This window comes from Bactrocera latifrons, unplaced genomic scaffold (assembly GCF_001853355.1).
Source record: "Bactrocera latifrons isolate USDA-ARS-PBARC rearing strain unplaced genomic scaffold, ASM185335v1 scaffold_364, whole genome shotgun sequence".
NCBI classification, from domain to species: Eukaryota; Metazoa; Arthropoda; class Insecta; order Diptera; family Tephritidae; genus Bactrocera; species Bactrocera latifrons.
This window is the reverse complement of record NW_017537006.1, coordinates 24,122-96,210: the sequence shown is the minus strand read 5'-3', so window position 1 is coordinate 96,210 and position 72,089 is coordinate 24,122. Positions and strand designations below refer to the sequence as shown.

The 72,089-nt window shown below is 38.0% G+C and overlaps 1 protein-coding gene across 9 annotated transcripts; it reads left to right on the top strand.

Moving 5' to 3' along the window:
• Positions 1 to 18,286: 18,286 nt before the first annotated feature.
• Positions 18,287 to 66,544, top strand: LOC108971900 (band 3 anion transport protein). 9 transcript variants are annotated; one of them, XM_018938243.1, is made up of 18 exons: positions 18,287 to 18,713; positions 38,713 to 38,890; positions 40,465 to 40,779; positions 56,542 to 56,689; positions 56,983 to 57,122; positions 57,249 to 57,370; positions 57,511 to 57,640; positions 58,064 to 58,075; positions 58,167 to 58,325; positions 58,416 to 58,658; positions 58,744 to 58,884; positions 62,198 to 62,401; positions 63,468 to 63,659; positions 63,725 to 64,096; positions 64,156 to 65,468; positions 65,549 to 65,743; positions 65,813 to 66,041; positions 66,131 to 66,222. In XM_018938243.1, the coding sequence occupies exons 3-18, from the start codon at positions 40,705 to 40,707 to the stop codon at positions 66,197 to 66,199; spliced, it is 3,744 nt and encodes a 1,247-aa protein (XP_018793788.1). In that variant the 5' UTR covers positions 18,287 to 18,713; positions 38,713 to 38,890; positions 40,465 to 40,704; the 3' UTR covers positions 66,200 to 66,222. The 9 variants fall into 9 exon arrangements, with proteins under 9 accessions (XP_018793788.1, XP_018793789.1, XP_018793790.1 ...); XM_018938244.1 differs by lacking the exon at positions 38,713 to 38,890; XM_018938245.1 differs by lacking the exon at positions 18,287 to 18,713 and having other exon boundaries at positions 38,238 to 38,890; positions 66,131 to 66,544.
• Positions 66,545 to 72,089: the final 5,545 nt, after the last annotated feature.

Here is a 72,089-nt window from a genome sequence, read left to right as displayed (position 1 = left end):
AGTATGTGTGATTACATCCCGTTAAAAGCGTTATATGTCTCTAATTTCGGCGAAGTATAATTTTATTGCTGCCCTTTCACGCACTTAAATTCAATCAATACACACGCGGAGCCGCCGGCCTTATTTGCTCGACTTTTTCCAATTCCGGCAGATTAAATTTAATTACACTCGCGCACAGTATTGGTTTTGCTAGTTATGCGGATATTTCTTTAAATTTAAATACGTTGCAGTGTCGCTATTCTATTGGCCGTTTTCCATTTACCGCTATTATTTGTGCACTCGCACACGGTACGGGGTTCGGGCGCGCTGCGTGTGTATGCGGGTGTGTGTGCTGGCTCAATAGTATCACTTGGCAGAAATTAAAATATTACGGCCGCAAATAATGCTCAATAACAGCTGCCGTTCGCAGTGGCAGCCGAAGCCGACGCGGACAGCTCTTCAATATCCTTTCACATAAAGTTTGCATATATTGTAGGTTTTTCTCGAGCGCTTTTGTGCCGGTAAATAGGCATCGAGAGCGGAAATTGAAAACATAAAATTTTATTTCACTTTTTAACTATTTATAAGTGCGTCTGGTTGAATCTGTATCCGCTCGCAAATGTATTTATATTCACCTGGTTGCACACTCCCACACTCGCCTCACACACATATGCCCCACACTCGCACACACCAATGGCCAAGCACACGGCTGCGAGTGTGTGTGTGTGTGTCTACGTGTCGTTTGGCCTTCCGTTGCGCCCACCTTGACATCTGCTGGCATCTGCAGTTATGCACGTGGCGACTGGGTGTGGGTGGCTGCGCAGCGAGTAGTTGATTTCCGCTAGTTAAGTGGCAGAGAACTTCGTTGCTTGGTCGGAGGTGCCCATGCTGAGTGTATCCGTATTTTTGGCAAACTTTTCAGTCGCTGTCTACCTTTCAGACGGCGTTTTGTCGTTACAAACAGCTGCCATATCGCATTGCTTAGTGGTAAGTTTACATTATTAGTTGGAACTGAAGCTAGTTCTCGTTATCCTATAACCAGTATTAGGTCCTTTTAAAAAATCCTTTCAGTGAGATAACTGAAATAAAATAAATGCTTTAATTTAAGTAATATTCAGTTGCAATGCTTTATTAGAACTACATAACTGCACATAAAATTGTCATTATCTAAATAGTTTCCCCTCAGTTGAACTGGACTCCTGCTTCAGTGTAAACGTTTCCGATAAGCTTTATTCACACTAAAGCGCTTCTAACATACCAGCAGATAAATGGAAAGTGGAGCGCCGCGGCTGCATAAAAAATACCTCGGCACAAGACCCCTAAACTCAGGAATCATAAATATTTTGATATGCTATTGAATACTGCACCCCCCCTCTCACCTATCGACACATAAAACAATTTATTAATGTATCTTTCTTTTTTAATCCTTTGCACCACTAACTGTTTTTACAAAACACAGCCATATCTCACCTTCAACACTTTTTATTTCGGGCGATAAGTCGCCGGCTTGTTGCTCACTCGAGCGCTGTGCATTCGCTCTGTTGTTTATTTTTTAATTCTCCTTTGTGTGGAAAATTGAAATCTTACTTGAACGAACGAGCACAAAAGCCAAGTTGGTTAAAAATCTCCGTTATGTTTGTGTACACACAAGCACACGAACGTGCATGAATAATACAATGGCGTATTCAGCGAGTTTTCACCGTAAACTCAAACGAGTAAAGACTTAAATTTCCACCTGAATGTAGCTGTTGAAATGATACCCTCGCCTTGCCACACTGCACTCACTTGTGGCAGCTACAGTTGCATTTGCAGACGGCGGCGCTGACCCATTGTTTCCACCATTTTTGGCGGCAGCGTAAAGGTACGAATGCTCGTCGAGGGACTACGGGTCATTGTGCTGAGCGGGGCTAGTTCGGCGTTCAACAGGGAACCTAGAATTAAAGGGTACACACACATTAATTTGGCGTGTTTTGGCTGCGGTGGAACACAAGCACGCGTTACTTAAGTCAGACCCCGTCCCCCTCTGCATCGTTTGTCGGCACTTCGTCGTGTGCAAAGACACATATGCGCGTCAGCAGGTGATGAACGGCGTAAGCGCACTGCTGGGCACGGAAGCGCGTTGCACTCAGCCTTTCCATGGAATGGTTCGCGTGAAAATTTGTTACTCATATATTTTATACGCCGTTTTCGCCGTTTGCTTTGCTGGCTTGACTTCGCAAATTTAAGTTCGTTTGTGGCAAGTGTTTATCATCTTTATTTGCCCTAACAAATGCGCTGCTAATGGACAACTCAGCGCCTGCCTGCGACGTGGAACATAAATCCAACAAATCGCTTCATTTGCTCAGTCCCCATTCTACCGCACTTCAGCGATTTCGCTGTGGCGTCCTTTATAGTATTAATGCCAAGTAATATTTAAATACACCAACTTGTATGTGTGGCGGATCGTATGAGTAATTATATTTGCTCAGAGCCGGAATTACAGCCGCTGATTTAAATTTGATCTTCGGCGTCAATATCGCTTACATCTTTCCTTGCATTGGATTTAATGAGATCGCTCGACTGCGCCGCTGGTGGTTCGCGTATTCAAACCCCATGCAATGTGAAGTAAGAAATCATTTAAATCTCCCGCTTATATGGAAGATATGTAAGTATTTTTTCCTAGGTCGGCACAACTATCCGTTTACCAAACGCTAGCGCGATCTGTCAACCAGTGTGTTTACAGCAGCTGTTTTTGTCAGTCGACGTCAGTGTTTATCGAATTTTACAATGACCGAAAATATTGATATTGTTCAACGTATTTATGTTAAATTTTATGTTGCGAACGAATTTTCGTGTGCCGATACATTGAAAATGTTGCAGAAGTCTTTTGGTGAATCTGCTCTATCACAAATACACACTTACGTGTGGTACAGAGCATTCAAGGAAAAAGGGTCGGGAGACCGTCGAAGACATGCCTCGTGCTGTACGGCCTTCAACGAGGTCACCATCGGTGATAACGTTGAAAAAGTGTACAAAATTGCTGCCGAAATAGGCATGTGAGCTTAAGAAAAATTGCCCACGATTATGACAGAAAAATTGGACATGCAACCCGTTGCTGCAAGGCTTCTTCCGATAGAGCTGAATTTCTTCAAAAAAAAGTACCGAGAGCAGTTAGCTGCAGACATGCTGGATCGATCCAATTCGGATCGAACCCACCTTCATGGAACGCATAATTACCGGTGAGGAGACATGGGTCTACGAATATGACACACTCACGAACCAACAATCAACCGAATGGTGGGCTAAAAGCGTGCCAAGCAGAAAAAACCACGCCAAAGCCGATCGAAAGTGAAGGTAATGCTCATTGTTTTCTTCGATATACGTTCACTATGAATACTTTCCAAGTGGTCAAACCGTAAAAAAAAAGAGGCGCCTACGAGATATCTTTCGTAAACGTCGGAGTTTGGTTCGCTCGCCACCGTTCTGAAAATTTCTATGTGAAAGATGCACCTCGCTCTGGTCGCCCCTTCGTTGAAAAAGTCGATGAAATTATAGAAAAGATTGACCAGGAGCGTCACTTAGGCAGCCATGACATCTCTAATGAACTTAACAGTCATCAAACGGTTTTGAACCGTTTAACCATTAATCGTATGTGAAAAATTTAATGGACCGAGTTAACAGCTGCGATTCTTTGCAGAAACGAAATGAAAGCGAATCATTTCTGAAGTTGCTGAATGGTAGCAGGAGACGAAAAGTGGAGCAGGTACGACAATAATGAGCAAAAAATATTGGTCCAAGCATGGTGAAGCTCAATAAACTGTCGCAAAGCCGGGATTGTTGCCTCGAAAGGTTATGCTGAGTCTGTGGTGTGATTGGAAAGGAATCATCCACTATGAGCTGCTCCAGCTTGGTCGAACGATTGACTCTTTATATTTCTGTCAGCAACTGATAAGAGTGAAGCAGGCAATCGAAAAAAAAAGAAAGAGCTACGTCCTCCATCTTTGATAACTCGGCAAAACCTGGGAGAACTAAGCTGGGAAGTTTTGATGCAACCAACATATAGCACCGGCCTTGCACCATCGGACTACCACTTGTTTCGGTCAATGCAGAACTCACTTAATGGAATAAAATTGGCTTCGAAGAAGCCTGTGAAAATTACTTTACGCAGTTTTTCACCGAGAAGCCAGAAAAGTTTAACACTAATGGCATAATATCTCCAGGCATAAAACGGTCTACCAAAATGGTTCATTAAAGTTCATAAGAAATATAAAAAAAATTTTTTTGATTAGAAATACGAAAAGACTTTTTCGACTAACCTATACTATTGTCAGGAAAGGACATTGTCTGAAGTTCAATCATATATCTCACACATTGACCAATATTTTCAGTCAGAAGTCAACTATAGGTACTGGGGTTCACATATGTAGTACCTGGGGACTTGAACAGTTTGGATTGGATTTAGACAATTTTCGGTCAGAAGGTGGCATACTCAAGGAATAATTAGCACCAAGTTGTATCCCGTTACACCATTTACTTCCTGATTTGTGTTCTGGAAAGTGAAGAAAGGAAGTGGGATCTAAAATTGTGTTAAATGGGAAGTAGGCGTGGTTGTAGTCCCTCATTGTAGAGAGAAAAATTCCATGTATTTTCAATTTTGTCGAAAACCGAGATATGAGATTTCACCAAAATTTGGTTGTTGTAGCGTTTTTGGCTTAGGAGATATATATATTATTAGAGAGCAGTCAGTATGTAATGTATGTTTTCGGAGTTACGGCACTTTGTGTAAGTCGCAACGTTGTGTGCCTAGCATCTACTTATCCGCGCTGCCACAAATTCGCTGCAACATGAACAAGCATTTGACGGCAACTAGTGGATGCATAACTTTATTTATGACATCGCGACGAGATACCTGCCAACCAATGCATGTGTGTATGTGTCTAACGCGCCGCAACGTTGGGAGAGAACAACAGAAAGCTGTGGACACACGTACGCACACATGCTTGGCGGAGCGTTGACCAGTGGTGTGGCAGCTGTTGTCACAGGCGCCACTGCAGTTTCCTCGCAGCACTGCGGCAACGCTACACAGTGTGCCTTCACACCTTGGTGCGTGTGTGTGTGGGTGTGTGGAAAGTGTGTGTGTGTAGCAGGGATATACTGTATGGATGTATGTAAATACAAAGGAATGCAAATGTTTTTTTGGGGCGAAACTGCTCGTGCATGTATAACATTTGGGAGCGGATAAGTGTTGCCACCGACGCTGACGGGTGTTGCCACTGCCACTGGCATCACACAGCGGCCGTCGCCGTCACCATTGCTGTTGCTATTGCTGTTGTTCTGTATTATAATTTATTATTTTGCTAAAAAGTTTTTACTCCATGTAAAATGGCTGTTTTTGTGTTGAGTTCGGTGTTTTGCAAGTTTTGTTTCTGAATTTTTATATTTATTCATCCGCTTGCACAGTTATGCTTGCATTTGTTGCCACACTTTCGACTGTTGCCGTTGCCCCAGTGAGTGCGTGCGTATGTGTGTGTGTGCGCGCCTGGGGTCGCAAACGGGCATCAAAAACTGTTTGCACGGTCATTATTTATTTAGCTACTGGTTGAGCGCTGTTGTGGCGGCGCGCGCTAAATTCACCAATTGGCTCCCCATGCACACACACGCCACACGTACGCGCGTGTGTGTGATGTGGCGCATTTCAGTCACCATGCAACGCGCGGGCAACGGATGCTTTATAAACATATGTTTTATGACCGCACACATGCGAGTTTATTTGGTGAAATATTATATTTTGGAATAGCAAGTTTTTAGTACTACTTGCTTTTGTTGTTGTTGTAATGCGAAATCCTGTTGATATTGAGCAAAAAGTGTTTGTAGAATAATTTAATAAATGGTATAGCTAAATAATTAACGAAAAACTCTTTTTACCTACTCACAGTGCCCGCGGGTTATTATGCTGATTTATTATTTCATGATATTTAACCGATTACATCACCAAAATAGTAAAATACTTTGCAACTGAGAGACGATTAAATGAATGAAGCCAACTGAAGAGTGAAATATTAAATTTAATATTTCCAATAATTAGAAAACACGTGGTAAATTAGACGAGTAAAACCCCGCTGCATCCACTGACCCAGCACACCGAGTTGTTGCGAAGACATAATACAATTGCTATTCCACTTTCGCTGCTCACAAAAAGCGCATTACACCACGATTCGGAGGGAGATAATCTCTTGTTGGATATGAAGCTCCGCACAAATTCACAGTTAGAAATCATTTGTTTACCAAACCGCGCAAGAGATCAACGCGTGGAGCAGAACAATGCTAATTTTATGTGCAATCCTTGCTCTTCTCCAACCAAATAAAGGCAAACGTGGGAAAGGCAGCCAAGGCGGTGCAGGGAGACTCTAAGCGGCACTTTCGGTCAAAGAAATGCAGCTGATTAAAAGTTTTCTTGCAGGTGAACTAAAATTAAGTACAATAAAGTGTCGGCAAAGTACACAGAATAAAACCAACAAGAACATGGCAAAATAACAACAGAAACGGCGAGCATTGTTCGGTTTACAGATTAAAGAGCAAACAAGGAAAAGTGCATTTATAGTATATATGGACTTGTGAGACTCCACACACCACTACACATACATGCATGCACACACACGTACCGTAGACGCACAGAATTTAAGACTTTTAAGTGACTGGTGAGCAAACTCGGTTGTTTTTGAAACCCGTTTAAATAGAAGTGGCAGAAAAAAGTTTAAAAGTTGAAAGAAACAAACATCAGATAACGCGCATTGAACATTGAGCTACTCAGCTTAACCGTAGGACAATGAGTTGGGCACTTAGTACCCGCCAGGGGGGGCAAAGAAGGTATCTTTGGCACAAGACATGCTCAAATGGGTTGGGCTGATCGACTTCAAAACGGCCTGAAATATGTTTTTTTGTGCACTAGATCCCAGCATAGAAAATTTCATAAAGCTACCTGGCTGTCTCCTGATCGAAAAGAAACCAACCAGAGCGACCACGTCCTCTGAGGACCTAATAGTGACTCGGACTACTTGTTGCAGCAAAAATACATACCCGCCTCTGTACAGCAAAAAACGCACGTGAACAAACACAAGGAATGTTCGACGTCGAGAAGCTCCAATTACACAAAAAGCCCAACGATTACTTACTCGACTTGCACTGCTGCTCTCCAAAAGCACTCGTCAGTCAGTGTAAGGGAACTGTGGGACGGCATTTAAAGCTCCTACGTACAGCTGGAAACGAAACCACAGGATTTCGGAAAATGCAAAAGAACAGCTGGCGCGATGAGGAGTGTCATATCGTAGTGGAGAGAAAATAGACTGCTTACCTCGCAACGTTACAATCGATCACAACACGTGTGGGACTGAGCTGGCCGACAGAGGTAATTCTCGAAAATTCTACTAAAAGAATTCGGCAACTAACAGAAGATTTCAAAACCGCAGCATGCAATTTTACAACCCCAGAGGTGATTTAGTGACTGATGTCTACACTTATGGAGCGGACACTTCTCCGATTTGCTGAATGGCAGTGAAAGAAAATGAAGAAATCGAATCGTTACCCCCAGCCGTGTGAAAGATTAAAGTAGACAGTCAACAAACTGATTCGAACTTATCAGTGTGGCATGAAAAGAGGATCGACCCAGACTAACTCTTTGTCTAATAAAGAAACTGCCTTTATGCCGCAAAACTAATACGGCTGTGTAAACTAACGTTGAGTAATACCAAAAGCTCAGTCAGGATCGAAAAGGACCTCTCCGAGCCGTTCGATACCAAACGTTGTTTCAGACAAAGCTCTTGAAGGGGTTATTTCTACAGAAAACTTCCACTAGCGCAAGTTAATATATAATATTATTCCTTAAGAGATGTGCTAGCTTTTCGACATAATTAAGCTCATTCGTGTAATTATGTTCAGAAAAATTATATATGTATTTGTAATTTATGCAGAGCATAGTTTCTTGAGAACTTTATCCAAACGAAGAGTTTCCCATATAGGATCAAAAAAAAAAAACATTTGCTCTAGTTCACGCTTTTTACTTAATTGCGTTCAAAATTTCAGTTTTCGGTTTTTACTTTTGGTCCATTTTTTACATAAATAGACCTACATGCACACTTATAAGGACCGAAGGCCGAACTGGCTAAGCCAATGCACACATTTCTAAGGCTATTGAGTGCATTTCTAATACACCGGGGAGCGTTGGAGTGCATGTAGGAAAATAGAAACTGCAAAAGTTTCACGAAACACAAAGAAAACATTTACTAAAGTTGCATTTCCGTTCGGTACGTGTGCACATCCGAACAACAACGGCGAACCCATATCTTAGACAATAACAACAAGAAATATACAAATACTTATATATTGTGTTTTAGAAGCTGAGCTAGTCCATTGGTGGCGATAGCTGCATCTTTTGTGGACACTAACGCACACACACATACGCAAAACCTTGCTGGTAGTACACACGTATGCTTGTTTATATAAAGGACATAAAGGAGGGTTCGTAAGAAATTTAAGGGCTGTCCAAACGGACAGTCCCGGCCCTAACCAACTGCAGTGTAAATATTTAGAAAACTTTGCAGTGGCTTCCCTTCAATTTGCCTGCATGTGCTCTTTCATTTTACTACTATTTGCTTTTCCACTGCTCTTACTTACCAAGTTCTTTGTACTCACTAACTAGACATACACTTACCATTTTGAAGACACTTCCAAAATAGTGAGGTTATGTGGTCTGTGTTGGAATTGTGAAATCGTTTCTATACAGTTTAAAGAAAATAATTTCGGGTATGCCACCCGAAACGTAACGATGAGATAGTTTAATTGTCAAAAATGCCCTGGATCGCAGAGAAATAAGTAGGCAGGCGAAGAGAAGTTGAAATATATTGACGTACCCAATGACTGATCCTGTGGTGGTCGCTCAGTCCTTGCAACCAATACAATTTATAAAAAAGGAAAAAATAGCTGATTGATTTATGACTTAATGATCGAAATTGGAAATTGATGTATTAATAAAAATAATTAAATATATAATATTAAAATAAATTATGCTTAATACTTCTCCTAAACCTAGCAACTAAACTCTATCTAGTATCGCATAGGAACAAACTAATTTATGCTTGGCTCATTGGCCTACCAGATTAAATAACCTAACCTATATAAATATAGTCTGTGGCTCATATTTTTCGATCAAAGGGTTTTTTTTTTTTTTTTGCTTATATGCAACGCACATTGCATTTTTTCACACTTTTTCTTTATGTGTTGTTCTTCATAGTTTCCTGGGAAATAGAAGAGGGGTGACAATGCACTTTACAAATTCGCTTTATCAGTGAAAAGAATAACAAAACAGTCAAACGGCGGTGAAAGACAAATACATGAGTGGACCACCTACACCCAAGCAATCACCTGAATATTCGACAACCCAGTTAACATTTGTATTGGTTAGTCATTGCAAGTATTTACGAGGCCATTAGGGGAATGGATCTTTTGATAAACGAGTGGATTCTCCACGATTGTTCTCAAGAGATAATTGATGAAGAAGAGTGAAAAGCCCGAAGACTGTAACAATTATAACAAAAGTGAGCAAAGGATCACTGAGGATTACTATGAAGACCGATTCTACGGAAATATACCGCATATAATATAATACAAACTTTTCCATTAATAACACTCTCAAGCAAGCTCGGAAGTGAAGAGTAGCCTCCTCATAAAGCACAGATTTCCGGAAAGCGCTTTGAGTTCTTTCTACAACTCCATTCGATTGCTTTGATTTGTTTATTGGGTGGGCTTTTGCTGGAGTGCGTTAACAGATGCAGTTCAGGTGGGCGCATACTTGGGTGTACCACATTGCTTCTTAATCAAAAGGCAAAGCAAGTTTAGCTCAAGTTTAGATATTGTTTATTGCTATTGTGTTATATGTATATGTATAGTACATAAGTCCATTTTCTTGCAGTGAGAAAAATATTCGGCACATACGTACACATGTGCGTTATTTGCTGTACTATTTATTTTCTAACGGTACGGGTTTACAAATGAGAGAGTTTCCTTTGTTCTATCGGAGGGCTAGAAGCCTACCACCAGGAGTGGCAATATAAGTAATAATTTGATCATGTTAATCAGAATTTTACTCAAACAGTGACCGTTTGACCGTTCAAAGAGCTACATATATGCGCCTCCAATCGATGGAAAGGAAATTAACAATCCGCAGAGCAACGAAAAACCGTTCTTATTCACATTTACAGTTAATGAGAAATCGGAATATCAATCCTGATTTTTAAAATACTCTTTGCCGACAAATAGTTTTTGTTGACTAAAATCTTTACCTCGCCCTATTCACTCAATTGAATCCCCCCGTGGAGAAATATTTTGAGCAGTTTTACCAAACTGTGCCCCACATTGATCTGATAGGGCACAACAGAGCTTAGGTCGCGGTGCATTTGCCCCAATTATTGATCTGATCCTCAAATGTTCACCCAAATGATGAGAACATAAATCAAGACTTTGGTTTCATTTTCGCCAATAAAAAACATTATTACCATTAATTCTCCCAAGAGCGCGGCTTAATTGCTTGTAGTTGTTTGTGATTTACCAGCGCACCTTCACTTTTACATACAGCTAATTTTATTGCCGCCGCGGAGGTGAGTCGGTCAAGGAAAGTGGCATGCAACAAAAGAAATTATTTGCTAAAGTGCGCAACGCACACACACTCAAGCACGCATCGAAGGACTTGAAGGACAAAAACGTTTGAGGTTTTTCAAAATTGAATTGTACTCGACAAGCGAAGTGACCCGAAGCGATTAGGGCTAGTTGTTGTGCAAATATGAATGCAAGCGAAAAAGTTTAAATCAGCAAACGTTTTCTATTTATATTTACGGATTACGCAAGCGACCTTACAGCCAACACACACCACCCTTTTTGCCTTAAGCTCACCTTACGCTTTACGCTTTACAACAAAAAAAATATTTGGCCCCCAAATGGCTGTGTGCATTTCATAAATATATGTTATGTGTGACTTTTAAAGATATTTCGTATGCACTTGATATGAAGTATGGCAAGAAAGCCGTTTGTTTTCGCTTTCGCGCTGAAAATCTAGGCCAAGCGCCGTAATCTATGCAACGCTTATACAAGGTATGAGGCAAGCATATACCGCATTAAAAGTAACATACGTACATAACTGAGAGTGTGTGTTCGTGTGGGGCCTCTGCAATAATGCAGAGTTAACAAGAAATTACCCAAATTACTTACTACTGCTGCGACTGCGGCGACCGCAGTAAAATGCACCGAAAGTCAAATACTCAAAACAAATAACACAAATGGCACTCGAACGTATCTAACCAACCGACTCACCCACAGCCACTCTGCAGCGTCATTGTTCCCAGCAGCTACATAACTAGCGCTACAATTGCCAAGGAACAGGGAGTGCAGATAAGTTCATCCCCTCGCTTTCTTAGTGCCGCATTCACAAGAACGAAAAATTTAATTTCAATAAAAGGCGACCACAAAGTTTACACACATGTCGTGGCGTTAGCAGGCGGCTAATGTCGTCGAAATGCAAAATTTTGCCAACCACAGCAGCAACGAATCGGTGGCAACAGCAACAATTGTCACAGCGGCACATCAGCAGCGGCCCACGGTCGGCACTCGTACGCCACCGGCAGCTTTTCACCATTTCGCGCGACAATTGGGTTACTTCGCTCTCTACGGTTGCTGTGGTGCGCCGACGCTTTCTTGTCGACTCATCGGCATCCGGAAGTTTTTAGTGAGAGAGTACGCTTGGGAAGGAATGCTTTGGGACGAGTTGAGTGAGTCGCCGCGATGTTTTCCTGTAGTGAAAGTGAAGCGACCTACCTCAAGTGGATTTCAAGTGGACCGGAGTGAAGGCTCAGCTGGATGCAAGCGAATTGTGTTAATGCAATGTAAAGATGTGTACGTTGCTGCTTATAAATATAATAAACAATTGCTTTTTTTTTTTTTTGGTGACTTGCTTCGGCTAAACTCGTGTTTGAAAGGTATGCAAATAGCGGCACTCATCTGTTTGCGAGATAATAAAACTGCGTTATGAGTTTCGAACGAATTCGATTTTGAACTTAATTGTACACGTCGTTCTCCTCAAAATCGTAACCTCTTTCATTGTTTGTATTTGCGTAAGCACATGCCACCAAATCAGTGCCGTTATAAATCACCGAAGTACTCACGTTAAATGTTAAGAGGAAATAAATACCGTTATGCACATTTATCAACAAACACAAATAAACCATATCGCTTCAATCTTATAACAACACTGCAAAAGCCCGTCTGCAAAACGCTGCCTTGAGCTTAGAAAAAGCTTACCCGCCAATCGCACTGTTTTATCGACGGTAAACACAGGGTGTAGAGAATGATAAATATTTTCAACAAATTCTGCAATTGAATTTAATACTTGAAACTCACACCCTGTGGGAATTCACCGTTACTAATTACGTTACTTTCTAGTTCCTGAATAATGACACATTTTCACATCTTTTACTTTCAGACTAAATATAATATTCGGACATGAGTTTTTGAAACCACGATTAATCATTTCAATTAAAAAAAAATTATTTAGATAGGATAAATACCGAGAGCTGAAGAGGGTTGCGAGGCGATGACAAAAACGAGAGACGCGTTAGGGTGTGAGTACGAAAAGCTGGACAAACTGGCCGACAGACATCTACGAAAAGATGCGACATCTAGCAGGAGGTTTCAAGACCAGGGCATACTTTAGTTACTGATGCCCAGAGCATACGAAAATTATGAAGGGAACACTTTTCCAACTTGCTGAATGGCAGTGAAAGCGTTAGACCAGGAGATGGTGAACCCGACTCTAAAATCAATGTTGAAGGAGCAGAAGTTCCATTGCCCGTCCATGAAGAAGTTCAAATAACTATTACCCGTCTAAAGAACAACAAAACGGCGAAGGTCGTTGGATTGCCGGTCGAGCTATTCAAATGCGGAGAAATGACCGATGATTGGAGTTTAAGTGTTCTCTGTCCAAACCACAAAAAGAGAGACCCCACAATTGCGTAGTATTTTCTAATATAACGTATAAAGGATTCAAGTCTTTCCAAGTGGCCTCTTTATGGAGAATCTTTTCACAAGAATATTAATAAATGCAATCAGTGAGGGAGAAAATGTTTTGTATAAGCTGAAGGTCGTTTCGGTGTTGAAAACGATATAAAACTTCTCAGACCGATGAATTGGAAAAATATGTTTGAATCAAGTCGTCTCAACTTCTCAACATATGTATGTACATATATTTCTGAGCGAGCCTACTGGTTAATTTGTGACCTGAACGCAATGCGAGCAAAAGTTAAATTGTAGCCAAGTTGAAAACTTTCCCGTATTTGGTTTTCCCATTTTTCAATTAGTTATTTTTATAACACAATTCCATAGCGTTCGTTGCAAATTTGAAATTCCTTCGGGCATAACTGAGCCGTTTATCGCAATTAACTCATTATTGTGGAGTGATTAGCATGGAAACGCGAAAAGCTGATTGATTAACAAATTTGTGGTTTAGCACAATCGAACGCAAGTGCTGGAGGGGCCGGCGACATGGCGACAATCGGAACGAAAAATACTTCATATAATTATTAGCCTGAGATTGAAGTGCTTACGCAGCAAGACGTTTTACATTAATAGCGCTCGTTAATCGTAAAAAGAGATCTAATTTCGTGGCGTGAATTGCAATAACCGTAATTAGCAACGATATGAAAATTTGTGAAAATTTAGCTAGAAAATAAAAATTAATTAGGTGAGCGTTATATCTTCATGAGGAACTGAATATGTATTATGGGCTTTGCCAAATAGTAAAAGACCACATATGTATTGCCAAAGTGGAAACTTTTGAAAGCTTTAGTATTTCGCACTTGTTGATCAATTGCTTCCAATCAAGCCATCGCTTTCTGTTTCGGAAGCAGATGAAAGAAAAAAGGCAATGGAATTTTATGATTGACTGGTAGATTCAGAAATTGCTGGCTTTGCATAGAAATCGTTCAAGTTGCCATATTTTTAAAACAAAATTCTAATCTGTTAGCTACAGTTTTTCGAGGATAGCATCCAATCGTTAAGGAGAGTTCTGCCCAGTTTCTGATCTAAGACAATGAAATTTTCCTAAATCACGTAAACCCGCTCTCGAGTTTATCGAACAGCGAGGAACGACCTTCAATACATAGGCCCGCATGGATTTTTGTTATTGATAGCTGATGAAATGTAAGCTTAATTCTTGACTTGACTTTCACTTGTTTTGATTTGCTTGTGGTATAATAATCTTTTTACAATTTCTTTCATAAAATTGTTTATAACTTCTTTTGACACTTCGCCGGAAACTGCCCACGTTATGGATATTTGAGCAAATCCCTCCGAAAACATCTTCCATTAAGTAGATTTTCACTTGTTTATTGTTTATTGAAATTTTCCGTCGTGTGGCTTTAGAAAAGTGTAAATATGTAACTATTCATAATGCCACAATTTGATTGATGAAGTGAGCGTGTTCACAGCTTTTAATGTTCATATAAACACTCTTTATTTGTATATGAACTAAACCTTATAAACGACATATAATACACAAAGACAAACACAAATATACACACACACACACACACACACAAATCTTCAATGGTCGCAGTTATGTACATATGTATGTGCGTAGCCTTTCTTATCAGTGTCAACACCTGCTCTTATCAGTCACGTTAGACACTTCGAAGCCGAACACCGATTGTAGCTAAGGCGGCACAAAAACAATTGAAGTGCTGCGGTGTTTTCATACCAATAACCAGTCCATCAACTATTTGGCCAATTTGCTTGAGTGTTTTATTGTGCAGTTCGTTCTGTGCCTGATGGCATCAGCCGTCTTGAGTATTTAATCGTTTCAGAATTAGAAATATTAAAATTCAATTGCCATAAATTTTCATTATTACAGCAAGAAAAATGCTCGATGAAATGTATTTATGACTCTGTGGGTGCTGCCCCTGCCATAAATGTCAAGCACTCACGTCTAACGCCATTAAGTACTCTAATATCGAACTTATAAACTTGCTCACACGTGGGCACAAACACACCCACATGACTGTACACATTTATATGGATATCAATTATTGTTATAAGAATTTTTACACAGCGGAAATAGTATTTGACATGAAATACCTGAAATAGGGTTTGTTTGGATTTTATGGACTTTAGTTCTTGAAGCTGTCACACTTGATGTTTCATGAATTAAGCACATTGTCGTCAAAAACAGCAGTTAGAAGCAATTTTCCCAGTAGATAAGTCACCCTGAGCTGCAATTATTTTGCATATATTTAATGTATGTCATAATGTAAGCGTATCTTGAATAAAAAAGCGAGAGATTATTGATTTAGCTAACGGCAAGAAAAAATATTGTAAAAGAAAATTTCCCAATCTCTTTCTATTTTTTAATCGAGCTTAACAATTGATTAGCAAGCCGTAAAATATTCGCTGTTTGATTGTTACTAGACCTCGGCAGGCTATGGCATATTTCCGATCGGATTATCGCTGTGAAGTGAGAAGTGACTTACAACGTTTTTCATAGCAAATATCGATGAAGAGTTTCCTTTCGTAGCTTTTTGAGAACATTCCATTATATATACCAAAAGAGGCATGGCTGGAGTCACAACATATTAAAAACACAAAAATACGGAAAACTGGAAAAGTAATGGGAGAATACCTCGCGCTCTTAATTGCCATTTTGTTTTAGCTCACAAAAGATTGGTAATAGACGGAATAACAAAGATTTTGCCTTTAGCCGACACCTGGAGGGTTGAAGGTGTGTACAGTGTGGTCTAGATATATGCACTTTCGACTCATTTCCAATTCTATTTGAAAAGCAAACCTCGAGAGTATTAAAGGCAAGTGCACTATTTGAATACCCGCTCATCGACTTTGAGCCAGCCTGGTCGAACGATTGATTCTACATTTATACTGTCAACAACTGATAAAATATAAGCAATCAATAGAAATATAGCCAGAACTGATCAACAGAAAGGGTTTCGGGTTCCATCAGGACAGCGTTAGACCCCACACATCTTTCATGATTCGTCAAAAACTGGGAGAGCTTGGTTGGGAAATTTTGCTGCATCCACCATGTAGCCCTGTCCTTGCACCATCGGACCAATTGTTTCGGTAAATGCAGAACCCCCTTAATGGAGTTAAGTTGGCTTCAAGAGATACTTGTCACAGTGTCTCGCCAAGAAACCAGAAAAGTTTAACACTGATAGAATAATAAATCTAGCGGAAAAATGGTAAAAAATGGTACATATTTGGTCCATTAAAGTTCATTATAAATATTTAAAAAAAAGAAGTTGAAGTTTGGTTAGAACTTCGAAAATACTTTTTCGACTACCCAATATCTTTCTTTTAAACGACAGAGGCAAATCACAATATTTGTAGTAATACGCAGTTTGAGGCGTATTACGATTAACGGGGGTGATTATAAGCGGAATTTACTGTACAATTTATGTGTGGCAGCCGCTACTTACATAGACGAGTCCATTAACGCGCTTATAGCTGCACAGATACTTATGTATATCTATGCCATACCACAAACAACAAAGTAACCATTTGAAAACCTGTCTGCGCCACAGACAGCGTTCTCTCCCAATTTGAGTGGTGGCAATAACATCAATGTGAATTTAGTTTATGCTCTGAAGCGATTGCTCATTTCGGCATTGCTGCGGTGTCTCTCAAGTAAGGAATACCAGTATATTTATGCATTCGCATAAGACCATGAAGATGCGATATATCTGTATACAAGAACATTTACAATAAGAACTAAAGTAAGAAATACATGAAGGTATACCCACAGTGTTCAAACACACACATTTAATTAGGTATGCGCTAGGTCAAGTCCGTCGGTCAGCAAGCCAGCTGGTGGTGGTTCTCAATAATATTAGTTTGAGTTGCGAAACATGTAGCCTGAACGTCAGTAAGCCGGTAAGTCTTACTACGCAATCAATAGAATTTCTAAGTGAGAGTGAGAGAGAGTAAAAACTAAACGAGTTTAGTACAGTGTTTTATATAACAGAGTGCAGAAAATATGTGCGAACTGTGGTAAGATGTGAGACCAAATTGGAAGAAGTCACCAAATAGTCAACTACATTGAGTCTCGCTGGATAAAAGATTTAAAGTAGTGATATACAGTTAGAACTTTCAAAAAATATATTTAAATAAAATTATTTTTTTTCTTAATTTGAATATATTCAAGAGTACACACAGAAAATTTCATATCGTTCCGGTGAATATTTTCGAAGTTACACGCAAATTTGAACAGGCTTTTCAGAGTGCTTGAGAGTACAAGGTCAAACTTGACTCAAATTTTAACACGAGCTTTTTAAATATATTGGGTATTCGAAAAAGTGTGTTCGTATTTCGTCAATAGATGCCGTTGCAGTCGTATGTCTACAGTGCTCCTAATCACTATATGGTATAGTGTTGGAACGGTGAGATTTTAAGCTTCATTTAACCCAAAAAAGACTCGGGGAAGTTGGCTAAAAGTTGCAGCTGTTCAAACATGAGTGAAAATAATGAAAAGATTCGCTTTATTTTGAAATGTTTGTATAATAAGGGGAGAATTAGTTCGTGTAGTACAACAATAGTTCGTATGCTTCCGTTCTGCAAATTTCGAAATTTCGATTTACACTGCTCTTTACAGGAAAAATGGCAAAAATGGTACACATTTTTTTATTTCTTTATTAATAGAAATATAAAAAAAGTTGAAGCTTGATTAAAAATACGAAAATACTTTTGCGACTACCACTATGTTTAAGAAATTGAACGAAGATTTTTTCTCACCAATAATTTTTTTTTTAATAATAAGTCCGTAATTTTGGTTAAAAATCGATTTTTTTTTTTTTTTTTTTTGTGTTTAGAAACCGACATTTTGCCAAAAAATGTTATTTTCCTTTATAATACCTTCGCTATGTGGCAATTTCCACATATAAAAATCAGCAAATAATTAAAAAGCAGAAAATAAACCGGTAAAAACACACCAGGTCGTGGACATCAAGTGTCTATCTTATATTTGTTCCAACGGTTTTGAATATCACAGCATTGCTTTACAAATATCTTTGACCTTTTTATCTGCCAAAGCACACTGTGCCGAGGCATGTGCTATGCATATTTGCTAATGTCAAGTAAATGGCAATTGGCGCTGAGAGACACCAAGCGATGTGCATTCATGCCACACAGCGGAGTACGCAGGTAAAAACAAGCGCCTAGCTGCTGCAGTCGCATTAGTTCTGAGCGCCACAGTGCCCGCTTACGCTGAAGAGATCAGTTTGTGCAACCGGTCAGCAAGTCACACTATTATGTTCGAGAGAGCTGTGTTGCCTTAGAGTAGTGTGTGTGTGTCACTTAGGAAAACCGTCTAACCAAGCGAAACAGGCGTTTATCCCGCAAACAAACTGCCGCCTCAGTATGAGCAGACTAAGTGAGCAAATAAGTAAATGAGTACGCCATTCAATCTGCTGCCCTCTTCTCGAAGTGAGTGTCGGGTTTAGTGTGTGCTGTAGTATTCTGTATCGGCCGTATTTGTGTATTTGTTATACGTTAAAACGTGCTGCGAAAATCAACAGTAAATCATTGATGTGAGAAACGTGTAAGCGGCAACAAGTTCAAGTTTCGCGACGCTACATATCTACCGAGGCGCACATTTACACATATCTATAGTGCAATACTCGAATACTCGTGAAGTGCGTACAATTCGTTATAATGTGAGTACAGGGCTCGCCGATAAATTTCCCCAGCCAACGCGATTCCCTCCATTAAATACCTATGTATATATGGTTGTGTAGCTATTTTGTTTATAAGAATAGTGCGGAAACGCGAAGACATTCCGACATGGCGACATGGCGACATTTGAACCTCATCCATTAGTTTTGACAACGTTTATAAAAACTGTATGCTTGCGATATTTTTAAGCGCTGCTCGAGTACCACGAACCCAAAAGCATGTATATGTGTGTGTTTGTGTACATGTGACTGGGTTCCAGTGGGTTCGAAATGAGGCGATAAGTGTCAATGGTTCTTTTTGTTTTTAATGGGCGGTATGTTAATGAAATCGGATATGGCAAAAGTGCGGTTGTGCGACGCAAATGAGCTGTGAGTGAAGTGATTAAATGACTAAATGGGTAAGATATTGGCCCAAGCAGTGACTAAGTGTCGTAGTACTAGGTGCTTACACCTTTTGTGAAGATTGTCACCTTTTGTTTTGTTTTATTACTGCTTTTGTTTTGCCTTGCTGAAATGGCCAGGCCCTACGACATGCAACATGTGTGGAGCAATGTGAAGAAAACAAACGTAACGTGCGACGCGAAGTGAATGACCTAGTGAATCGTATGTAAGAGTAGTTGAAAATGGTGAAATGAAGCGAAGCGGTGAATAGCAGTGCAAGTAAATACACGTGTACATACATAGAAAATCAAGACACAAGAGCTACAAATATCGCGCTCTCTGTAGAGCAGACATTCTTGTCGAAAACATATTATGCACATGTGTTGTCAAAAATGTACGAAAAATAAAAATTTATGCCGACATAAGCTGGAGTCCATCTTGTTTGCATGCTGTTATTTACGGTATCAATGCCGGTTTTCACAGCGCCTACTCCGCAGCTGAGCGAACTGAGTGCTTGACTACCACGCTAAGAGCCGCAATTCGCAAGCAGCGGCAACTTTTGCTCCGCTGAAACCAAAGAGTGTCTCAACTTGCTGCGAAGTAATGATTTTACTGTAGCGACAGCCTGATAATAAGTTGAATAATCTAAAAAGTATTCATTATTAGAACATAATATAAGAAATCGGGGCAACGCTATAACTAGCAGCAGGGAAATGCCATTTCGCAATATGTCGGACCACCCTTAAGTTTGCGCTGACCAGTCGTGCCGCGCTTCGACTGCCTCTTCTTGTGGCGGGTTGCTTGGTTACCACTTTGTTTTCGCCTTACCTTATTGTTTTTGTTTACTTTTTCGTTATTTTCGCTTTTATTTTGCGGCGCATTGTTTTTATTTTCATTGCTGTTTCCGATATCTGTTATTTATTATTTCTTCTCGTGAATTTACTTTTATATGGTGCTCGTATTTCGGTTTCTGCAACCAAGTCTGCCTGAATTAATGACTCTGACGTTGGAACCAAGTGCGCGCGCGGGGGTGTGTGTATTTCCATATAAACCGATACACAAACATCAACTCATAAACAGCTCGCAGTTAGGAGCTCTGTAAAAGTGAAATGCGCTAATGAAATCAATGGAACACCCATGGTCAACCGAAACGTGTTTTAAACATTCAGTTGTAGAATATAAAAAGTGATATGCCAAGGAAAATCACTGACAACGAAACGGCACATACACTCACCTGCACACTTTACATAGTAGAAATATGATAGAACTGAAAATATGTGTGTTGAGCAAGTCAATTAGCTAGACACGTTCGTTTGTACGTAATGCATGTGTGTTTATACCAGAAATTCATAAAATACGCACTTGAATATTTCTATTGCTTAGGGGCTTCACTATTTTAAGTGGTTTCCAATTTTATCGATACACACACATATACTTATGGTATGTATATTCTTGACTCCCTCTGGCCTTTGCTAGCAGCCTGATTCCATAGGCTGTGTGCTCATCCAGCCGTGTCACATTGCGTTTTTCAAACACCCAGCGCTTCGTGCATCCCACTTTAAACTGCCAACACGCAAAACTCGTGTGCATAAAATTAAACCAAACTTCTAAAAACAGCAAATTATTTATTAAAAAAAAAAAACACACACAGTTACAGTGGAGCCCCGTTGAATGGACTTACCTAAATGGCTAGGATATTTTTCAAGGAATGCAGTTAAAACGGAAAAACCCCGTTATTCAATATGAGCGCTACAATTATTTTTAATAAAACAACGGTTTGGGATATCAATGAAATTCTTTATCCCTGTGAAAGTACAATCGATGCCATTATGTAAGGAATGCGATTTCTTTTACATGGCCACCATGGGCATATTCGACGGTTTTCAAGCATAATTCGGCCAATATTGCTGCAATTTCACGTTCAATATTCGTACGAAGTTCATCAATCGTCACTGGCTTGTCGGCATAAACCATAGACTTGACGTAGGTTCACAGGAAATAGTCTAACGGCGTCAAATCGGACGTCGTTGTGACACCGTCCTTTTGGAACCACATATTGTCCAAGTCCATATCATCCAATTCGGGCTAAAAATATTCGGTTATCATTGAGCGATAGCGATTCCCATTCACAGTAATGTGCCGGCCTTGATCATCATGGAAGATTTACGGCGTAATGACGCTGTCGGCCCATAAACAGCACCAAACCGTAATTTTTTCGGGATGCATTGATGACTGGTGGATTACGTTTGAATGGGTGTCTGACCGATTATGCATATTTTTCTTATTGAAGAAGTCATTTAGCAAGATATTAGCCACATCCCTGAAGATGATTTTTCGATGAAAATCCGAATAATTTTCAAGTTGTTTCTCAGCCCAAATCCCGAACATTCGACGATTCTGGTGTCAAAGCCGCTTCAGTTCTTTCGTCAATTTGATCTTGTAAGGATGTAGGCCAAAATATTTGCACAAAATCGAAACAGCAATGCCACAGAGATGCCCAACGCTTGAGAATGGCTTGTGAGAGTCTGATTTGGGTCTTCCTCAATTGATGCGCTATCTTCGTCAATATTTTCGACATTACGCCCACTTCTTTATTTTAATGGCACGGGAACATCTTGTACTGCGCCTGTGGATTCGAATTTTCCCACTAGACGCTCAATTGTTGATCTGACAAGACAATTGTGATGACCAGCGCTCTTAAGTTGAGATCACTGACTCTAAATGTAGGTAGTAATTTTCAATAATTTCGACTCGTTGTTGGATCAAAAGAGCGGGAAAAAATATGGCTATAATACGCTTCACAAAATATAAAAGTTTTGGCCAGTAAATTGCCAAATTTAGTAAAAAATATCTCGTCAAATATAAAAATTTTCTATACCAGCACTTGATTCCGATTGTTCGGTTTGTATGGCAGCTATGTATACCTTATAGTTTTCAGATATCGGCTGAACTTAATATACCCTGTTCAGGGTACACTATACAAATGTATTTGTGCGTATTTGTTTGAATTTGTAGATTTTAAACAACTCATCTACGTAATAACAACTGACACAGCAAATATGTAGGTACAAATTGTGTGTTTGAAATTTAAAGAATCGAGCAGGAGGTTGAAAGATTTTGTTATTTTTACTTTCCACCAATAATGACAATTGTTTGCTAGGGGCACGTGAGTCACTTTCGCTAATGTGCTCATGTACACACAGTGAGTTTTTCCCTTATCTCAAAATATGCGAGCACACATACCTATATATCAATGGTTTGTATCTACGGTGCGTACAATTTGCATACATTAGGGAAGCCCTTAAGCTGGAAATAATTAAATAAGTTAAATGGCTCTGCGCTAGGTGCGTTATGCACACTTCAGAAAGAGCAAAAAATATAAAATGAATTTTCAAACTATTCACTAAGTATTCCTATCTAAAATCGGACTTATTATATTTCGTACTGAGAAAAATTTTATTTGTTAAAATAAAATATCTTTCATTTTTTTGACAGATTCCGATCGAAATGTGAAAATTGGCAAACGTAGAGAGATGTAAAGTTGTCGATACCTCGTTTAGAAAGTAGTGAGCCGGCCGACAATTTGGGTTTGCGGTTCTCACTAGTTGTAAAGTAGTAGTTCTGAAGCGAATTTGTCAAACAACTTTCGTAGTAGTGACCATAATTTTCAACTACGATTGTTAGTCATATCTTACTTAATATCTACCCACTTTGATTTCTCAATATTCTCTTATCAAGAAGGCGTCATTTGCTCTTGAGTCATTAATTTACGCAATCACTTTGTCTTATCGTAAGATTCAGAGCAAATATGTAATTCGTTTGAATTCTTGACAGTTGGCAAACATATTATTGGGAATTACTATATGATGTATGAGTAATAGGATGTATACTGTTAAAAAAAAAATTGCTGTAAAGCATTTGAAAATTATGTATAAATCTTATTTTCGTACAAAAGTTTGGTTTCAATCTCAGTTTACCGAAAAACGGTGACCACAAGAAACGCATGGTACGTACATATGTGCATACTCATATATGTATGTATATCGTAAATATTATATTTCTGTATGTCCATAGTATACTCGCACTCGTGGCTATTTGAGTAGCCCGCAGCGCTTGGAGTGGATCATAAATCACTTACAATGAAATTAGTAAAAGTTGCACAATTAATTTGGAAATGCACCGAAGTGTTTACTCGCTAATGAATTTTACGACTGGCGACTGTAAGTGCTTTCAGCAGAAAGCCAGCATTTTTTGTCGTAACAAAATACTGAACGAAAAACGAAACGCTTTTTTGCAGATAAAAATAGCATATCAGTTATATACAAAACGTGACCTTGCGGGCGTGCATACATGACATAAAAAAACAACAGCAAATCAAAATACCGATAAATAAAAATATCATACACAAACACTTAAAACACAATTTGAGCGAAAATGAGTTAGTTTTGAACTGTCAATATTTGAAAAGAATAGGAAATTTTACTCACATACCCACACAAAGTCATGTATATCAACTTAACAAATGAATGACTACTTATTTACACAAAGTGTGTGTGTGTGTAATTTTATTTACTATGTTTTCCACAGTTCCATTATTGTAGTTAATTTCAATTTCAATTGAAACGCACACGCAAAATCCGACGACTGCGATAAAGTGACAACGCCGATGGCCGAGCAATTGTACTCGGTGTCTGGTGTACACACAGCCGCGCGCAGACATGTTTGCGCCTACTGAATTCAATTCAGTGAGTGTTTTCATACATACCAAGTAGGAAAGTCGGCCACACTGCGCTGAAGCACAAGACGCCGTTAGCTGTAAGAGACGCCGACTGCTGTAAGAGAATTTTATGCAGAGAACTCTTTGTAACACAACGAAATGTAAAAAATTTTAATTTGTTTTTGGCGCACCTTCAAGTCAATTGATCTAATCAATAGGTCTAGTGGAGGTCTAGGTCTAGTGTTTGTTATTTACACATTTTGCCACAATCTGAACTTGTATTGCGTGATAGTTTCCTTACAGGGCATTTATGTCATCTAACACTTAGTGTAATGCGGGCAAAAAAAAAAAAAAAAAAAAAAAAAAAAAAAAAAAAAAAAAAAAAAAAAAAAAAAAAAAAAAAAAAAAAAAAAAAAAAAAAAAATTCAGCAAAAAGAAATAATTGAAATTAATTGATGACAACTACGTCTAACAAATCAATAATTTAAAGCTGATAAATGAATGAGTAAAATTGTGATAAATCGTGAAACTTGAACAGCGGCAAACTACTTGCTTGTTTGTTAGTAGTTGTTCTCTTGTTAAAGATATAAATAGCAATTTACTATTATGCAACAAGTCTAAAAACATCTGAAACAAATTGATTTAACAAACCACGACAAAAGAACAGCACCAAACAAATCATTTTGATTTATATGAACGAAGCAATTTTGTGTTTCATATTTAAGTGAAGCCTGTTCTGGGTAAAATTTGAAATTAAACTTGCTCGGTCTTAGACAAGACTAAAACAGAATTTTGTTGAGACCAATTTTTTTCTAATTTAAACTGAACTCGACTTGGTATTCCCAGAATGAGCGGTGCAGACTATCTATCTTCCTAAAACAAAAATAGAAAAAACTCTCATCGAACTACTCGTATTCAAAGAACATTAATAATTTATGCCAATCGAATATTGTCAATTCGATTAATAATGGGTTTTAGTTTATTGTGCTGAACTTTTGGCACGAACTGTATATATTTACATCTAAAGAACCACAAATAATTTGAAAAAAAATTTAAAATGATTTTAAAGAGATTTCTGTGAAATAAATGTAAATTTATTTTCTTCGCCTAAAGCAAAAGTTTCTTAAATTCGTTAAAGGGGTACAAGAAGAAACATTAACATAACATCATGCTGGACGCTTGAGGGCAAAGTCCTACGAAGGCGTATCAAATAATGAAGTGTCTGTTCGAATATTTCTTTGCACATGGCAAGCCATACACATATACAGAAATGCTTGCGTTTCTAAGAAAAGTAAATATTCTGAAAAATGTCAATAGTTCTTTCAAATTGTTTCCGCATGTGAAATTATGAACATTTATTTATTTTATTTTCTAAAAATAGTTCGCTGACAGCTTAACCGCTGAAATACAATTCTGCAAGCGTGAATTTGATATACATATCTGATATGGATATCAAACGAAACGAGCATAAATGCTCACATACAAAATAGCTATGTATGTATGTCTTCTAATTGCGCTGCGGTTGGGTTTTCAAACCAATGTGAGATCTGACTGCTCATCAGACATTGCTACAAAACTGTCTTTTTATATATAAGGTGATCCGTTTCGAGATTCCATACTTTTTTGAAGAAAAAACCTTCAAATTTAATGGGGAGAGAACATTCTTCCGCATTTATTTTTTGAAGATTATCACTTTCAAATGTTAGCTGATATCAGATGGTCCATCGATTGAGTCCAATTTTCGATGACTCGTTGTGTATCAACTGGTAACTGGTGAATGACACACATGACGTTTAACTCCAAGGTCTGAATCGAAGCGGGATTGTCCGCGATGACTTTAGACTTTACATATGTATGTATCTCAACAAGAAAAGTCTCTTGGTGGCCAATCGACCGGCCCAAAGCGTAAAATTATTTGCTCACCGAAGTGTTCTCTCAGAAAATTCATTGATTGATGCGATGTGTGGGAAGTGGCGTCATCTTGCTTCTACAAAATGTGGCCGATATTACGGGCTTTGATTGCAGGCATCATTTTTGAAGAGATGTGAACCGATGATTTCACAAACCACACTAAACCGTTGTTTTTTTGTGGATAAAATGAAAGCTCGTGAGTTCTTTAGGTTGCTCTTCGACCAAATGAAATAATTTTGCTTTTTTACATACCCCTTGAGCTATAAATGTAGCTCATCGCTGAACAAAATTTGGCCAGAAACTTTCCAAGAGCCCATAGATCGAAGCGATGTTGCTTGGGATGGTCGAACGACTTTATTTCCTGCACAAGCTGTATTTATTACGTTTTCAATTTCTTCGGGTAAAATGCATCAAGTCGTTCCATATGTCAGTCCGAATTGGACTTTCCACAGTCTTCCTCACCTACGGCTGCTATATTTTTTTCACTGCGTGCTAGACGTGGTCTATTCGGCCGAATATAATCCAATAAAGAACTCTGGGTCTATATCTACAAGTTAAACCTCTCTGGTCTGTACTGTAGTAAGAATCAGACTGACTCTGCCATCAGATCAGCAACTCGAGTCTGCCCCAATGTGTGGGTGTACCGCACAATCCAACAGACTCAAATTATGCCGAGTCTGCTGTTTTGGTCACGTACTGGCTGATCATGCGATGTGGTGCACGACTGCATGTCGTCAGTTGACGTAACTTGAGATGTAACTCCCCCAAAGCCAATCTGAAAAGTCTCTTGTCTTCTTTTATTTATAATTTTCAGACCTATTTTTTAATTTTTTTGTTTACATAAGTAATTAATAACAATAATTATACTTATTAGTATTATTATAATTAATGAGGCACTCATGCCATAATATATACTTTTGTGATACCTCAGCTCTTCCATTTCTTTAATATTCTTAAAATGATTTAGTAGAATATCGTCAAAGTTTATTTTTGACTCATAGGTTTGGTTTAACATTTTAACAGGATGTATCAGTTTATCAATAAATTTAGTTTTGTTGTTACTAAATTTTTCTTCTTTAATTTTAATTTCACTTTCGCAACATTTATTTTATAATTATTTTGTAGTATAAAATTTGTGTCATCACAATTTTGTATAAGTCTCAAATTATTTGCATTCTGGATGATTAAAGTATCATCACTAATTTCTTGTATTATTGTAGTATTGTTATATTTAAATTCACAAGCGTTAAAAAATACAATTAGTACTTAATTTAATTTAATTTTTTTAATAACGAATTATATTTATATTTATAATGTTTTTTATTTATTATTACAATTTTTTCATTCTCTCGCTATTTGCAAATTTCGTTTGTTTGGTAGAGGCATTACAAGAAAACATTTTGGTATTTGAATAGCGAACACAAGTGCTTCATTGTTGAAAGCTACAACTCCTACTAGTTTCAGCTTATAAAAATCTATGTCAAAGCTATCTCTTTCCACTTTAGTTAACATCACCATTATTTACTATTCTGCTTCACCTATCATCTTTATTTTCCATATCTATTCTAACTAATTTAAGTGGCCTTTTTATTCTTGGAAATGAGGTTCATCCTTGTGTCTTACTCTTTTATAATTTTTATCGGCCCTCGTTGTTCTCGATTCTTCGTAGTCCTCTCTGCACCTATTTCTCTTGTGTATTATGAGTTGTTTCTTCTGGTCTATTGCGTTTTTTTAAATGGTTTGATCAATACTATTTCTTGCATTATTGGCGGTACATTTTATGGTTGAGTGATAGCGATCATTATAAATACCTACAACGATCTGTATTCTCATTTCTGTTGATAGGCTTGGATCATCAATTCCTGTTAGTTTTTCTAACTAACAGGGTTGAGTGCAGCCTCTCAATGTCTGCATTACCGGTATGGGAGTTTGGTTTTGTAGAGTGTTCTTCGACTCCTTCTATATTTAAGAACTGAATCAGCAGTTCGGCCCTGAATTCGTTGTCCATGATGATCTTCTTTGGTTTTCCAAATTTCGTGAAATGTTCAATTATGCTGGCCTTCTTTGCTCTCCAATTTCTGTTAGTTATATTGTATGCTGCTGCAAATTTAGTTAGTTTATCAATTACTGTGACAAATGACTGCTTTTTTAAAATGAAAAATGTCCACATGTATTGTTTAATTTTTATCTGAAGGTGTCTCTGTTAGTTTGAACTTCGGCTTTATCGGTTTCCTGTTATATTTAATTTGCTTGCATTTTTCGCAATTACCTATAATTAGCTGTACATGTTGCCTTAATTTTGGATAGTATATTTTATCCTTAAACAAAGTAAGTGCAATTAATATTTTATTTTGATTTTCCTAGGCAAATAGGTAAAAAATTCCTCGTTGTTATTCGTTTCCTCTGTCCTGCTCACAGCATCAACATCCACTGGTATTGAGCCATTTGAACGTCTTGTTTGCCGAGTGCCGTTCTATATATTTTATCTTGCTGATTTACCATAGCCGTTATTATTATTGTTAATATTATTATTACAATATTGATTTGTATGCTGGCCTGAATTTTCTGTCCGATAATTATTTTGTCTCTGCCGATTATTTTGGTGATAATTATTTTGCCCTGAAAAGTTCGTATTTCTTTGGGAGTAGCGTCCCGTATTATTTTGTGCATAATAACGATCATCGTTTTGATCGCCAATATTTTGTCTCCTAAAGTTGTTTATTCTTTGATTATTTTGATTTTGGTTACTATTGAAATTTCTTGCCATTGAGCAAATTGGTTTGAATTTCTGTTTCTTGCTAAAAATATAGGATTTAAATTTGCATCGTCTAGCCCTATGAAGTTGTAGATCGATATAGGAGAAAGTCCCTGCTGCAAGTTGCTTTACCCACCCTAAGGTTAGCGATGTCATTGGTCAATGTCATCTGGTGCTTTGTTGGAATAAAATGTTTTAATCATATTTTGCATGTGTCCCAATTTTCGGGAGGATTCAATGTTAAGAAATTTCTTGCAGATTCTAAAATTTTTAAATCATAAACTACTCTGAATGTTACCTCTTGTTGTCCTACATAATCAGCTATTACCCTATCAATTGCCTCAAATGGCTATAAGTATTTTAGACCTTTTTCTATTTTTTACCTAATACGGATACTAGTTTCCTGCTGTGCAGCATTTTGTTGAAGCAATTATGTTATTGCTGATAAACAACGTTCAACGTTTAACGTTTGATTTTGAGCCATCATTTTTTTATCTTTTTATTTTATGTTTCCATTGTAATATTTCTGTCTCTTATACACATCTAGATGTGTATAAGAGACAGTTACAATACTGAATTTTAATCATTAAGTACAAATAGTTTTTCTTGTAATCATTATTTAAAATATAAATTTCCTCCTTGGGTACATATTTCCCACTTGTTTTTTTTCCAATAAATATTATATCATATGTTATCTTTTTTAAGTCTTGTTTCATTAAATATTTGCCACAACACCACGTTTCAGCACTATTTCCTCATGTTTTTCGTAAACACAAATCACTTGTGCACTTTTATTTAATTTCACTTGTGATAATTTGCATTTTCGCACACAAATTACATACACACATATTTATCTAATTCGAACAATACTCGAACAATATACGAACAGTAGATTAGAGTTGCAGAGACTTCAATTAAATTTAAATGCGTTTTTCATATAAATGTTTGAACAAAATAAATTGAATTAAACTAAGTTTCTTTTATGTAAACGTTTTAAGTTAATAAACACTCCAAATGGGGATTTAACCGATATGTTAAAATATTACGTTGTCAAAAAAGTCAACATAAGTGAACAGTACCTGATGCTATAGCTGCCTGTTTCTGCTGTTTGTACAGTTGTTCTTTCCTTTTTTTGCTTAGTGTTGCTGCTACTGCTGCTTATACAGTTGTTGTTTATTTCTTAGTGTTGCTGCTACCACTGCTTATATAGTTGTTTTGGGTCTTTGTTACGACTGCACCAGTTATAAATTAAACCTCTCTGGTCTGTACTGTAGCAAGAATCAGAGTGACGTCAGTTGACGTAACCTGAGATTTAAATCGCGCGAAACATGTTCTTTACAGAACGTGAATTTTCGTATTCAAGTTGTAAACGTTGTTCAGGCGTAATTCCTTCCATGATGAAATGCCCCACAGTACTGAACAAAGATAGCATGACAGCTTGACAAGACTCACGCGTTAACTGTCAAAAAAAAAACAAAAGGCCATTGAAAAAAGTACCTCTACTTCGATCACCCTGTACAAATTACAACTGGAATAACATATATTGGCATAAACCCCAGAGTATCACATAGTGTTACATAATCGTATTTATACTAATTAAGCGACAGGTCTACTCTAAAGAATTTGCATAATTCTCAAAAGATTTTGTGATTCTTCAGCCATATGCCAAATTCGGTTCGCTCAAATCACGTGGACAACTAAATATCTTCATATATGTACATATACAAGTGTATCGATGAATGTGGATTTATGAATGTGGCTGTCAAGAGGTGACATAACTGGATTGCGTAAAATCAAACAAAGCGCTCCCAGTCGCCAAATGAGCGCACGAGGTGATCGCATCACGTGCGGCGGAAGTGCCTGCTACGGACGTATGTGTGTGTGTGTGCGCACCATATTAAAATCAGATCAAAACATTAGTATGTAGGCGCGAAAGTCCACTTGTTTAGCAAAGTGGTTTTTGAGAAAAGGAGAACCAGTGACGGCATTTAATGACTTTTAACGGTTGTTACAAAACGGAACAGACGAATGTGGCATTTCATTTGCGCGATTATCATGTGATCAGCGTTGGCTTGTTTTTTTTTTTTTCAACGAAAAACCGCTTTTACATCTATTGACTGCAGAAGCTGTTTGTCTTTACGCATTTTTGCATATACATTTGTATTTTCACAGAATTACCTTGGTATGTATGTGTGTGTGTGTGTTAATGCGCGATTATGAAAATTGGAAAGTATTTTATGGCTGTGTGAGTGCCCAGTACACCTTTGTGATATTGAAAGTGAGTAATTAGAAGTGTCTTATTCTGCTTCTAGGTCAACAATTTAATTATGTAATTTTTCAGAATTGTTTCAATTGTCTGTATCGTATACAAGAGTGATTGCATCCAGCTATGCTGCTTGCGAGGTTGCCAGATTGCTATGATTCGGAAGTATAGGCAACGTTGTAATATCTTACGCAATTAAGTAGTTTTTTTCTATCAGTTTTTAGATCGGAAAGTAGAGTTTTCGTTAATGTTTTCAATTGTTAAGCGATTACAGGGGTTTCGTCGAGCAAAAACCGACCCATATTCAATAACTTTTGTTTTCATATAAAACATGAAATGTTCGATTTAAACTTTATACTATTTCAAAGAAATATATTTTTCAAAGACTTTTTAGAAATTTTCAAAACTCGTTCATCAAAACGGCATTTCCGGCAATACCTCGTGAGAGAGGCGTTTCCACTTTGTCAGCAGAACTTTACATAGGATCATGAAAAGTAAAAATAAAAAAATTATTGTGTAGTCGAAAAAGAATTTTCGTATTTTGTCAATAGATGTCACTACAGTCGTACATCCCCAGTGCTACCAATCACATTGTGTCATGCCATTTTGATTAGAAATATGAAAATACTTTTTCGAATACCCAATATGCGCCTTAAGTAAGATCTTAAACTAGATATTGGGCGAAGGGAAATCAAGAAAAGTGAAAATTTTATTTTTGGCAGACGTTTTTACAAAAAAACGCAAATTTTGATAAAAGCTTCTCAACGTGTTTGTTTTATTAATTAGGAATAATTCAAATCTTCGTTCAAGACTTTTTAAATTATATCTCGAAGATCTGTGTAAAATTCTAATAGACTCGTTGAGGTTACAAGGGTTTCCTCGAGTAAGAAACAGCATTTTTTCAAGAAGAAGGAAAAAACTGAAAATTTCCCAAATAAAATTTCATGAAGATCGGTTAACCGACCGGTTACCGACTGCAAAAACTCAATTTCAAGAAAAACGCGTTTAAGGCGGCGCACTTAGCCTAGTTAGCCTCGAGAGCAAAAGTTCTCAAGACTGTATCTCGAAAACTATTACTGGGATCAAATTGTTAGTTTAGAAAAATATTCTAGACGTGTTGTATAATTTAATAAGAAAAGACAATACAAAAATTTGATTTTTGAAACCTGTAAACCCATGTATAACCTCTTAGATGACTATGGTATATAGCTGAATTCGAGCGCGCAACTTTTCAAGACTATATCTCCAAAACTATTACTGGGATCAACAAAAGAATTAAGAAAATATTTTAGAGATGCTATAGAACTAAATTAGAATAAGACAAGATATGTATATGTTCTTTGATGCAATGAAACCCATGTAGCCCCTTAAGCGTATACAGTGAGCTCATATCTTACGCAAGAGCCTTCTAACTATTAGTGCCAAATTAAAATTTCATTAACTTGTTTGTGTCTCGACACCAAATATGTATGTATGTATGTATGTACGTAATTATACATTAATTATAATAATAACAAATTGCTATTCATCATTCGCAAGCAATAAATACTTTGCTAGTAATTGATTTATAATTGTTGATTAAAAGAATGATGAGTATTTGGTGTTTATCAAAAAATAGATATTAACAGTTTCTTCAGACATTTATACACGACAAATTATTATTTATTACATTATTATTACATTTTGTTTAAAACAAAGCATAGGCGGCCTTCAACTTTTTGGAAAAAAATATTGTTTTTCTTTAAACATGGTTCACAAAAACTGTATGCTTGCACCAAAATTTCAATTCCTTAACGCTGAACTACTTATCTTTCCACATTTTTCCAAGTCTACTCCATTATTTTGTGGACATTAATTACCGTTATCGGCTGGTATAATTTTATTGCATTGCATTATTGACACATGTTCTTGTGGATATTTGATAAGCGTTCGCCGGTTTTATCATGACGAGACCACCGTCAATATTTGCTCATTGAATTTCTCCTCTGCAAAGTGCGATATAGAAGCTCTGGCTACATTTAGATACATGTTTTTAATTCATGTTCATGCCAATATTTATTTTACAGATTAACTTATTTACTTTGTAATCAAGCACTTCTTACCAAAAAACAATCACTCTACTAAGTATTTAACTGTAATAACTATTTGTATAACCTTGAAACACGATTTCGTTCGACTGCTGCGCAATGTACGTGACATAACAAATGGGCTGTAATATTGCTGTTGTTGCTATTGTTTTCTCTTTCGCACTCAGTGGAAACCGATCTAAAAAAAATTTACATATCTGGTCGCCCCTGTGAAGAACCGAACTCAACGCCGTTCTTTATGAGGACCACCTTAACGTTCAATACTCATTCATTCGAAATGATGACAGTTAAATTTTGTTTTGCGTTAATTTAATTGCTTTTCTGTCTGGGGTTCCACACAAAAATGCAGGAATTAATTTTTCAGTGCATGCACTGGCTTGCCAAAAAACTGTGTGTGTGAATGGTTTGTGTTTCTCGTATTTTATTCGACTGCACATGCAAGAGTTGCGTCTGACAAAGCATGAAATACTATTCTGCGCAGCGAAGCCCATAAAAATGCTATATTCTAATTATTTAAGAGTTTATGCAAATTTAGAAAATTATAATTATTATTTTCTACACGGACTTGGCCAACAAGAAGCGATGAACGAATTGTTCGCGACTATTTTCAATAGCATTTATTATATACACACACATATATATGTATATATATATATATATATATATATATGCTGTCTCTTATACACATCTTAATAATAAAAAATACATATACACACACATATATATATATATATATATATATATATATATATGTATGTATATGAGCTGCGCTGCGAAGAGGGGTATATAACAATATTTTGCGTTGGTTACAGAAGACTCTGTTCCATTAAAGTTATTCAATTGGCTCAGCAAGAACTGGTTTTTGCTCGTATTTAGCTCCCATCAATGTGATTTAATAGAGTACACTCCAGAATATATTATCTTAACTTACAGACATGCCATATGATCACAAGATCACATACATACATATATCCGGTACTTAAACGTGTTCTCCAAAATGGCAATACGCATCGCCATTGAACTTGAAAACACCGCACACACACCGCACAAAGACATTCTACCTGGCTGCCTACTGACTACCCGTCTGTTGTCCACGCTGTTTGGCCGCATTAAGTGCAGCCAAGTATCGCAGTGCATGCACAACAAAAACATCATGCATGACTCTGTGGTTTCTGCAGTTGAACTGATAATGCATTCAAACCGGTTATAAATAACTGACACACTTCTTAGCTACCAATTTGGAAATTACTGGTTCTTCTGGTTCTGTGTGTAAAGTGTGGGTTAACTTTATCTAACGGTCCGTTTGAAGACGTTTCGTATCGAAACGAATGCTGCTGCTTCTGAAGCCACGGCGCCAATGTAGTATCACACACCGAACTTTAACTAAACTAATTTTGTGACTTAGCGAGCTGGGTATAAATAATTATTAATTTTTTTTTTTAGCTCTGGCGAGTAGTTATGCCTGTATTCTACGACGAGCTGGTATGATAAGCTTTACAATTTTCCAACTATAATAGCAAAGGGTTCAAACTATATCGTATCTCCTAAGAATATTTTAATACATCCTTAAATGTATTCGAACTCACCCTTTAATATTTCTTTATAAAGAGTGATCCATTTCGAGGTTCCCTATTTTTTAAAGAAATAACATAGAAACATGGGGACTGTTTACTACCATTCGAACGAATATTTGGGTTTCATGGCGCGATAACCTTCGCCAATACTGAACATAAATTACATGACAGCTTGACACGGCTCTCTCGTGATCTGTAAAATAAAGGCTATTGATAAGTACATCTACTTTGATCACCCGTTTTATCTACATGCGCCAAACGTGGGTCACGTGGTCACAGTCAACAGCAATCTTCTGCCATTCTATCAATTATCTCCATTTATTACGTGGGCGTTGACGTTTATGACACACTTCTAGAAAAACAAAATAATTCGCACCTTTAATTGTTGTCTGCTGAGATATGAAATTAAATCCGCAATCAAAATAATGCCAAATCAAAAATTAGAGCGCCATAAAGTTTACGACAGATATACATATATTATTATATTCATATAAATATTAACTCCAGCTTTACCTTTTTACTGAAGGCTCCAACTTAAAATCTGCAAAAATTCGCCAATTTTCTCACCTCTCTTCGAAGTTCCATATGTCCGCAGAAAAGAGCTTCGTAGTCATCTTGACCCGTTATATAAAATTGTATAAATTTACGAAAATCAGATTGCTCCTTTTATGCTATTCTAACATGTTGCCAAGAGTATAATGGTTTTGTTCACTTAACGGTTGTACGTATCAACAAAACGAGATAGATATAGAGTTATATAGGAGCAAGTAAGTGAGCAGGATGACGAAACGAGTTGAAACCCGGGTGACTGCCGGTCCGTCTGCGCGTGCAAGCTGTAACTGTAGTGAAAATTAAGATTTCTTGATGAAACTTGGTAGACATGTTCCTTGGCATCATAAGAAATCTGAAAGAACTGAAAAAGATGAGCATAATCGGACCATTGCCACATTGGCAAATCCCCATTAAGCGAAAATATTTTAAAAATCTTTGAAAAGTGGGCGTAAAGCTATATCACTCAATTTACACAGCACAAATTGTTTAACCTTTCTTACGGTAGTGCGCGTCCCACTCCACATAAGAAGGTGTTATTAAAACTACTAAAGGTGCGATAAATTAATAAATGAATGCTTCAGAAAGCTAGATAGAAAGAAAGCTTTATATGGACTAGTGGTAAGTTTGGAAAATGGGCGTGGCACCACCCACGTTAGATGCAAATTCACATCTCGGCAGCTACTCGATCGATATCAACTAAATTGGGTACATAACAATCTTATAATATTGTTATACTTCAGTGAAAAAATGAGCGAAATCGCACTACAACAACGTATACTTCCCGTATAGATAAATAAATGAAGTCTTCACCGCGATCTAAGATATTTTGTGCCCTACTTTCCATATAACATATTTTGAAAATCTGTTTAGTTTTTTCACATTCCTGTATATAAATAGGGCACCAACTAATATAACGGGGTCAAACTTTGCATGAAGTGTGCCATTTTCTAAAAAAAAAATTTCAAAATCCCAACGAAACTGTTCAAGTCCCTAAATATCAAGTATGACGGCCCCAGTGCCTATAGTTGACTATTTACCGAAAAAATTGGTCAATGAATGGATATGTACATAATTGAAATTAAGATAGACTCCTTTTCGGATAATTAATATGTCTGAACGTCAAAACTGGCTTGAATCCAGTCCCCAAATACCTAATGCAAAGATTGGCCAGCGTGTTTTATTTCAGTTTAAAATCAAATCTGGTAAAAACTTTGTCCAGTCATAACTCATAACGGAATTTTCGACCATCCGACCGACTATACTAGATATAGATTGGGAGTAGTATATACTTTAATGAAATCGCGTTTGATTAGTATGTGATATGTCAATAGTATTGTCGAAAGTAGATAAAATCGATTGAGGATAATCATGTTTATTTTGATTGTTAACCTTACACGATTTCCTCGAAATATGAAGTTGGACGCTTTATATTTCCAATAATATATATATATATTTCCAACTTAAGATATTTCGCCGGCTTTTAACTTTGCAAGTAGCAAGTTTATAAAATGTTCGGGTCCGAACTTAGACCTTCCTTACTGATTTCCTACATGAGCTCGTCTTTCTGCCTGTTTGATACCAGTCTTGGAACATTTCGCCATTAAAGATGGCGCTACAACTAAGTAAGTAAGAACAGATGTGTGGCATGTAGTTCCAATTTGGGTGGCAAAACAAGCGAAGTTTCGGCATGCTCAGTCTTATGCGCTAATTAAGCGATTATCGATGCAACAGCGACACCGCTGCTGACGTCTTTCGGTGGTCACGCGTGACTTCATGCACTGCCAGCCAATATACACACGCACACAACTACGCTACGAAGCTGCCAAATTAATACCAGGAATAAACAAACTCAATATTTTGTACAAATAATTGTTGAAGAATTAGGCAAAAAGAGCTGCATGTGACTTAATGACATAACTTACCACTGCGTTAAAACCTCAGCAAATATCTGCGAAATTAGGGAGATAGAGGTAAACAAATAATATGGTAACGAATTTCCCTCAGTAAACATGTTTAAACTTTATTAATTAAAAACGACTTGTGTGTCTAAATGAAGACCCCCATTAATTATAACTGGACATGGCTACTTAAGACTTATTAAATATAGACATTCCTGCTTATCTGCATGGCTGTCTGTTTATATTGTTTCGAACTTAACATTTGACATCACATATGTTAAGAGTTTGCGAAATTGAATAATTAGCGGAACTTCTGGTGCAACGGTAAGCCCTTATAATGACACACGCACACACCTACCCTCTATGTCAAGTTGTACTTGAATTCGCACGACGTATGATAATAAGCATTTTGGACTTTTTCAATTGCTTATAAATAATCACTTATTCGATAAGGAAATGCCTACGTCATACTTTTGGAATCTGCCTACGTTCCTACCCAGTTGGTATTAGCCTCTGAAATCTTTTTGCTTTTGGGCATTGAATCCTCTCTCTGATCCTCTCCCTGATTGGTTCGTAGGAACGGTCCATCAAATGTCGTGTGTCTTATCGGCAAACAGGTCGTTGAATGATCGCTGCCGTCGTTGACGTTTCAAACTTTCCGTCACGGGTTTAATTGTGGTTAGTTCTTTATTACAAATACACGTAACTTATCGGAATAGAAATGAAGAATACATTTTCATAATATACATATTTACGAAGTCTGTTAATGTTATTAACCCTAAAACTCCAAGTTGTTAAGTTTACGTATTCGAAAAAAACGCATTTTTGTCAATTAGAGATAAAGGTTGGTAAAAACTATTTTTTCTTTGAAAAGATCATTTATACCACTTATGGCTGCCTCCGGTATTTATAGTTCATTTGTAAATATACTCGAAATGAGCTGAACGACACGATGCCTGTTACAGCCATATTTACTTTCCTATAAATATATCAAAATGTTTGACATTCAAAGACCGACACTTATTCGTGAAGACTTCTTTCAAGCCCGCAGCTTTTGACAAGCGCTAATGGACTTGTCGTCAAAAATGCGAATTTCGAAACACACATATTCGTTGCTAACTACGCGAACTTCGTCGTTGATGGGTTAAAGTGGCGTAGGTAGAGCGCATCTAATATTTGTTTCCATCAGGTGTGAAGATAAGGCCACTGTCAGCGCCAGTGCCGCTGTGCTGCCAACTCCTAAAAGAAGGCGCTTTTCGCGGCGCTGCTCCCAGCGTTTGCGTTGCGGCAGCGCTGCCGCAGCCATCAGCCGAGCCCATAAATAAGTGAAAAGGCGAGAAAGCACCCGCAACAAGTTCACAACCCAGACATTCGTTTATTACAGCGGTTCGATCGATCGGCTCGCTGCGACTTGTTGTCTATTGTTTGAGTCGTGCATTGCCCGACGGACGTGTTTTCGTGTCGTTTGCCATACCGCGAGTTTTGAATTTTTCCACATTCTGTGCATATATTAGTGAAGTGCATAATTGCCTGCCACAACCCACCGGTGTCCACTTGTCTGTACTTTATACTCGTATTCGTTGAGTGCGTGATTTTGAATAAGCGGTATTTTGATTTACCCCTCACGCGACATTCGGCATTCCCGACATCCTGGCGCGAGTGCTCTTTCTATATTTGTAAATATTTTTTATATATTTATGCGCTCACAACCATCGGTAAACACATGGCGTTTATGTGACCTGCGTTCAACAGGCGATTACCGTTGGCTGCCGATTGTCCAGTGCATAGTTCAAAGTTTCGATTTCTATTGTGCATTTAAGCAGTGTCCTGTAATATTTTGCAGCACAAAAACAACCAAAACCACCAACCAATGATAGTGTTATTAAAGCAAAGATCGATAATCAGTGATAAATAATTCGTTGGCGCCAAGCGTTCACCGCCTCCAGTGACCGAACACATGAAACTGTTCACATAAAGTTTTGCAAAAAATAAGTTTTAGTTGTGGGTTCATGGAAAGAAAAGTAAGTACAACTATCATCGGGGCAAAATTGTATTTGTTTATTTATCAGATTTGTGCATTTTAAATGCCAACACCGCCTAGTTGAATTGGTGGTCATGGACGGAAGTTTTCATGCAGTCATTAATTTATAATCTAATGAGAACTAGGAAGCTTTATTCGAATAGCAGTTTCGACGGCATAAATCGCAAGCTGTTTTCCTAGCTTATGAAGCAATCGACTGGAACTGGACTAACTGCATACGAACTAATTTTCTCTGACAGATCTCTCGAGACTACGGTTTACAAGGATAGACCGACAGAAAAGACACAAAAAACATTCGAGCAGCTCATTTCAACGAATTCGCCGCGAATTTAAATCAAAGCAAAGGCGTTTGAGAAGAAATATTTTCAATTATATTTTTGAATTCTTTCCCGAACTCTCGACTGAAAAAATAGTGACTACACCATTTGCTGTGTAGTGTTAAAAGATGGGTTCCAGCATATCCTGATCCTCTGATTGCTTAGTCCTCTATTTCGTACCGCAATGAGCTGAGCTTTCCTATAGTTATTTTTAGTTCCTCATATCTCCTTCAACGTCTTGCGCCTTTTTTGAATTTTGAGCTGTGGGTGAAAATGTACTTTCTTTCTTAAGAAATTTAATGATATTGTCTTGTTTACCCACAGAAGAGAACAATTACTTATTATTAGGCTTTAATGTGGTCGGTTATTGATAGTGTTCTCTTATTGCATATCAAAAATCACTTCTACTTCAAAAAAACAATTTTATGGTCGCCATCACGTTTTATAACTGTGATGTGAGACGCAGTGGAAATTTATTCAAGCAATAAATTGAAAACTATTCACATTAGATGTGGTATAGTATGTCATCGTAAGTTTGCTCAATGTATCAGACGCTTAATTAAGGCAATCATAAAAGCATAAAAATACAATGAAAACACTCGTAAAATTATAGACAAAGAAGTGCTGTTCAGTTCTTCACTGGCACATACTATATTAACAACTCTGGCTTGTTGTGACAGAATAAATTGGTGTGTGAATGATTTGGTAGCGATGCGATGTACAGATGCGTTAGATCAGCACCGATGAACGCACTTAATGAAGAAGAAGAAGTCGAGTTGTCTGTTTATATCTAAAAATGTGAAATATTCGTGACGGAGGCGGGTCATGCGTCACATGAGGCTTTGCAGTCGTTTCAAAATTGCTTAATGGTGCTGAATAATTGTATACGTATGAAGCCGTGGAAGCTTTTCGCAAAGCAAACCTGTAAACTTCACAGTTATTCTCTTTATTTCCGATATTGTGATGCTATTCCCAACCCACTAATTTCCAGTGTCTCCAATTGAGTATTTATATTGAATAATTAAGTAGATTACACTAAAAAGAAAGCGCACGAGAATGTGTAAAAACAGAACATGCGAAATTATATAATTGCCTTTGCAAGCACCTTTATGACTACAACGATTTACGATACTTTCGATTTTTATAACTCTTCAAACAACCAACCACACCAATGTTCACCTTACAATTTATCGTTAGCGGCCGATTCCTAATATAAATCTTTTTCTTATCGTTGCAGTTGGACCAGCTGAGGAAATATAATAAAAGCCCGAATGCCGAGATTGTTCAAGGACGAGTTTTGGAAGTCTGCCGTAGTACCTTAAATTGAATATTTAAAACAAAAGAAAGTACAAGGAATTGAAAATATTAAAAAAGGAACAGTTTTTGTTAGATTCTTTTCGTTTGTTGTTTTTGTTGTTGTTATTTATTGTTTTACATAATCTACAATAAAAGTGGCTCGCGCTTGTGCAGTGGCGAAATGAGTTTCAGCGGACCGAGCGGACCACGTGATAACGTGCGAAAGTTATCCTTTCTGGGCTTCAATACAAAGAAGGTGAGTTCATGAACTTATATTTATAACAGTAAATTCATAAAATTCAATATTTTAGTTACATTATTTAGAATGATTATTGGGCTCGTGTTTAAAAAGGGCTCACTTAGGTGACTTTTAGCAATTAAAAAAACAAAAAACTGCATCCAGTTTCATTTAATTTTAAAGGTATAATTTATACACATTAGTGATCCTAAAATTATTCAAATAACCTAAAAACCGATTATTGGAGGATCCGGTTTGAACCGTTCGTTTGAATATTAACAGGTGAATTCTATTCGAATAGTGGTAACATTTGTTGAAGTCGACCGCCTAGTTTTCGAATAGCAACTATGAACGGGTAGCCCGTTAGTCAAAAATCAGCTGTTAATCGATTAGTCGATGACTTACGACTCTCTGAATACTGCAAACCGAATATTATTATTCGAATAATGCCCTTTTCGATTAATCCGGTTAGTTGAATACCAGGAGCTCTTATACACACTAAAATTTTGAAAAAAAAAATATATACGAAGTGTGTTCAAAAAGTAACGCGAATTTTGAATTTTCGCAGATAGCGTATATTCGAATTTCGAATTTTTTGTGGCGTTACGTTGGTACTCACTCACGTCTCTCACTTATGCCGAGCTGCTCGGCCATTTTGAATGTTCATTTAATTGTTGACAGCTGCTTTGCTTGCACGTGTTTTGGATCGTCTTCGATTTTTACCTATTCCAAAAAATGGATCAAAGAACCTGTATCAAATTTTGTGTGAAAACGAAATTAAGTGCGCGGATGCATTCCGAATGTTGACTGTGGCATATGGAGAAGCTACCTTGGACCGAAGCAACGTTTATCGGTGGTACAAAATGTTCTCAGAAGGCCGAGAAGATGTGACAAAAATTCGCTTTTGCACCGCGATAACGCCCCTGCTCACACATCGTTGCTTGTGCGCGACTTTTTGGCCAAGAACAACACACTAATGATGCCGCAGCCATCGTATTCCCCAGATCTGACCCCGTGTGACTTTTTCTTGTTCCCTAAAGTGAAGAGGAGCATGAAAGGACGACGTTACGCTTCTCTTGATGAGATAAAGACGGCATCGAAGGAGCAGCTGAAGAAGATAAACAAATGATTTTTTGAAGTGCTTCGAAGATTGGAAAAACCGTTGGCACAAGTGTATAATATCTCATGAGGATTACTTTGAAGGGGATAAAATAGATATTCATGAATAAATAAATAATTTAAAAAAAAAACATAAAATTCGCGACATTTTTTGAACACACATCGTACTTCGCGAGTTAACTGCTAACTCCGACGGCTCCACTGCTGCACTAATTCCGGTTTTTTCTATTAATGACACTTGAAAAAAATATATTTTCTACAAAATATTGTCCATATGGACCTATGATCCAAAAATTAAAAATTGACAATTTTTCAAAAACCGTGGGACTAGTGTGCAACGTGGCGCATATACAAACATACGGATATTCAGCTCGTCACGCAGATCATTGAGATGAACTTTAAGAGTTTACTTCTGGTTGGTACAAACTCTGTTGCAAATGTAATATAAACTGTTCAGAGTATAAAAATTTATTGAATATTTCATATTGCAAAAATGGGCTTTCGCATTAAAAATCTCTCGAAGATAAAGCTAATTAGCCCATAATAGTATCCATGATCACGTACGCTGTTACTTTCGCTTTCAATTTTATCACACGCATTGCCCCGGGCCACGCGGCAATTAATAAACTGAATTTTCAAACTCAATCGAAACTTTATTGATTAAGTGTGAAATGAGCTTATGTTATTGCCATCAAACAGATGAACATGCTGCTCATTGTTAGGCAAGCCCAGTAGGAACCAACAAATAATTTGCAAAATCCTACCAGGCACGCAGCATTTGTCAATCTCCGCGTACGAGTACAAGCAAGCCGTTGCCGAAACACACCCCCAAAGTCATTGACTGTGGAAAAGAAAGTCTTGCATAACTGTGAGCAAAAACGCAAAGATCAATGGCATAAAACGAGAGTTTCAACGAAATTATGAATTATTACTTGGCCAGCGGAAATATAAATAGATCAACAACTGCCTTACGTAACCTAGAATAAAATGCTTTATGACTACATTTTATTTGTCTAATTGTCGCTGAAATTCTGCCCTGTGGTATTTTCTTCAAAAACAATGAATACTGTCGTATTAATGGACATTACTCATGAGAGCGGCCTGCGTACACTTAACGACATGTCGCGCTTGAAATTCAATATTGTTGACACCTACAAATAATTATCAATAACAAACAAATAAACCAACAGAGACTACAACTTTATTCCTCACTTTGTTTGTCATTACAGTAAATATTTAATGTGCAGTGCATCTAGTTTTCTCTAAATATATAATGCCTTAAGAACACCGGCAATAAAGCGCAAATATAAAGTCGTGCTCACTTCGTTGGTTTCCTACCACCGGCTTTTTGTCGCTTCACAAAATATATTTACACTGAAAGCAACAACACAACAACAAAGTTAGACAATTGAACTCAGCATTATTTAGTATGTGGGTAGCTCATTAAGGCGGTATCCAATTATATAAGATTACGCCGCTTTCTTTGATTAAAGACAGCTGCCTGTTCGATTGGCAACATTTGTACGCTTCTAAGTACGGCGCCTGGCAGTTGTTAGTCCAGTACGCTTCTGATTATTGTTTTCATTCTACCTCTGCTCACCTGTCCACATTTCACACTTTTATAGCTTTCTGCCTTTACAAATATGTTGCCATCAGGTGCTTAAGGAACTGTCACAAATACTCCTAAAATAGTTACTACTTATCTCTCGCTTTCAATTAAATTAGTAAAACATTCTTGGGAATATTTTAATCGATGGTAGCTGATACCAGAATAGACAGTGTCGCCGCTGAAGTGATAAGCTCTTCATTAATTACAATGAATTGCAGATCCGCGGGTTGACAATTAACTTATCAAACTATTTGGAAATGATAAACTTTAGGTGTTCTAATTAGCCAAATTAAATTTTTTGAGATACATTTAATTTTCTGTTCACAGCCAAGAAAGCCACAATCGTGACGCAGAAGAATCTATTCAAAGTACGACAATTGGTTTAAAATTTTTTTAAATGTTTCAGAATTTTATTTTTTTGATTAATTTGTGTGTACTCCAACTAACTAGTCTCTACTCTAGTGAGGGAAAATTCTAGGTATACACTTATGCGAATTATTTTTCCAGCCCTCGAAACACTTTCAATAAGCACTTTTTAGGATGGTCTTCAGTTCATTCAGCGAATACTCTTTTTTCGCTTCGATCGACTGAAAACGGGTCCACGGAGCGACAATGTCAGTTTGGGGAACAAGAAAACATCTCACGGACCCAAATCTGGTGAACACGGGGTTTGATCGATGATATACATTGTCTTGTTGGCTTTAAGTTCGGTCAAAATCGCGGTTCGATGCGATGGTGCATTATCATCGTGAAAAAACCATTGGTTGTTCTTCCACAATGCCGGCCATTTTCGATGGATGTTCTCAGCTTTAGCGGGACGAGCCGAGCTAGAACGCTTCATACCCAAAATATCCACCAAAATCATTCGAAAGGACTTGCGAGAGGTGCCGAGCGCTCTTGCCATCACTCTAACACTTCAGCATCATTTTTTTTTTTAATATTTTCATGAGTTGAAGAACACAGCACGTCTTCAGCGATCTCTCGACCGTCTTTGAAGGCTCTGTACCACCCGGAGGCTTGTGTTTTTGATAAAACTTAACCGCATACCGCATAAAGGCATACGCCTTTTCTAACATTCGCAATGTTTCCGCAGATGAAATTTGGTTAGAAATATAAAATTTGAAACAAATTCTTAGTTCGATATTTATATCCATTGTAGAAATCACAAGGCACTACTGAGCTGTACCAACCTAAGCAGCTGCTGTAAACAAATTTCCGCAAGCTTTTTTGTCCTACTGTATCGTTTCTTGGAGTGACTTAAGTCGACTTTAGCAACTTTGACAAATTTTTAGAGACTTAAGTTGTGCATTCAAACTCTAGACACTTTCCAACACCAGCCCTGCTACCAGAGAAATGTTAGTTATAAGTCTTTTTCATAGCATCGGTAGTAGCACAATATTCGTGTCCTCTGAGGTTAGTAACGTCAATAAGCTTCTCAACATTGTAGCTGCAACAAATGTATACATACCAAAGCTGCTGTTATTGCATTTCAGGGTTGAGCAAAAGCTTTCAACACCACCGCTTACTGTTAACTGGCCACTGCTACCTTGCATTATGCGCAATCTGCATATGTAGATATTTAGACCGCAACGGCTTTAAGCCCATTTAAAAGCGTGAAATTCTATTTTCAATATAGCGCTGTACGTAACTGTAATAAATACGGTGAGCACAGTGGTGCTTTAAGTTGTGCGATTTCAAAAAGAATCGTCCTAATTTGGTGTCTGGCGATTTGCTCGCAATTCGGCTAACAGTAAATAAGTGTTGATAATTAGATTAACCACGGCAATACCAGGAGCAGTAAGTTTCAAAATTCTTTAAGTAACTGAACCAAGGATTAAGTTGTTAGCCAACACAAAGTGTCTTAAGTTACATATTTCCGCGTCCATCTTGGCACGTGACATCACAATCGAAATCAAACGCGACATATACTTAAACTGCGAAACATTTATGAATATTTTACTCCACCTAAAATAATAAGTTTGATGAATTTTCAATGTTATTTATGGAAATACTTGATGCACAGACAACACCCACATGATTTTTTGAGCAGTAGCCAGCGAACTCTGACCTTTGCGGCGGCCGCGCCGACACATACAACCAGCCAGTAAGTGCGCTTAGGCTGCCCCGCTGCGTGTCTGTGCAACACTGGTGCAAGCAAAAGCAAGTGATAATACAATATCCAACAGCAGCAACTACAAAAATAACAGACAAGACAACAAGAAATCAATATTCGTGGTCAAGGTCGACGTTAACGCTTTGGCTTTGGCAAGCTTGCGCTCAAGCCAAAAAATGCTTATCGACCAACTGTTGACTGCGCCAGCGGGGGTTAGCGTTAAGGGATGGGCCGTTATACGTACTCCCACTTGCACTTGTGATTCTCTGTGAGAGGCAAGAGAACGAAAACAACAATTAAGCGGCGCACCGATATGTACGGACAATGCAAGCCGTTGACTTTTCCGAAGACGGACTCGCTTACATAAATAGCAAGACAAAAGGTAACTGTAATTAATATTAATGAATGCGTCGCGCAAAGATAACTGAAAAAGGCATAAAGCACGCGTTTCAAGAATTTGCTAACCAAAATACACGCATTTGCAGCTCAGTTGTGAAGTTGGCTATAACACCTGCCCCAAATAGGCAACACGGTTAACTGACCGAAATAGGCAGATGAGTCAATTATGTGCTGCCCAGGCTACGCTTGTTGAATATTAAGTGGATCTAGAAAACAGCAGCCAATCTGTTTTGGCGACTTTGGAATCTTAACCCTTAATCTTATTATATACCCAGTGGGATGTAATGGAAAGCTTCGTCAGAGCATATTTCGAAGTCACAAAAGTCTGTTTTTAATATATACTAGAGTGGATGAGCTATTGAATCATGAGAATACTCCTTACTAATTATTGACTCATGGTTTGTGTACAAATTCATTTAAATTCAAAAATCGATATGTGGAGGTCTATAAATACTAAGGTTCGGAGCTTCTTATTGTTGACCTTAATATTGTATAACAATTGCTCTAACAAAAGCGACTCACTCGCTTCGCGGCACCTCTGGCTGTGTCAGTCCTCCTGTCAGCACAGTGCAATACCTGTTGTCTTGCGGTTCATTTAACAGGATGAACAAGTCTCTGGGCTGACTAAAAATAACGAAATAATTGTATTAGTAATATAAATAATATCCCAGGACTGTGATAAATAAGAAATTATTTGAAATTATTACCGCTCCTCAATCGTTTACGAACTCATCCAGTTGTTGTCTTTTCGCTCGAAAACACTTATTACGAGTTGCTTCTGTTCTCGCATTGTGTTGTTGTTTCCCCCTCACAATGCGACCAAACGAAACGAGAAGGCGTGAAATATGATACAACCAGATCGTGCAACAGGCAGCACATAACTCATTGCCTACATTATTGTTATTGAAATGTACACGCCATCGCCCGAGCACCGTCGAATTATTTGCGGAGTGTTTACTCTCAGTATATGGTGGTGAAGCGAAATGCTTTTCTTCTTGCTTTTATGCAATAAAAATAAATTTCAGCCAATTTTTAACGAAGTCAACCGAGAACCGCCATCGATGATTAAAACTCATACCAGGGAACGCGTATTAATAGTACAAATTCAGCCGGAAATACTGGTAATAGTTATATGGCGGCTAGGGCAAGTTTTTGACCACATTTATCTATTTTAAGCACAAACAGAGAGAAACAGAGTTATATATAAACATACTCTGTAATTTTCATTGAAATAACTCAAATATTGGCCGATATATGCGACATAAAGAGGATCGGAAGTTCGAAAATCTTCATACTAAGTATATAGAGACTCAGGGAAGTATTGAGCCGATTCAAACATTTTTTGATATACAGAGTTACTTTACTTAAGAAAGGATTATCCCTGAAATTCAGTAGTAAATCCCATATATTGACCGATATTTTCGGTTAAAAATCAACTATATATACTGGGGTCCACATACTCGGTACCGAGGAGCTTGAACAATTTTAGTTGAATTTGGGCAATTTTTGGTCATAAGGTGGAATACAATAAAGGAATCATTAGTGCCATGTTTTATTCTGATATATTAATTGATTCTTCATATAGACGACATTAAACTTATTAGAGGGCGGGGCCAAACCTACTTTTTAAAAATTTTTTGTCCACAAGTTACCCTTGCTATTGCGATCCCCTGTGCCAAATTAGAGTTTTTTGTCTTATCTTTTATTTAAAAGTTTCCGGTTAGTGGCGTTTTGTGGGCGTGGCAGACAGACAGTCACCCGGATTTCAACTCGTCACATTATTCTGTTCATTTATATATACATATATATATAACCCTGTATCTATCCCTATCAGTTTGGGGTAATACGTCCAACCGTTGGGTAAACTAAACCATTATACTCTGTAGCAACATGTTGCATGAGTATAAAAACACGAAGGATCTTCATTTGCCGAATGCAAAAGTAAAGCTCAAATGGGTTAATCGAACCACTTATGACATTCCTTCGATAGAAAGTTACATAAAATAACGCCAAAGTTCCAGGAAACAAGAATATCATGCTGCTATAACAGCAACAAAAGATGAAACGAATTTAAGTAAACTGCCGCAAGGCAGTCTCTGGGGTGCGCGTAGCGCTTTGCCTAATCGGAATGTACTAAATGTAAACACAGCTTTTCACACATAATAGTGCTTGTGCTGGTGTGTGTATGCCCATTGTCTGCGAAGACTTATCCGCTTTGGCTGCAACAAAAGCCTGCCTTTACACCCGCGAGTGCACAACGGAGCACACATACATATGCATGTGTGTGTGTGTGTGTGTGTGTGTGCTGAAACACTTATGTGGCCTTGATTGGCCTTGACCGAGCTCATAACTGAACTTAAGCGCCAGCGCACAACCCCCCCCAGCAACCCCCGCGCCATGCAAGGCGAGTCGAAAAGCCATGTGTTCGCCGTGCTCCGCTCAGTTGCTCAGCTTGTTTGTACTAAGAACCAGTTAAACAGTCGCTGTTAACTCTCACTGTTGGTGTTGTTGTTGTATTTAAGCCGCTAACACCGGAAGCGTACAGAGACACACAGATAAAATATTAATGCTCAGTGAATGGCAGAAGCAGAAAAAAAAGAATCTCCTCGGCTGCATTCGCACCATTCCACCTGTTGGCGGTCGAGCCAGGCGGGCGTATGAGCAATATTTGCGAACATGTGAGAATATAGTTACATACGTTATCTCGTACACGCGCTGTGAGAGAAAACTGCGTATATTCCCGTGCGTTGCGTTTCGGCTCCTCAGCAGCTATCAACCGAAGTTGGGAAGGGATATGGCGGGGCCGTTGGAAACGTACGTAAACGGAACCAGGAAATTCAAAGCAAGAAGTCAGTAGAAATTCAAATGTTGATTTATACATATATAGGTTGGTCTGTCATACTGAGCGTCCTTTGGTGGCATTGAAATTGAGCGCAACTATTACGTCAACAAGTTTTCTTTGCAGAAATAGGGTGACCAGGCGAGTACGCTGAAAACGAATCTAATTGATATTTACGACTTTTATTCGTAATATTAACACCTGTGTGCATTAAGTTAATTGAAATATGGTGGTGGTATTATGCCCTCTTTATACCATCCCGAGCTCTTGATGAAGCTGATCAATGCAAAAATTTGCGAATGTGCAGCTTCCAAGATATCGCCTAGAAGTCTGATTATTTTCCTGTGTAAAGTCTTGCATTCACATAAAAGATATTCCATAGTCTCTTCTCCTGCTTTCTCCAGTTTTTTTTATTTTTTTTTATCTCCAATCTGCTGGAATATCAACCAATAAGACCAATGACCAGTTAGTACCCCTAATATAATTTTTATGTCATTCCTTCGAACTGTGCGGCCCATATGCCATTCCGTCACGTTTTTCTGCTTGTGAAGTAAGTCAGCGATTGTTTTCACCGAGATTCGGTTACATTTATAACAAGCTTCTCGATTAGATATGTACAATCAGGCAGAGACAGGCATATATATTCTCATTACAATAAGACATTTCACATATCCATAATTGTAATATAAGCGAAAACTTGTATAATAAAGGCCTAAACTAAAATTGCCTCCGCTGAGAAACTGAAAGTGTTTCCTGAGTGTTCTTCACCTAATCTGTATTGTTTTATTCTGGTCACACCTTGCTCCCCTGAGTGGCCCATCGCAGCTCCAGCTCTCAACATTACACAGTCTGCAAACAGCTGTTAGCTTACAGAAGTGACAGTGCCACCCCAAAATGCCCAGAGCAAGCTGTGATTCCGCATCGCTCACACAGGGAGTGTGCGCAACGCAAAGAAGAATAGCAGAACCACAATAATGGCACTGCAAGATACGCTGGCACACTTTGATGGCAAAGCCTTTTCACACATGTCAGCAGCAACACTTGTCTTCGAGAGCGCACACACAGTCGTCGGCGGACGGCAGTGCGCTAAACGGCTTATCCTGCCACTGGCGGTGAACACTTTTGAAACCTGCCTGTTCTGAGCCATTATTGTTAGCAGCTGCCTGTGGAGCGGCACGACAGCGACACACACTCATCGACGGCGGTAAATACTCATCGTGACAGCTTAAATAACCACTTGAGCAGCTTTAGTTAGTGAAATGGCAAAGAAAAGTAATAAATAACCAACAACAACAGCATCAAAAGTTGGCATTTAAATTAAATTTGTTATTTAACATTGAAATTTGACACATGTCGATGACAGTGCGGGCGTTTGTGGTGCCAGCGAAAACTTGTGGCGGGTTTTGACACTCCCCACTAACGGCATATCGCCTTGGCGTGGAAGTGCTAATCGAACCGTTGTGCAAGGTGTCAATTTATACCGCTTACTTGCAGCAAAATAACTTGCAAGTGAATTGTTTGTGACTTTGCCGAAGTGATTTATGGCTTTCGCGTTGCGTTGTCTAAGTAGCGTTATGTTACGTTATGTAAACGTTGAATGTCAAAGCGGATGCTTCGGCTGTGACGTAGTGTAAGCCATTGAAGGTCCTTCAATGCGTCTTTGCCTGGATGTGTGCAGCGTACAAAGGCAAAAACAATGCACGAGGTGAATATGGCCCAGCCGTGTGCGGATGCCCAAAAGTGTAGCGCGATGTTATAAATATCCGAGTCGATTATCGCCACGGCAGAGTGCTAATGTGTGCCGTTCTGACGCTAAAACCATAAAGAACCGTTCGAAAAAAAAAACAAAAAAAAAAAAAAAACAACAAAAAAAACCGCTAAACATACATACATGAACACACACAAATATTTGTTTCAAACACATTAACGAGCGGATAATGTGCGAAGCCGCGTTGATGGTTGTGTAATCACAGGGTGGCAGCGACACGCCTGACACAAAACTGCCTGATTGCAGTGTCGGTCGGGGCGCCAAAGATGATTATATTATAAATTTTTCAATTTCGACATTTAACGGTGCCCTTGAAAGCGCTACATACAACTCAGCAAAGTGCGTGCGTGTGCTTGGCACATACTGTTGTGATATAACGATTAATGGTAGTGAAATCAAAATGAAATATAAAAATACAACTTAATTTTACGCCCTTTCAAATATGAAGCAAGCTGATTGCTTTACTTGCGAAGGTTAAATAAAGTTACTCGGTGGTGAAGAGAGGAAACGGAGCGAAATATTGTGTGTGAATTTTATGCTGGTAATCGCCTTACTTCCACTACGTTTGGACCCTAATCATGCTTTTTTAACTAAGTTAGCCATCAAATTCACCTTCGAAGTTCGAAATAAGACTTATTGAATACTTTTGATGTCAAGAGTTGCTTAAAGCTAATAGTATGATAAGGAAGATATAATTACTTTCAGTGAAACGGTACACCGCGTAACTCAAACCGACGCTGACGACCTAACCATGAAACAAACATACCGAAAGAGCAAAATCTGTAATTGTGTAAATACTAAAATTTAAAAACATCGATGTGAAGGATAAATCTCCTAAGTGAACAACAACAAAAAACTAGTGCGGATTGGCACGCCCAAGCAGCACAGTGCACTTGGCGGCTAGCCAGTCCGCTGACGGTCATGGTCTCGGTCGCAAACTGAAAGTTTTTGCACTGGGCAGATAGGACGCACACAGCTCCAGAGACCTTCAGTGAATGTTAGATAAGTTTCTATGCCAAAAAGAAAAGCTATAAAATACACGCAGACATCCGAACATTCGTCTAAAATAGTGACAAATGTGAAAAAAGAAAGAAACAAACAATAACAACTATACAAATTGTGAGTAACAAAGAAAACTACGAAATATACCAACCAGAAACGGTGCAGCGAACCGTAATATTTGGAAATGTAAGTGGGTCCGTCGTGGAGACACTTGAGAAACTGAAGGCGGAGACCTATTTGGTTCTTAATATTTATAGCAGATAAGTGGAGTTTGTTTAGAGTGCGCTGATTATTGATATTGCCTTTATTAATGTCTTTACAACTTTTCTAAATTACATCATATTGCCATCACAGAAATATATGACTATCGAAAAGTGGACTGAAAATTGTATGTCCTTTAGAGCAGACATGCTCCATAAATCGACAAAGTCTCCCTAAGTCAGCGTAAGCAAGGCCATTGAATTTCCACTGTGTACGCCTGGCTGACACTTCCTAAGGTGACATTCCATAAGGAAGCGCGGCAATGTAGTAGCTTGGCGCCCATCGAAAGTGCAATGCAAATCATTTTTGTGGCATTCTGTGTCATTGTCACTACGTGTGAACTCATCCAAGAAATTATATGAACGATGTCGTACTCATCTCTGTGCGGATGTGGATTTAAATACTTTTAGATGAGGCCATCAGCGCACAGCCAACCCACATGCCGAATCCTCCTCCACTCCTTGTCCGAGTTCGTTGCTCTGCTGCAGCGCAGACACGCACCAAAGTTGCTAATTGTGCGAAAAAATCCCTCTGTTCTTAATTCATCTCCAGCAACTTTGATGAACTAGTCCATTGTGGGGCTTCCTTGTAGCCACCACGACTGCGAAAGTTTAGTAAACCAATAATTGCATTTCATTTATTGTGCGGTTCGCCGGCAATGTTGACACTTTGCCAGGACACATTTTGTCTGGAGGAATATAATTCGCTCATTTACGAATGGAATTTTTCCGCCAAGCCAACCAGTATAATGACCTTGTTGTTGAGTAACCCATTGAAGTCTCCTTCTATATTTAAATTCCTCATTTTGCCAGCTGAAAGGTGTCAAGAAGTAGTGCATACTTTTAATACTACAAAAAGCCGTTAGAGAGTTAATAGTTTATATTCAAGTATAAGGATAGAAAAACCAATGTTACCTGGTTTATGAAAACATTGTTAATTTCAGCAATTTCTATTAATTAGTGCATGCGTTATTTGTTGCCACGGTTTCACATTAACTTTTTTATATACGCTTCCGTTTCATTTGCGCACTCTCTTACCTTTCATTCTCGTTGTACGCAACCTGAGCTTTTGCTCTTTCTTTGATAAGCGTTACAAAGCAGAGATGAATATCGATTTCCACTTGAACACAATAAAACAGAAAACACCGTGCGATTAGCATGTAAACACATTCATGGAAAATAAATACACTTCTGTCAGTGGCTCATCAACGGCACGCTTATCAGAACGAGTGATTTATGTGCTCTTTTCAGTAGCGAGCGACACGCACATACACAGGAGTGATATACTCACTTTGGATATACAGTATCGCTGAAACCCTCGTTTAATAAATTTAAGTTATCCAGTATATATTATATTATATAACACTTTGGAAATATCTAACGGAAGCCTTGTTTTTTTTTTTTTTTTTTTTTTTTTTTTTTTTTTTTTTTTTTTTTTTTTTTTTTTTTTTTTTTTTTTTTTTTTTTTTTTTTTTTTTTTTTTTNCACTTTGGAAATATCTAACGGAAGCCTTGTTTTTTTTTTTTTTTTTTTTTTTTTTTTTTTTTTTTTTTTTTTTTTTTTTTTTTTTTTTTTTTTTTGTTTTTGGCCTTCAAGCCTCTGTTATTAAGATCTTTAGGAAACGGATGTATACAAAGTTTTGGATCCATTTCTCAAAAAATTAAATTTTTTATTCCTGTGCAGGTACCATTATATATGGAACTCGATTTCTTTTGCATGTCTAACACTGGCGATTGCGACGGTCTCAAACATAAATATGCCGATACTGCTGTAATTTCACATTACATATTCATACGAAGTTCATCAATCGTCGCTAACTTGTTGGCACAGAGCATAGACTGAACGTAGCTCCACATAAAATAGTGTAACGGCGTCAAACTACACGACCGAAGTGGCCAATTGACCCGACCATTTCGTGAGATAACACGTTCACCAAACTTGGTTTTCAGTAAATAGACTTTGACATTCGCTGTGTGGCTGGTGGCGCCCTCCTGTCAGAACCACATATTGTCCAAGTCCATATCCTCCAATTTCAACGTGATATCTTGATTATCATGGAAGAAGTACGACCCCGGAACATAAGCACTACCAAACCGTAATTTTTTCGGGATGCAATGGTGACTCCCGCAGTTGGTGTGGATTGTTGTCTGGCTAACAATGCATAGTTTTCTAATTGAAGAAGCTATTTAGCCCGAATTTAAGTCACATCGCTGAAGATGATTTTTCGATGAAAATCTGGATAGTTTTCAAGTTGTTGAGAACGAGGTGTGGGAGACTGATTTGTTTCTTCCTCAATTGATGCGCTAGCGGCAGCAATATGCTCGACACTAGAGGCACTTCTTTGTCCCACTGGCAGGGGAACATTTTGTACTGTGTCTGTGAGTTCAAATTTTTCCACTAGATGCCCATTTGTTAATCTGAAATTACTATTACTGATTATACCAAACTTTCCTCCTCTCTAGAGTACAACAAAATTAATATTTTAACTATCTCCTCAACAAATCTACCGAGTGCTATGTATATTAAAATAAACATTTAAAATGAATGACTGTTATATAGAAATGTATGTATATCGACTTGTATTTACCATGAACGAGTAAGTATTACTTTACGGTTTCTGTGGAAAACAAAAGTGTTCTATTTATAAATATAAACAAATATTGGCTTTTAACAGTAATTGCCCCTGAAATATTTGTGTGCTTGCCACATGCACACCCACACCCACACCTCTTTCGACGAATGGAAAGCGAGTAGCGCAGCGCGTTCGCAGCCGGTTAATGACACTGTTCGCCGATTTCCTGATAAGTGTAACAAAGACACTGCAATAACTGGTGCGTTGTGTCGACAGAACTACTTTAATTGGGTAGTTACCTGATACCTCAGATACTTCAACCAACTTTTCTAATTCGCATTTACCGTTAGTTTTACGAGCACACAGCCACCTGCATGAAAACTGTTGTGAATCACAATCATGGCGGCGCAAAATGGTGCATCTATAGACATGTGTGTACCATTTGATGTGTCAGAGAAAATGTCCTAATCTTAGCGGTTTCTGTTAAAGGTTGATCGAGAAAACTGGTGCTGTTGACTTTTATTTTAGTGGTCGAGAAGTCAATGAAATACCCTAATTATTGCCATTGGTTACCAATAGGTTACCTTTCGCTATTATATTTTTATATCAGGTATATATGTAGAAAGTCTCGGTACCTACCAATTTCATACCATAAAAGTGGGTTCATATTAGGAACTTATGTTATTTTAAGCATGTGAGTCTCCGCATGATACTAGCCGCCGTTTTGCCTACCTATTGATTTGACACCCTTCTCCTTTTGGTCCGACGGCTACGAAACAGCACGTTTCTTGGGGCTACCTTTGATGTCGACGACAACTTAACTAATCCTTATCATCCATCCGGAGATTAGTTACCCGTTACAACAACAGCACTATATTTGACCGCGTTTCTTGAAAATTACGAGTGTTGATAACTTTTCAAGGTTGAAAGTGAATGAAAAGAACCATTTACATAGTTCTGCCAACCTATACTGAAACTACCGTCTACTTACTTGGGCATCGGCTCATATATGCACACATATTTACTATATACGATATATCTGCAGCAATAACGGTGTCATTACATCACACTTTGTGATTTATTTCCCCATCAAATACTAAATTGCTTTCATTGAAACCAATTATTGACACTATGTTGTGCACCATTTAATCAGACTTGCACGAATTGAAGTTCTAACAATTGTGTTCACTTTGCACAGTTCCAAGAATATTTTTATGCCGTTATAAATGAATCAGTCCATCATAAATGCAGCTTTACCAATCTGTGAGGTTTAAAAATAACTTTTTTCCGGATTACAAAATGGCCGATATTATTTTCGATTGTTTGAGTGTTTCATGGTCATAAATACATTTGCGGATATCTTTTATATATTTATATCTTTCTTATTTTGATGTCTGTTTTCGATTTTTATAATTTTTTTTTATTTCCTTATTCTTTATAATTTTTTCCAAGTGTATTGAGTTAGAAATATATTCGAAATGTGCAGCATCACTTATATAATAGGCAGTCGTTTAGAATTACGTGCTGCAGAGCTCTTCACCTTCGATTGATTTATGCGAATGTAAACAAACTGAGAAGCGAGCGAAATTTCAGACAGTTTAACAATCATTTATGGTAAATAGAAGTCACATGACTTACAAGCATGTGTTCGATTCTATACACTCAATTGAAATCCGCTAACAATATTGTACCTCAGAAAGTTGGCGCATTCGCCTGAAATATGTGGCTTCATGCACTCGTGTTTACAATCAGTCGCCACATATGTAGTGCGTGCGTGTATACATCGATACATGTACCTACATGCAACGTGTTCGGCCACACGAGATGCGTTTCGATGATGAACTTCACAGCTATGCAGCAGTCAATATTTGATTTGAGGCATCTTTCGCCTGACATGCCTTGATCGGTCGTGTCGTGCGCGCTCAAGCAGGCGGTTGCAAGTTCGCATCTGGCGAAACAGTCCAAACAATCTTACACAGACTTCCACATGTAATTATAAGACACTTATGTATATGCCAAGTGATGGCTTAACTCCTTACTGGCTGAGGCACATATGGCTAAGACGAAATCATGAATATTTTTCTCCGCTTTTCTTGCAGTCCACCGGGAATGAGGATCCAAACGAGGTTTACTTGGATTCGGAAATGGAAAAAGTTTTCGCCGGTCCAAGTGCCCATAAGGAAAAGTTCGATGTAACGACATTTCAGGACGCAAATCAGCCGATCGGATCGTATAAGCAGAGCAACGGTAAGTCGAAATTTCGCCCAATTTTGATTTCAAAAGCAAAATAAAAACAAGCCTTTGAAATTTGAACTGTCAGCAGCAAATAGTTTATCGTCAAACCAAAAATAAGAAAAACTATGAAAAATAAAATATTCGAAAATAAAAAATTTATTTAAAAGAAAGTTAAGGAAAAAGTTAAGCATAAAAATGTTACAAATAAATTAATTAAATAAAAATTATTGCAAAATTGTTTCAAATTATGAGCGCAAGTGTTGGAGGCACCGAAATTGATCAGGATACGCCCCTTATAATTACAGTGCATCGTAAAAGTGAACTGAACATTGAAGAAGACTCTGAATATGAGAGTACAACCGATCCCGTTAATACACAAAACTATGATGACCTACCCGAGGACTACCCATTAGTATCAGAACGCGCCGGACACGGTGATCACTCGGTAAGTTTAACGATCAAACCATTTTGAAACACGCCAAGCGAAAGCGTGTACAATAAAAAGAAAGCTTGAGATTCCCTCACTAATATTCGTCAAAATACTACCTTAACGGCATTTTTATGTCAACAGGATAACTCCGCCGAGGAGAAGCAGGTGCATTTCGGAAAGAAAAAGGCTGTAGTAACACCGCCCACTTTAGTATACGATGAACAACCCGCTGACAATATACACGAACGCAAACGACGAAGAAGGTACATAGCATACACACAAACACACATCTCACTTTCCGTGAATTATTTTTACAATTAATGCTCACGTTTTCCACAATTACTTTTCATTGAATAATTGCTAATGAATAACTGTAATTTACGATTTATACTTTACCCTACAGCCGCCATCAGTATTATAGACAACGTAAATTTTCCCATCAAGACAGCGTGGAAACCAAAAAGGTGGTGGAGGAGAATGGCGAGGCCGGTGTCCGCAAGGTATCCGTGCAACCGGAGGATACCACATTAGAGGTAACCAAACGCGTTCGATTCGTCTTCAAAATACTGTTAGAATTTTATGTGGCAATAGTTTAGCTAGCGACCATATTCATAAAAAAAAAGAAAACTCAACAAATTTTCTACTTTTATTTGATGCAATGACATCAAGGCTGCGTCCACGGTGCGCATTTATTTAAGTAAAATAATTCCAAAAGTTTAAAAATATTTGTATGAATGTGGTCGGCACCGATTTCTGTTTTAGCAATAGACAATAGAAATCTCTAGCAGACACTTAACCCAGTATCTTTATGAGACGTAATCATTCATCACTTGCTTTATTTTGTGCTTTTCTCTCACCTTTTTTGTGCATAAAAATTTATAAATTAAACAAAAATTCTCGAATCGAAAATGACCAATTGAAACAATCAATGCCAACTGCAAATTTTGACACCACAGCCAGCTGCGCAGGTTGTTATTCACTGCAAAGGCTTATGCATATTCTTTCACTGCAACTATTTTTCTTAATAACTTACTCAAATGTATTTTCTCAACTAAATAGGAGGCCGATCTCAATGAGTTGAGATCCCATCGTTCCGATGATCCACGTGCGCTGAGACGTCACAAAATCCACCATTCATCAATCAAGTTGCGCGAGTTGCCGCAAATCAGTGTGGCGGGCTTGCAGCTGAAGAAGGTCTACGACCACAGTCCGCACGAGGTAATACAACAATGAGCAGCCATTGCTCCGACTTAGGTTTATGAAATATGTAACCACGTTTTGACTCACCAACCTTTAACTCTCTGCCAGATATTTGTGCAACTCGATGAACTCACTGGCTTAGGCGAAGAACGCGAATGGAAGGAGACGGCGCGTTGGATCAAGTATGAGGAAGATGTTGAGGAGGGCTCCGATCGCTGGGGCAAACCGCACGTTGCGTCGCTCTCCTTTCACTCGCTGCTCAATTTGCGTCGCTGCCTCGAAACGGGTGTCGTGCTGCTGGATTTGAATGAGAAAGACCTGCCGGCTGTGGCGTATCGCGTTGTGGAGCAGGTATGTGGGCCGTAAAAAGCACATAATACACCAAATTTTGTCAATGCCGCTATTTTCATTGTTAATTTGTTTTACACTCCCGCAGATGGTCGTTGAAGATCTAATCAATGCCGAAGACAAACCGGCGCTAATGCGCTCATTGCTGCTGCGTCACCGACACGTGAACGAGCACCAGAGCGGCTTTCCGTTTACGAAGCGGAAATATAGCAGCTATACGAGTCTACAGGTAAGCGGCGTTTAGCTTTGACATGCTTACGTAATATTATGTTTTCTTTACGTTTATCGTAATCATCCAAATGTCAGTGTCAGTGCGTATTTATCAGTAACTGCTTTGCTCTCCGTCAAAAACTAACAAATCCACGTCGCACAGGCCCCGTCTGTGATGCGTTCGGCGCTAGAAGGCTCATGTTTCTGTATTTAATGATCATGCTTAACTACTAAACCATATTGTATGAGCCAAATCACTTCATATGTTTTATGATTTTGCGCTAAATTTCAGTTAAGTTCATATCAAAGTCTGTACATACACATTCGCATTTATTGAATTACTAGTCGTCCACTGTCACTTTGAAATATATCTATACACTCTTCATTATGATTTTTCGTTTTGGAAGAATTGGGTAATAACATTTTGTATTTTGTGTGTAAGTCAGTAATAATGTACATAATATATATCAGTGTAAGTCAAGCTTAATAGTCGTACTGATGACAACTTTGTGACTGCAAGTCTGTGTTTAAGATTAATTTTTACTTGCAAAGTACTTTGAAGAGACCACGCTTCGAGTAGTCGTCAGGATAGGACATTGCTCTCACGAATGCTATCAACAGTCACGCATCCCGCTAAGCTCTCTCTAGATAGATTGTTTAGTGGACTACTCAATAAAGTTTATCCATAATAAATCCACAAGCCTTGCTGACCACCTAACTCAAGTATATGTACATACTTGTGAAAAATATTTATTGATTGAGCTATTGGTTGTTTATCGAATAGAATTGTATTTACGTAATCAAATTAAACATCGCTTTATTATTAATTACTCATATACATACATATTTATGCCGTTGGTATATCCATTTATATTGTATGTCTCTGTCTTTCTCTTTCTGTTTCCACTTTATTATACTTTTTTCTTCACACAAAAATCGTCAAATCGTCAAATCGGCAATGCTATACCATACCATCGCAAATGTTGGATAATCTCATAAATTTTTATTACCCTGTTTTTGTTCCAAACATCGGCATGAAAATGTCTTCTCCCGCGCCTGTGCCTACCCATACATATGTACTTATATGACATTTCAATTGCTCATCTCAACAAATCCGCCACATTGTGCACCAACTTCGTCTAACTGTAACGCTGTGTGTGTGCTCAAACAGAAATCACCGCAAAAGAATGGCAGCAAAGTAACCACTGCGATTGCCAAAACTTTAATTTAAGTTTTCTTGCAATACATATGCTATAACTACATATAACTATAGTATTCACTAAGCTTCTACAGTAGCCGTCCAATTATGTCATCTAACTCAGAGGAAAGTAGACTCCAATATTACTGTGAGCAGGAAATAGTAAGACTTTTTAGTTTAAATTTCGCGCGAAAACAAAATAGTAGAAATATTTTTTTTTCTGGCCTTGTGTAACCAATGGGATAAGGATGACGACAAACCACGTCTAGGACAGCAATAATGGTGAAACCAAGCTTTCCGAATACCAGGATGTGTGAGCCTTGGATCTATGCTTACGAACTGGAAATAGATGTTTCATCGGCCAAATATTCTAAGTAAAGTGAGAGAACGATTGGTTCCAAAATCAATAAATTTTTTCGAAAAACATCGTCGCCTTAGCGTCTGTGAAACAATGCTTTCCGACCAACTGGATGTCATAAATTGTATTGTTACTCGCGGTGAGTCTTGGATCTATGCTCACGACCAGGATGCATACGAACAATCGGCCGAATATCGTGACCAAGGTAAGTCGAAGCCGAAAAAACACGCGAGAGCAGATGTTGAAGGTTATATTTCAGTTTTTCGCATATCGAGGTGTGGTGCACTCTGACTTGTCAAGAAGGAATACTAGAGTGTTATGCGTCCTTTGCGTGAAGCTATTCGTAAAAAGTGCTGGAATTATGGACTGACAACTGTTGATTTTTTCACCAAAATAAGGCACTGTCGTTTAACGCATTGCTTCTTAGTGAGTTTTTCGCCAAATTTTCAATCAACAACGTGCCGGAATCAACGTATTCGCCTGATTTAGCTCCGTGAGACTTCTGGCTACTCAGCAAACTCAAACGACCGCTCCGAGGAAACCGTTTTGAGTCAATCCAAGGCAATAAACTTGAATAGAAGAATAGTCCGAAATTGACTTTAACAACTGCTTCGAAGTTTGGCAAAAGTGTTGACACAAGTGTAGACGGACTACTGGCAATAAATAAAGAATTTTAAAATTATAAACAAAATCTTACTATTTTTTTGCTCACAGTAGTATACTGGTGTATGCGTGTACTCCTATGTAATGTAAATTATTTGTAAAGTCAGTATATATAGTAGTAATAACACTCGCTGGAATTGTAATATTTGGCGAGTCGGAATTTTTCTACCTGTGAGAAGATCTATATCTTAAATAAAAGAAGACATTTCATCGATGTGGGTTGTTATATACCCGCTCTAATTTGTACTGTTCCTCAGGTCGCGTGTTCACATAATCGAACGGCTACTGTAGTTGATTGCAAAAGCGTCGTAACTCATAACGAAACTCCGCCAGAAAGTAGTGCTCGAGCGCTTGCTTTCGATTTTTCGATATATCACCAGCTAGTTGAGAATTTGCCTTAACCTTTGAAGCACACAAAGCAATTCAAAGTTGTTGAGTTACGTCCCTCTTGCAGAACACGGTCGCTTTGTGTTGGAATATAGTCACAAAGCAAACTTAACATGTTATTCGTGCTTAATGTTCCTGAAAATGTCATTGTTGATTCAATAAATGTATAGAAATTAAAAAAAAAAAAAAAAAAAAAAAAANAAAAAAAAAAAAAAAAAAAAAAAAAAAAAAAAAAAAAAAAAAAAAAAAAAAAAAAAAAAAAAAAAAAAAAAAAACATAAACTAAAATTTAATATGAAAGCCTCGAGCTGATATTAAACTTTTTGGCGTCAAGCTTTCGTTGATTCTTTGTGCTATGCTTCTGACAACTTTGCTAAGTTTCAAAAGCGTTTAACAAACTCACAAAGTGCTCCAGCACGCATGTATGTATGTAAATACTTATGAAAATAAAATTATTTTTCTTTCTCTTTTGCTTGTTTGAAACGCGCTCATCTTCTCGGTTTTTTTGTTTTTTTTTTATAAACCGCGAAATCCAAAATTATGCGAAATTAAATTGAAAATTGGCTAAAATAAAACAAATATAAATTCATTGAAATTCTATTGAAAACAATCGTCTGCAAATATATTTGACCGACACACACCTGTACACTATTTATCAAAAAATAAAAAATAAAAAATCCTAAATCCCGCACCCGCCAAATACCAACAACACACATTTGGGTTGTAGTTGCTTTGGATGGGCGGCGAAATTCAGCAGCACCTTCATCAGCAACAACAATTGGCACTACAACAACATCTTAGCGACGTTGAGAATGCCAAAAAGCGACGGTCCGTATGTGAGACCCTCAGTGCACCGCCCACATCCATTTCACTAAGCAGCGAACCGAACAACGGCACCAACAGACGGCACTCCACCATGTCTTACTTGGGAGTAATTACAAATAAATAAATTTAATTAATTGAACTCAATATTGAAATATGTATAACGATTTTCGTTTGGTTTGTCAGATTTCGTTTCCAGTTTTGTTCCTTCTAACTCCTCTAGTTTCCTTTTTTTTTTTTTGTACTTAAGTGAATGCAATGGAAATTATTTTGTTAAAGCATGTGCAATTCTTTTATCTTTACTAGTTGTCTTTTGTTAAAGAAACTCTCCTTAAAAACGGTTTGAAAACAATGATTTTTGTTTGAACATGAAGAGAGGTGGAAGTTGGCATGATTCGACATGCTGTGGATCGTCAGCGGCGACCCAGCAGTACGGCGAAACAACTTGAGGCGATTTTAGAGTGCTTGGTCAAACCAATCAATTTCCACACACAGAAAGTTATTAATATTTGTTTTAATGATTGTGTCCAAGAAAATTTAATGAATTTTAAGGGATCAATACAAAAGTTGACTTTTATGGAAATATTGATGATATTGATTTCATGCCTTCCAAGCGCCAAAAAGTGATCAAAAAATTCCTGTATATCAAACCTAATGAAGTACCTGAGGTCGTGCTTAACCCAGCCTAGGACTGTCTTCCTTACGTCTTCGTGAAATCCTGCTATTTAGATTTCAAATCCCACCTTTTCTTGGATAAACCAAACACTGTGACCCCTAGAAAATTAAGATACCATATCGACGACTAAGAACTTTAAAATGCCTTCTTTTTTTTTTTGTTACTTGTGTTGATTGAATGAATTGCAGTGATTGCCTAAGACTATTATATATATGTATACCCGTATTTAGCCGCTTTAATTCTTCTTAGAAACTTGTAAATGTAGCCCATTATATTATTCTCCTACATCTATTTTAGTATGCATGAGTTTTATACTTTCGTACGATTTTCGTTTTTGTTCCAAAAAGTTAATCGCATGCTTTAGTAGGACTACTAACCCTAAATGATAATTAATAAAGTTTCACGCCTCCCGCAGTTCTTCAAAATTCTGCATAGTTCATGTATATTCGGAACTTCTGTATGAAGTTTTTGACAAACGTTTGTTTAATCCTTACTTTAGAACCTCTCTGGGGAAGACAAGCGGCCTAGAATAATGCCGGCAACTGAGATTGGTGGTAGCAAGCGGAGCAATGAGTTGAAGATTGACATGAGGGACGACTTGTATTCTTCGTCGCAGGAGAATCTGCAGAAGCTGCAAAACGACAGCATTTTTAAGCGCATACCTGTGGGTGCTGAGGCAACAACGGTGTTGGTAAGTACGATTCTAACTAAAATTTAAACACTTAGCTCTGCTAAACTCAACTTCTTGCCGTGCAGGTGGGTGCAGTGGACTTCCTGCAACAACCAACCATCGCATTTGTGCGTCTTGCAGAGGGCGTGCTTATGCCCACTTTGACAGAGGTAGCCGTGCCGGTACGTTTTATGTTCATACTCATGGGCCCGCCGACCCTCGACTTGGACTATCATGAAGTGGGTCGATCCATTGCTACGCTAATGGCGAACGAACCATTCCATGCAATTGCATACAAGGCAGATGATCGTAAGGATCTGCTGTCGGCCATCAATGAGTTCTTGGATGATTCCATTGTGCTGCCGCCGGGTAATTGGGAGCGTCAAGATCTCTTGCCATTTGAGGAATTGAAAGCAAAGAAGGACTGGATCCGTTCGCGCAAGCGAAAGGCGTTAGAGGTAAGCAATAGACTTAGAGTCTTCTAATGTTTACAAATTTTAACAAATATAATATTTAGGTTAAGAAAGAAATGAAGGAGAAGATAAAAGAAGAAGCTAAAGTAATTATTGAGAAGAAGCCAGAATTGGAAAGTGGTGATGGAAAGAAGAAAATTAATCCGTTAGAAAAAACGCACAAATGGTGGGGTGGTCTGCGCAATGACCTTAAGCGCCGTCTGCCCATGTACAAGAGCGATATCACCGATGGTCTGAACTCGCAAACGCTCGCCGCTACGATCTTCATGTACTTTGCTTGCCTCTCGACCGCAATCACTTTCGGTGGTTTAGCCTCCGAAAAGACTGGCAATCTGATTGGCATATCAGAGACCTTGTTGAGCACAGCACTTTGTGGTATAATTTTCCACACGATTTCTGGACAACCGCTCGGTATTATCGGTACTACTGGCCCTTTGCTACTCTTTGACGAAGCGTTGATAAACTTTTGTCGCGAGAACAATCTGCCCTTCCTCACCATACGCGCCTACATCGGTGTTTGGTTGGCCGTCATCGCTACCACGCTGTCTGCGTTCGAGTGCAGTGTTTATGTGCGTCTATTCACAAGATTCACACAGGAAATTTTCTCCGCATTGATCACATTGATCTACATCTATGAGACATTGATGAAATTAGTTTCGGTTTATAAGAAGAACCCGCTGTTGGCCGACTATAATTTCCCACCAGCAACGCTGGCACCGCAACTACAGAGTTTTGATAATACAACGATGGAAAGTTTGGGTAATGTAACCGCCGATGTGTCAGTCTCGAACACTACAGTCAGCATTGGCTTAGTGTCGAATATCGTATCCCATACGAATATGCCAAACACAGCGCTTTTCTGCACGATACTCACCTTGGGCACCTTCACGATCGCCTACTATCTGAAACTCTTCCGTAATTCCCATTTCCTGGGACGAAATGCTCGCCGTGCGCTGGGTGACTTTGGTGTGCCGATCGCCATAGCGATTTTCGTCTTGATTGACTATCTCATACCACAAGTGTACACGGACAAACTTAGCGTGCCAGAGGGTATTTCACCCAGTGATCCGGATGTGCGCGGTTGGTTGGTGCCCCTGGGGGGTATGCCCGTTTGGGCACCCTTTGCCTGTGGCATACCCGCCATTTTGGTATACATTCTCATCTTTATGGAGTCTCATATTTCGGAATTGATTGTCGATAAGCCGGAGCGTGGTCTGAAGAAGGGCTCCGGCCTGCATTTGGATATTGTGATATTAGGTTTTTTGAATACATGTTGCGGCCTCTTCGGCACACCATGGCATTGTGCAGCTACCGTGCGTTCAGTAACACACGTCTCTGCTCTGACGGTGATGTCAAGGTGCGTAACTAGTTTGGTTACATTTTATTTACACAATATATATATATTTAATTGTATGTATTACGTTTTTTATATTGTAGAACACACGCCCCTGGTGAGTCGCCACGCATTATCGATGTTAAAGAGCAGCGTCTCTCTGGCTTCTTTGTGGCTCTCTTAATCGGTCTATCCGTGACAATGGCACCCTTGCTGCGCTTGGTACCCATGGCGGTGCTGTTCGGTGTATTCCTATACATGGGTATTGCTTCAATGAGTGGCGTACAATTCTTCGACAGGTAAGCTCTATACCCGACAAATATCGACTTCGTTGTTTATGCTATACACCGCTGTTGTAATGCTTTCAGAATGGGCTTATACTTTATGCCTGTAAAGCACTATCCGCCCACACCGTTTGTGAAACGTGTGCCCACTTGGAAAATGCACATGTTCACCACAATACAATTGCTCTGTCTCACTTTACTCTGGGCTGTGAAATCGTCCAAAATATCATTGGCTTTCCCCTTCTTTTTGATTTTGATGGTGCCCATAAGGCAGCGCCTTGCCATGCTCTACACACCCGAACAACTGCAAGCGGTAAGTGGCCCAGTGACCTCTTTTATTTAGTTTTATCATTGATTGTAATGGAAATTTGTCACATAATTGCTGTCCTTTATTTAATGTAGCTCGACGGCAGCGAAGCCAAGGATGAGGACGAACCCGATTTCTACGAAGAAGCAACCATTCCAGCATAAGGAAGCAAGTGTACATATGAAAGGCTGTATTCGAAGCAAAAATTAAATAGATTTGAAAAGCTTTATAAATAGAAAAATTTTAGGATAATGTGATTTTGTAAACCCATTCAAATTTATTTAGTTTCTTGTTTACAAGGTGACTAACTTAAAAACCTGCATAACTGTAATTGAAGGAATTGCCTGTACTTAAGCATAAACTTATACACTAAAGTGCTTTATAAAATATTTTATTGTTCATAAAGTCATTTAATTTTTACACATTTTATTTTGCGAATCTTTTGCTAGTGTTGAACTCGTTCTAATTTTCGAAGCTAGAACTGAGGTGCCGCATTGATGAATGTTAAAGGAAGCACTACTAGGAAAGAAACAAAGTATTTTTCTACCCTAACGCTGTATAAATGAAACAAAAACAAAAACGTACTTACTTTATTTGTATAATGAGCAAATTGTATGCTATATGTGTATGTATATGTTAAATTAAAAAAAAAAAAATAATAATAATGTTGATAAAAAATGGCGTGGCGCGTCCACGATTAAAGTATTATCTCGCAAAATCAAAATCACTGATAACTGTATATGTATATATGGTAATTAGTTGAAGGTATTGCAATTTTATTAGATATTAGTCTAGAAATATTAAATAAATTATTGTCGCAAATCGCCAGGCAAGTTGTGTAGAAGTGGTCCAAACAAAACCAATTTGACTAACCAATTTTAATGATGTATTAGTAATTGTTATCGAAATGCACTCTTAGCGAAACCAAAATAGTTCATGCTTAATGGAAACACTGAATGTCCCCTACTTAATGACTACTTAATTAATTTTTATTAAACTTAATTAATTAGGAACTCATAGCTGTGTGTGCATTATCTATAAATAGTGATTTACAGATTACATAGAAAAACAAAACAAACGAATTCAAAACAAATACAAATCATTTCATGGCGAAATGTGTGAACTTAGTGCTTTGTAAGCCAGCGAGTCTATCGCTGTTAATGTCATTGTGATGTATTGTACTTATCAGCTTGGAACAATAATTGAAACAAAGGAAACGAACATGGAACACCGTTTATTAGAGATGCTAAATATTTTCAGATGCAAATGCATACTTAACAATCAAAGATATGAAATATTATTATATTTAGAGAAGTATAAAAGACAAATTTTGAAAATGAACTAAATAATAATCCTATTGTTATGACTAAAATCCCCATAGACTTAGTGAATAAAATATTGAGTGATTTAAATTAACACAAAATTTGCGCTTAATTGCATATGAAGAACATAAAGGTTGACGTAGTACTACTATGAGCAATAAATAGTAAGACTTTGTACATAAATTTAATATTCTTAATTTATGCCACACTCTTTTTCCAATCCTCGAAACAGTTGTTAAAGGCATGCGTTAATACGTTTAATGCCCTTCAATTTACTCAAAACGGTCTCTCCGAAGTGGTCATTTGAGTTTGCTGAACAGCCAGAAGTCACACAGACCTAAATCAGGCGAATACGGTGGTTGCGGCAATATATTGGTTGAAAATTTGGCGAAAAACTCGGAAAGAAGCAATGCAGTATGCGACGATGCTTTATGGTGGTGCAAACACCAAGAGTTGTGGGCTTATAATTCCGGACTCTTTATACGAGTAGCTTCGCGAAAACGACGCATAACACTCAAATAGTAGTTGTTGTTTGGCCGGTCGGAAGAAATTCGCAGTGCACCACAACTGGATAATCGAAAAAAACATATAACACAACGTCGTCGATCGGTTGATGATTTTCACTGATCCTTCCGATATTCCAGCGATGCCAGTTAAGATCTCTGTCTGTTAATCGTCGATTCTCAGGTACCTATTTCTTTATTTTATCGACGTGTTAATGAAGTTGCTGTTGCTGGCCTTTCTGGACGTGGTTTGTCATCCGTTCGCAACCCTCTTTGAATAATTTGTGCCAATCAAACACACTTGCTAAATAATTATCACCGAAGAGCTTTTCCAACATTCCAAACGTTTCCGCAACAGAAATTTGATTCAGTTCAGATCGCGTCATTATGGTGGGTCGAGCTTTTCCTTCTATGAATGCATGCCCTAGATTTTGTTGCTGTCCGAGCTAAATCTTTCGAGCAAACGTTTACATTGTCTCAAGTCGGAAAAGCGTTTGAGGAATTCAGTGGCAACGTTCAATATTATTGACATATTTCCAAATTTTTAATTTTGAATTTTATTTTCCCGGCTACATTCAACTCAACTGCCTTGTAATGTTTACTCTTCATTTATTTTATTTACAATTTCATGCATTAATTTTTAAAATGTTTTGAAAAACCAAATTTTATTGTACAAAAATTAAAAAAAAAAATAATAATAATAATAAGCCAAAATGAGTGATTGTGCTATGAATATGAGTGCGGCTAAATTAAACAACTTCATGGAACTATCCGAATCGATTGAGGAATCACTAGAACTAGCCAAAAGAGGTACTGAACAAATACAAAACGAAATAGAATTGCTGAAACAGATTCAAAAGTTTCATGAGGAATATGACTTTCTAACAACCGCGTTAAATGACAAATCGAGATCAAAGTCGGAAATTACCACACTCAAAAGGGAACTCTTCACTTTAGTACGGAAACGCATAGAACTGCTTCGTAATTTCAACAAACATTGCGACGATTTCCAAACCGACATGAAGCTGATGCGCCGATTACAATCGTCAAGCGACTTACATTACGAAGTCGGCGATGACGGAAGCGAAAGTGACGATACCGAAGATGTAAACGAGAGGGTCGGTATACGCAACACAACTGGAAGGGAAATATGGTGCAGTGAAAGTTGGTTTTCTCCACGCACTTCTGGCACTACTTTTGTTTAGTCGTAATTGAGGAATAATTCTGCCACCAATAATCCCGTTCTAGAAAGATGATTTTCATTAAAAGTCTACCCTGTGGATTGCATTTTTATCAAATCTTGGGTGTCTTGCAATAGGTAGATACCAAAAAAGTGCTAAAAATGCATTCATGAGCTGCAAACATACAAAAGTACGTAAATAAGTTATATAAGTGTCCTTAAGATATATATTTCTGATTCGTAATAAAACAACATTTAACACTATTCGATCAAGTATGGTATTTGCAGTCCATTAAGGCTCTTGGTTTTTGCTAAGAAGTGCAAGTGTACAAAGGAACTACATATACATTTCTGCCAGTGTGAACCTCAATAAGTTTTCCAAGAGTGGATTGAGGCAAAAAAAAAAAAAAAAAAAAAAAAAAAAAAAAAAAAAAAAAAAAAAAAAAAAAAAAAAAAAAAAAAAAAAAAAAAAAAAAAAAAAAAAAAAACATGAAGCTTTAACCAAATCCAACGAACAATTGAAGCTTTCAAGGTAAAAATGTGATTAGTGAGCTTGGCAACTGCCTTATCGACAGCGAAGATTTTCAAACTATGCCCCAATTAGCTTATTCATGACACTTGGATACCACAAGCTTTGCGATGTTTTTCATGCACTCAGTTGCAATCAGATGTGTTTGTCCCAAAAAAGCTTTGTGTCCCAAAAAAGCTTTGTGTCCCAAAAAGCTCAGTAAATGAGTAAAAATCTGAGCTGACACAAAAACCGAAACTCTCCTGTGCGAAGAATAAAAAGCGCCACATCTCAACGAGTGCCACGAGCGTAATAATTTACCACAACCTCGCCTCCTACACGCTTGTGGTATGCATAGAACCGACTTCGTTGTCGTCCTTCTACTGCCGTGGTCCTTTTGTTAAGCAGTCGTGACATCGTGCGCAACATCGACAACTTTAATACAAAATAACACGAAAGGTGAAATGAAGAAATCAGTTCAAATCGCGACGTTTCAGCGTACGGATGCGACCATAATTGTATCGCGTGAACGCTGCGTGCTTATTTCCAACGGATATATATCACACAGGATTGCCGATTATAAAATCCACTAGTGCGAATTTCACATGATTCGCCCAAGCAGATTGGCAGATTGGCGTGTAGTGAGCTAAACTAATTGTATGTGAAAGTTTTCGATAAGGAAATGGTTCCCAGTGTGTGAGTGCGTATTTGGCCATAATTTTCGCAAACATTGGCGGAAACGGAACCAACCGCCTACCAACTTCATTCCATTGCCGTGGTCGAAATATTTTACCATTTTGTTAGCTAGTGTCGGTGAAAACACTCGCGCTACACGCGGGAATTTTCGTCTGTCGCTCTTGTGTGCGTCGCGTTTCGCTGTCGCTTTCGGTAAATTCACATTAATGGTTCGTGGGTCGGTCCGACGACTGATCGGTATTTGCATCGGTCAAACATTTTAAACGATATATGACTTTCGGTGGCGATAAGTCCACAGTGTTTGTGTGTGTGTATGTGTAAATTTCATCAGCCACTAGCAGGAATCGTGTGCAATTATTAAATAGCTGACCAAAGGTGCCACCTGCTCAGTGCGTATGGATTTCGACGTTGCAGACTCGCATTCGTGGCTCCTTACTAAGAAGGTACAAAAACAAATGATTAAGGTTCGATATTCTCGTATGTTTTTACATTTTCCATGTGCCTCAAGAACACTGTATTAGTGTTACAACTATTTACCACGGAGAGACACTCAATATTAGGATAAGTCTTCATCAGCAGTACATAACAAATTAGGCAAATTAGGCATAGAACATTCATATTTACTATTCCCAATACGTACGCGTAGTATTTCTATGTTATAAATTGGAGAACTCTAGAGAGGAATAGTCCTTGCATTGATCAGATACGAGAAACCTGGGTTTTAGAATCAAACTCGCTAAGGTCATGATTAAAAATATATATTAAAAGAAATTTTCCTTAGAAACATCAACACATTTATATAAAGGGTGATCCTATCGAGGTTTCCTAATTAAAAAAAAAAAAAATCAGAAACTTTAAATTTAATGTGGAATGTTTATTATCATTCGAAAAAACATTCTTTAGAATTTTTTGTTTTTGAAGCATATCCCTTTCAAATGTTGGTCGCGGCTACGTCTCAGATGGTCTGTCCGTTGAGTCCAATTTCTGATGACTCCTTACTCATTTCGACTGGTAACTGGTGCAGGACACGCGTGATGTCTAGTACCAAGGCCTGAATCGAATCGGGATTGTCAGCATAGGGTTTAGATTTAACATACCCCTACAGGAAAAAGTGTAACGATGTGCTATCACACGATTTGGGTGTCAAGTCGACCTGCAAAAACGTTAATTTATCTTCTCTCAATAAATCCATTGATTGATGCGATGTCTGGGAAGTATTTAAACGAAATGTCACCAAAGAGCACGAGCTTCAATTTCAGGCATCAAATAGTCGGTTATTGTGGTGACATAATGGTCGACATTGATAGTTACATTCTCACTGGCATCCTTTCTGAAGAAATATGGACCGAGGACTCCACCAGCTGACAAGCCACACCGAACCGGATCTCATCACTGAACAAAATTTGGCACGAAAACATCAGGTCTTCTTGGAACTTTTCTAAGAGCCCATAGAGTGGGTCTTCGTGTACAATCTCAGCTACGGTCAGTGATTGGATGATAAACTTATCGCCATAATATAATACATACTTGTTCTTAAGAGAGTGGGAAAACAAACTAACTAGTTTTGATAAAACGGTCGGCAACCCATGATGCCGCCGTTGTTAAGCTAGCTCGTGGGAAGCTATGTATGTTCGATGCCTGGCTTGAAGTAGGTACATAATCGAAAGATCGATCAAAAACAGAGATATATTTTGACTTTGGTTAATAACTAAAGAATTAATGATGGAATACTTTCGTATACCCCTAAATGTTTCGTTTATTATTATACCCGAACAGGGTATATTAAGTTTGTCACGAAGTTTGTAACACCCAGAAGGAGGGGTCGGAGACCCTATAAAGTATATG

What these genes read in the sequence shown, in the direction of transcription:
- LOC108971900 (XM_018938245.1), top strand. Translation starts at nt 40,705, where the DNA reads ATGAGTTTCAGCGGACCGAGCGGACCACGTGATAACGTGCGAAAGTTA. An exon ending in GAACGCAAACGACGAAGAAG is followed by an intron (nt 57,371 to 57,510) that starts GTACATAGCATA and finishes TTTACCCTACAG; the next exon opens with CCGCCATCAGTATTATAGAC. An exon ending in CTGAGGCAACAACGGTGTTG is followed by an intron (nt 63,660 to 63,724) that starts GTAAGTACGATT and finishes CTTGCCGTGCAG; the next exon opens with GTGGGTGCAGTGGACTTCCT.